The 69,325-nt window shown below is 34.2% G+C and overlaps 6 protein-coding genes across 6 annotated transcripts; 2 read left to right on the top strand and 4 right to left on the bottom strand.

Moving 5' to 3' along the window:
* Positions 1 to 5,312: 5,312 nt before the first annotated feature.
* Positions 5,313 to 12,618, top strand: LOC113395215 (apolipoprotein D-like). The gene is made up of 6 exons (XM_026632780.2): positions 5,313 to 5,535; positions 7,168 to 7,322; positions 9,030 to 9,097; positions 9,812 to 9,963; positions 11,697 to 11,874; positions 12,292 to 12,618. Exons 1-6 carry the CDS (start codon positions 5,419 to 5,421, stop codon positions 12,423 to 12,425), a joined length of 804 nt encoding a protein of 267 aa, XP_026488565.1. The 5' UTR covers positions 5,313 to 5,418; the 3' UTR covers positions 12,426 to 12,618.
* A 3,558-nt stretch (positions 12,619 to 16,176) lies between these two features.
* On the top strand, positions 16,177 to 25,134 carry LOC113395213 (glutamate receptor ionotropic, kainate 2-like). Its single transcript, XM_026632778.2, has 16 exons — positions 16,177 to 16,198; positions 17,070 to 17,165; positions 17,656 to 17,799; positions 18,024 to 18,133; positions 18,765 to 18,921; positions 19,106 to 19,314; positions 19,711 to 19,896; positions 20,320 to 20,472; positions 20,723 to 21,160; positions 21,558 to 21,781; positions 21,876 to 22,013; positions 22,183 to 22,381; positions 22,810 to 23,041; positions 23,323 to 23,435; positions 24,179 to 24,337; positions 24,886 to 25,134. Exons 1-16 carry the CDS (start codon positions 16,192 to 16,194, stop codon positions 25,066 to 25,068), a joined length of 2,748 nt encoding a protein of 915 aa, XP_026488563.2. The 5' UTR covers positions 16,177 to 16,191; the 3' UTR covers positions 25,069 to 25,134.
* Positions 25,135 to 25,915: 781 nt separating this feature from the next.
* Positions 25,916 to 35,159, bottom strand: LOC113395247 (lysosomal acid glucosylceramidase-like). Its single transcript, XM_064218334.1, has 13 exons — positions 35,072 to 35,159; positions 34,025 to 34,149; positions 33,434 to 33,497; positions 33,231 to 33,366; positions 32,503 to 32,659; positions 31,766 to 31,926; positions 31,100 to 31,220; positions 30,414 to 30,527; positions 29,754 to 29,898; positions 28,843 to 28,922; positions 28,328 to 28,560; positions 27,334 to 27,423; positions 25,916 to 26,283 (listed from the first exon to the last, which is right to left on the bottom strand). Exons 1-13 carry the CDS (start codon positions 35,130 to 35,132, stop codon positions 26,187 to 26,189), a joined length of 1,584 nt encoding a protein of 527 aa, XP_064074404.1. The 5' UTR covers positions 35,133 to 35,159; the 3' UTR covers positions 25,916 to 26,186.
* Positions 35,160 to 39,589: 4,430 nt separating this feature from the next.
* On the bottom strand, positions 39,590 to 44,794 carry LOC113395214 (asparagine--tRNA ligase, cytoplasmic). The gene is made up of 10 exons (XM_026632779.2): positions 44,647 to 44,794; positions 44,220 to 44,567; positions 43,384 to 43,604; positions 43,028 to 43,146; positions 42,145 to 42,318; positions 41,942 to 42,070; positions 41,597 to 41,741; positions 40,943 to 41,047; positions 40,369 to 40,579; positions 39,590 to 39,924 (listed from the first exon to the last, which is right to left on the bottom strand). Exons 1-10 carry the CDS (start codon positions 44,672 to 44,674, stop codon positions 39,740 to 39,742), a joined length of 1,665 nt encoding a protein of 554 aa, XP_026488564.2. The 5' UTR covers positions 44,675 to 44,794; the 3' UTR covers positions 39,590 to 39,739.
* A 3,808-nt stretch (positions 44,795 to 48,602) lies between these two features.
* On the bottom strand, positions 48,603 to 56,121 carry LOC113395219 (luciferin 4-monooxygenase-like). Its single transcript, XM_064218290.1, has 11 exons — positions 55,971 to 56,121; positions 54,663 to 54,870; positions 54,097 to 54,298; positions 52,803 to 52,925; positions 52,025 to 52,199; positions 51,394 to 51,534; positions 50,519 to 50,644; positions 50,137 to 50,220; positions 49,609 to 49,755; positions 48,903 to 49,068; positions 48,603 to 48,777 (listed from the first exon to the last, which is right to left on the bottom strand). The coding sequence occupies exons 1-11, from the start codon at positions 56,118 to 56,120 to the stop codon at positions 48,650 to 48,652; spliced, it is 1,650 nt and encodes a 549-aa protein (XP_064074360.1). The 5' UTR covers position 56,121; the 3' UTR covers positions 48,603 to 48,649.
* A 3,855-nt stretch (positions 56,122 to 59,976) lies between these two features.
* LOC113395217 (luciferin 4-monooxygenase-like) lies at positions 59,977 to 67,534 on the bottom strand. The gene is made up of 11 exons (XM_026632781.2): positions 67,344 to 67,534; positions 66,412 to 66,619; positions 64,548 to 64,746; positions 63,572 to 63,694; positions 63,092 to 63,266; positions 62,599 to 62,739; positions 62,220 to 62,345; positions 62,057 to 62,140; positions 61,568 to 61,714; positions 60,848 to 61,013; positions 59,977 to 60,173 (listed from the first exon to the last, which is right to left on the bottom strand). The coding sequence occupies exons 1-11, from the start codon at positions 67,497 to 67,499 to the stop codon at positions 60,046 to 60,048; spliced, it is 1,653 nt and encodes a 550-aa protein (XP_026488566.2). The 5' UTR covers positions 67,500 to 67,534; the 3' UTR covers positions 59,977 to 60,045.
* Between the last annotated feature and the right edge of the window lie 1,791 nt (positions 67,535 to 69,325).

The raw sequence follows: 69,325 nt of genomic DNA on the forward strand, positions 1-69,325 counted from the left end.
GGCTTCGTATACCACTCATGGAATGTTGTAAACCGAGTCACTGCTACCATTAATACAATTTATAGTGTCTCCTTAAGATTTTATTATTATAGTCAACTTCACGTACCACTTTCTAATATTTGAAGAGCGTGTTCTGTGGTGAGGTTCGAGTTTATTTATAGATAGCTCTGCTGTATATTATTCTGTATCTACTTGAATAAATATAGAAAATTTAAAAGATTCTTTATATCACACAAAGTATTCAGTCTAATATATTAGATGTAAAAAAATCATTATAAAATGTGTCATTTTATTCTGAAAATTAGTCTTAGTGTTTAGTAAAATGGTTGGTATTAATACAAACGCTTTAAATATTACACAAAAATATTTTCTGTAGATATCTTACATCTGATATCTTCTACATATTGTAAGCCTATAAATTAAGTTAAATAAAATATTTATAAATAATCATTTAAGGTTGTATAGTTTTTAGCTATTGAGTTATATTCAATCACAGAATTATATAAATGTGATGAATACTTTTTGGTTTGACATTTTTATAATAAAAGTAGAGGAAGAATATTTTTGAATATGACATGGGAATTGTTAATCTGGGTTGAAAAGCGGAAGATAATGGATGATTGTAACAAAAACTGGAAAAATAAATATTGTAAACTATATTAAATATTGTTAATTATTTGACGTTCCTATTTACTTGAAGCTGGGTCTTCAATATGTAGAAGTATAAATAAAACTTTTTTATTATTATTATTATTTTATACCCGATGCTGGAATGTTGCTATTAAAATAAACATTTATTTTTTCGATACGTCAATGTGTCTCTATCTATCGAATTAAATTTGACATAGTATGACGTTTATATACGAAAAAGATAACGTTTTTAAGATATGTTCAAAGGTCACAACTTGCTGTAAAGGTAAGGAAACACTGAGAGCAAATTCACTGAAGATGGAACTCAACGGCGCACAAATGCAATTAAACTGCAATGGAATTTTAAGTCTTTCTTCTGAGCTCTTGGAATCTATCTTTGGTTGGAAATTACATGGATGTCATTTTTGATATGACTCATATTAATTTGGCTTTCCTTAAAATGTTCCATACATTGTATTATGTCATACAGTGTATTTGTAAAAAAGGACAAGAAGCCGGGGAAGCGCGCGATACTTGACTTGACCAATGAGCGCGCGCTGCTAGAGGTGATCGTCAGATGGTGCTAAACTGATTCCGAGAGGAGTTTTACTCGTGAACGAAAAATCAGAATGTATCTACGTTCAACTAGGGCTGAAAGTGTGCCTGTCAGGCTTATTTTGCTTTCGGCTCGCTAACATTAAGATGACTCGCTCCGCCGCCGCCGCAGTGTGGTCTTGTCTTTACCGTGTGAGTCATAGACTGCTGTTATATTGTAGTCCGCGTTTTGTGTCACCGTGACTCACTTTCCTGGTACGTAACAAAATACTGTAAACTCGTCAAAACATGTAAAATGCGTCTTAGTCAACTTGGTTTTTAACGCTAATTGTAAACAAGTTAATATAATCAGTTTAAAGTATATTTTTTAACAAAAAATCATAATGTAACTGTCACAACAACATATTTGTTCGACTTTGTTTATTTAGGTTCTATACAGTTCTTCATAGGTCGAAATTTCAACGAATAGTTTCAGAGATATCGCCATGAGTCTGCGATAAGCATTATAATGTAACACATACATAAATAAAATTATTATTATATTAATACTTAATTACAGTGTAACATAATAATTACTTAGAAGGACACGAGATGAATAAATACAAATTAATCACATAATATTTAATAACTGAGCGCCGAGATGGCCCAGTGGTTAGAACGCGTGCATCTTCAAACCCATGCAAGCAACAATGAATTTCCATGTGTTTATTTTGTATTTTAATTCATTTCGCGATCGGCGGTGATGGAATTCATTTCTTAGAAACCAGTACGTTTGCCATTTTAATGAAATTATATCACGTGTGTATTCAACAACCCGCATTGGAGCAGCGTGGTGGAATGAACCACAATCTTTCTCGTCAAAGGGAGAGAAGGCCTTAGCCCAGCTATGGCACACTTTCGAAATGTTACTTTACTTTGTTCATTAAAAATCAATGTTGCATTTTAAAATAATTGCTCATATTTATCTATAGCCTTGAGATAAAACATACATTTCAATATATATATATATACTGATAGGGTTATATACATATGTGATCACAATATGAATCACGACTTAAGAAAGCATTCACTTACCTAAAGGTAGGAAATGTCAAGTTACCATAACTTGTATGAATCGTCAAACTGTCTCGTACAACTACATATAGTTTATATACCGACTTCACAAGAAAACGTTTTTCCGATCGAGTTTTTCTATTTTCGCGATTGTTTTTATAGTTTCCTTTACTTGAACGTTAATATTATTTTATTAGGGTGATTATTATAATTAAGTTACTCTTTGGTTTAGTGGCTAACTTAATGCTAAAGATCCAAAGTTCTGAGTTCAATCTGCCGCTTTGGGTCAATAGCCCAGAGTTTGGAATTTGGTAGTGGTTACATTCTAGTGCCTTGGATAATACACAAAGGCCATGGCCTCGGTACTTATTCCGTTGCATTATGAGAATGAGGGTTGAGAGTGATTTGTGTGTGTGCACACACAAGAGTTCCATGATATGCCCTGCACAGTTAGTCACCCTTTAGATTCCGCCTTGACTGGACTCATTATGGAAATTCATATTTAAAATTCAAAGTATTTTATTCAATAAAAAAGCATTACACTTATTTATTGATTGTGAAGTTAAAAACTACCACCGACTTAAAAAAAATACGTCAGAGCGTAAGACGAACCGGTGACTCAGCGAAACACAGCGTCATTTATTGTCGTTCTGCAATGGTTTACAAATATTCAATATAACAAAGAAATAGGTATCACTATCACCCATGGGATGGAAAACCATTATTAAGTCGACTGTCTATTTGCCACAGGGCTGTGTCTCTAGACTATTAATGGCTAGCCAGTTCATTTCAATGGATGTGCCACGTGTAACGGCACTATAATTTAAAAATAAACTCTTTGAATAGGTACCTCCCGTTCCTTTATTTAACACAGATAATAACATACAACAACTAATAAATAACAAAAGAGCCTAAAAGTCATGCTTATAGATGATAGATTTTTCCGAGCACACCCAAAAGGTAATTATTTATTCAAGAAAGTTATTCTAGTACAAACAAGAAAATTATGCCAGTGAAATAAAAGGTCGTGTCAACATTCTACCGTTAAACAGCGACGTTGTATGAAATGATTAACACTATTTATTGTGTGTTGACAGATATTTAAGTACACCGACCACCGGGTACGCTAATGTGCCTTACTAAATACAACAATGAAAAAAATCATAATGAACTGAACGCTTACTGTGGAACTTATGAGAATTCTATTATCAAATCTAAGTATATATTTTAATGTATTAAGTAGGCGAACAGGCAAATGGGCCTACAGATGGTAGGTGGTCGCATAGCCATGAACACCATTCCTTTCATGCCATCACACCAATGTTCAACCAGCTTTTGGAGCGTAAACGTCAATTATGTCCTTCGTGCGAAACGGGAACTCAACAATATTAATTATGGCTGTTTGGCGGTAGAATATATTATGATGAGAATGGTACCCACCCAAACGGGCTTGCACAAAGTCTTACTATCAAGAAGTAAGTCTACACAATTATACAATAAAATTTTATTACATATTCCTTAGGCAAAGTTTAAAGTGATTGCATAAACATATTCAAGGTCAAAGTTATGCTAATTAATAACAGATAATTAATTAATTATCATTTCATAACAACACTAAATTGTTCAACTACGAAATTCCGACTAGTTTCGAGCTATTAACGAGGTCATTTCGTTGTTTGGTCTTTCTAAAGAGCATTCATTATAGTAATGAACAATATCATTCTCAGAATCTTACTCATTTATGCCTCGTTTGTGTATAAAGCCTACCTTCCAGTGATGTTGTTATGCGGTAAACCCATTAATAGCTACGAGTGTAATGCTTCTGTGATTAATAAAACAAAAAGAACATGAGTCATCTTAAGAAATGTTGACTATGTGTACCTAACGGTGCTGTTATGGGACTGACTATCTTTTTTCGAGAAGTGGGGTTATGTGGGATTCGCCGGTGCCCGAAACGCCACGGAATATCCACTAAAAACCGGCGGTAACCTGTCCGTCTTCTCAGCGGGCGCCACAGGATTCGTGTGCTACCGTGACGCCCATATGTCTGACTACCTGTAGTTACTACTGTTAGAGTTACTTTTTTTACACATTGTATAACTATAATTTATTAGAATAATTTAATTAATAATATGCCCGATTGACTATTTTTAGAATATGTTGTAATGTAAAATTTTAATTTCGATTACTACTGGCCGAATGTCCGATACTGGCCGGTAAGAAAAATAATGTCAAGAAATCGAACGCGGCGGCAGTGTTTTGTTATAATGCTAATTATTTTTTAATAATTAGAATTATAGGGAGATTCGGAGAATACGGGACGTATTGTGAAACACGGATTGGTGGGTGAAATAAATGTGAAAATAGTGTTAATAAATGAATCTGGAAGAATATCGTTGTTTAAACTTGCGACCACCCTAAGACTAGGTACTCACTAGTAGAAATACTACCACCCAAAAGCAATACAAAGTATCACTGTCTTGTGAATGTGGAATGAGCCTGTTTAATTGCAAGCACAAAAGACATATCGCTGTAGCTCCCGAGGTTGGGAGGACGGTGTTTGGAATGTTAAATATTTTATGTGATGATTATATCCCCTTTGCCTCTTTTTATTATAAAATAAAAAAAACCGACGGGCAAATGGCCTACCTGATGGTAAGCCAAAGACATTTCTACATCGCCAAAGCGCCGCCAACCTTGGGAACTAAGATGTTATGTGCCCAGTGCCTGTAGGTACATAAGCACACCCTTGAAACCGGAAAACAACAATAAGTATGGATTGATTTGATTTGGCGGTGGTACATGATAATTGGATGGTACCCAGATGGGCTTATAAGGCTCTACCACAAAGTGGTATGTATGGTCCTCTATTTTAATTAAAACAAAATCTTCAAACCTATGTTAGATCGTATACAAACAATTATTACTTAAATTGAATTATTCATATAAATACATATAAATAAAGACATATTCTACAGGAAAGTCAATTTATATCTGAAATGTGTCTATTTATTACTATACTATAGTACGTTATTGGTAACTATAAACGGACAGTGGTATCTCCGATCAAACGAATAAAATTGTCCTCAAGTCGTCCAACAGGTCAGTTCAGTCTGTTAAAGCGTTCGTGTCGCACGTCTGAGACGAAGTCTACTTACTGAATAAGTTCATACAGTGAATATGTTTAAACTAACTGTTTTAGTGTTATTGGCGTTTAGTGACAATGTATTCTCCCATACGTATCACTTGGGAGCCTGTCCAGCGGTTGAACCGATGCCTGGATTTGACATGAACCAGGTGATCTTATTTTTTATCTCAGAATAGTACTGTACTCTAATATAATAAGGAATTATTTACTATTAAGATAGTGTGCTATTTGTTAATAGTTAAATTAATAATGTTTAATTTGTATATCATCTTATGAATGTTATTAAATGAGGTTTTAACTATTAAGGTACTTTGAACAATTAAAATACTGTAGAAATTATATTGAGTATCGGTAGTTCTTTAGGACCTTGTATAAATATTTCGATGTAAATATTTTTGTATTTGGAAATAATTAAAGTTCTTACTACCAAATCCAAAACGTTTTTAATATGTATAAAATAACACAACATATGTATTATTTAAATATATTAAATTGTAACAGTTTATCTAGATAATATTGAAACTATTGTTATTTTGATAACTAGGGAAAATAATTACACTTATTATCAAAGTACCTAATCGTAGTATGTTTATGAGTTATTATAGAACAATATTATTTCATCGTATAAAGAAGAAGAGATAAGAGAATTGTTTAACATACATAACAACATATACGTAACATATATATTTACAATAAAGGAACTTGACCCGCAGTGTCATGGCATTGATAAAAACAGTTTATTCGAATATGATCTTTATTACAATATTGTTTAAAAACAATCTTAGATATCAATGCTAACTTGGAATGTATATTTACTCCATTTCAACCATAACAGGAAAAAAGCCATATAAACAACATTTGACAACAAATTGACACGATATCATTGGTCGAGAGGTATATTTATCCATGATAGTCACTATGGATTTGCGTAAAAATGGCGTTTTGAACGACGACGAAATTGTTATCGGAATTTTGGAAGTAAAATTAAAGTGGAAATAAGTATTTAAGTGTAACAGTGTTGTATTATAATTAAAGATATATTAACCATTAACTCTTAGCTGTGCACAAAATAGCTGAGTTATTAGTAAATCGCATGAAATACGTAAATCTAAGGTTTGTTTAAGCCCGGTGGTTAGAACAGGTTAACCTTCTTTGATGATTTAAGGTTCAAATCTAGGCAAGCACAACTGAATTTTCATGAACGAAAACATCGTGAGGAAATCTTCAAGTGTTGAATGAAAAGAGGATTACAAGAAGAAGCTTTAACCCAACAGTGGGCATAAACAGACTGTTACATTATTTTTTTGATGATGATAGTATGTCTGACCAATGGCCGCTACGGCAGCTGTTCTCGAAGGAAAAAGAACAAATCTTAATCTCTTAAACAAAGTATTTCAATCCTGATTCAAAAATTAATTGGAATCCCGACCCACTAACTAAGAAACCATACCAAACGGTGTTTCATTATATGGAGCTATATATTTTTACATCATATCAAGGAATTGAAAATTAAAAGAATACAAAAAAGGATTCCCAAGACCGAGTAGCCAACTGCGCTGGGTACAATTGAGTTCGGAAACGAGTGAACTCACTTTTTGGAATTCGTTATTAAATGCATATTTTTCTGGATCCGATGAAGATCTTCGAAGGTAGACCATGGAAGCAGTTTAGTCAACTCGTTTTTTCGAAATGTTTATTAATAAATAATTAAAATAAATAAGGTAAAATATGTTAATTAGACAATAAAGATAAAATCTAGCTTCAATTTACTCGATTTACAGATGTTGGGTCTGTGGTATGTGATTCAAAAGACATCGACAGCGTCGCACTGCATCACCTACAACTTCACGAAGACCGACGAACCTGGCACTTATCAACTGGAACAATTATCTCAGCACTTCATTTTGGGATTGACGCCTCTTAAACATGATTACAGGTATTGTGAAAGTTTAACGAAAAAGTAGATAGTGAGTTTTACGTTTAATTCAATATTGTATTCTTCCAAGACCATTCAAAAGAGATTATATGATGTTGCTTGAATATTTTTAATCACTTGAAATTTATTCTCGAATAATTGTTTAATACGATAAGCTTTTTAATTAAGTTTCTTGCTAAATCACTCAAATCAAATCAAAATATACTTTATTGAAGTAGGCTTTTATAAGCACTTTTGAATCGTCATTTAACAAACTATTTAAAGTAAAGCTACCACCGTTTCGGAATGTAGACTCTACCGAGAAGAGCCGGCAAGAAACTCAGTAGTTACTCTTTTTCAACATATAAAAATACAGTCATGTTAGTTAAATACAAATATATATGTATGTTATGTCTCCTGCCTGGAAGTCAACAAGCATTAACTCCACGCTTTTTTATCATCAATATAATCTTGTATCGAATAATATGCCTTCTTTACCAATGTATTTTTTACAATTGACTTGAATCTCTGAAACGGCAAAGTTAAAAATGTCTGCGGAATTTTATTATAAAAGTGGATACCTTGCCCCAAGAATGATTTATTGACTTTGCGGAGTCGGAAACTTGGCGTTCTAAGCTTATCCTTACTTCTCGTGCACATACAATGATTATCACTGATTTTATCAAAGTGATCAATGCTACTGTGAATATACATAATATTGTTGTAAATATAATGTGACAAGATTATAAATAGACCGGATTGCTCTCTTTTGTAAAATAAAAACGGATTCAATATCTGCAGCGTTACCCCACAGTAATATGCCATATGACATAATACTGTGACAATAACCAAAATATACTAGACGAGCGGTATCGATATCAGTTAGTTGTCTAACTTTTCTAGCCGCGCATGCTGCGGAGCTGAGTCTTCCTGTCAGGGATGATAAACGAGGACTCCACTGAAGTTTGGAATCCAATGCTATTCCCAAAAAAACCGTAGTATCGGCTACGTTAAGACGGCCACCATTTAAAGATATATTATAATTTTGCTTTCTAACATTGGGTAGGGTTTTTTGAGTATTCAAAACTACATTATTTACTGTATATTACACTGTTCACATCGTCATAGTTATTTTTTTCCTGTCTACAAAGCTCATCAAGGTTTTAAAAGACTTTAGATTGAGGGTTTAAAATGTTAACGAAGTATGAAGAAGAAAGTTGCTCTGTCCGTCTGTTTATTACGCACAAACTGCTCAAACAATCAACAAAAAATTTGCAACACACATGAATCGTCCTGTCCATTTACCCTAGTAAACATTCACACAACAGGCAGTACTGTTGTTTCTAGGAATAGAATATGAATAAATAATATTAAAAAAAAAAACAATTAGTTAATTAGTTAAGGACAAAATCTATAATAGTATAATTCAATAAGGAAGTATAAGCGTCTGAGCGCTTTAGCGTGTGACGAATTTAGTTGCAGCGGCTGTACTTTGCATTATTTATTTTAAATTTAACGCAGATGGAAAACTAGTCATCAAGCCAATAATACTGCTGTATAACGCTTTTAAATATTACCATAAGGCTTTGCGTTACTGCCTTGGGAATTGTTTTAACCGAATCATCATTAATAATGTTTCCTTATTGCTAAAAAGTTTAAAAGGAATTCAGGCCTTTTTTGTTTTAGTTATTGACTCATGTGATTGTATTATTTAAATTTTGTCTGTAGGTATACCGGTATATTAACGGTTCCCGATAAAGCAGTGCCCGCACGAATGAAAGTACAATTTCCCCTGAGTGAGTATTTGTTGTTTCATTCATATTCTTCATTATCATCATCCAAATGTACCAAAAATACTTTGGTTAAGGTACAGAGCTGTGTATGTAGGAGCCACACAGATGCAAATGCAACCGTTAAGAGCCGAGATGGTCCTGCGGAGGAAACTTAGATCTCAGCTGATGTTCGGTTCAAATACAGTTCGGTTCCATTAAGATTTCCACATGTCCCAAAAAACCGAAACCATATTGGATACATCGTGACAGCAAATGCTCCAAGTTACTCTCCATATCAGGTCCAGCAGTGGGTTATACGGCCTACGGATATGATACTTAATGAGTAGTTTAACTTAATTCTGCAGTACGATTCTCTATGAATTCACTTGTGAAATATTAGCACCGGAATAGAGCAAGTATGGATAATTAACGGTGGACGAGCAGTAGAATTAAAAGTGTATTAGATAGTACAGATCTGTGACCACTACGAATCACGAGTAGTTGAATGTGTTATATTGGCACGATCCCGTAGCCTCTCCGGTCTGGGTCGAAGACTGCTATCTTAGTGGTTTTAACGGTTTGGAATCTCACATAACGTGACCCATCCGAGACCCGGGTAGCTTCTGAAGGTTTCTACCGTGGAAAAAGTAAAAGATCTACTACCACTAATGATGAGCTAATAACATATACAGCTTATAGATACAAATATTTATGTATTTATATGATCGTGCGTGTCAGGTGTTGCGGGCTCCGCGAGCTACACGGTAATGGCGGCCGACTACACAACATACGCCGCAATATTTACATGTCAGAAGCTGGCGTTCGCTAACCGTCATTCCGCGACGATTCTCTCACGAACTAAGGAACTGGATAAGATGTTTGTTGACAAGGTAAGTGATTTGTTCATATTTTGAGTCCCGGAGAAGGACATGAGCTATTTTTTTTATTCACTCCTCTAGGGGGTAAATAGGGGCGCGATGGTTTGTGAGCAATAGGGAAAGTTTTATAAATTTCTTCCGGATGAAGTCGTCGGATCAACTGGTCTTTTTTATATTATACTGGTTGGTTTGTCTGTAAATGCCTCTTGTTAGTGTTCCTGTAACTTTTAAATGGATTGACCTTATTGAGGTCTTTCATATGATATATTTGTTTCATAAATATATGAAACAAGTTATATCTATGTTAGGATCTGGTTTATTAATATTCCTATTTTATCTTCCAACAAATCAATGTTTTGATATTGGCGTTGTAAGAAATTTTTTACATAATTATTGCCTTTCATTTTGGGAAAATAAGTTATGTCCCTTGTGCCTGTTATAAATTTGGTTTTCAATACAACAATTATAATAAGAGCTGATTTCTGGTCGAATCAGTCAAAACGTGTTTGCACAAAAGCAACCAACTAATACAATCATAAAAAAAGTGTTTTAGACTTAAGAGCATAGCATCTATTCATACTAATGATCTTGGTCTATTTTATACTAATGGTCTTGGTCTCAAAAATTAGTTTGTTTAATAATACTTGTGTCTTTCTCACATCCGGTGCGATGTCTGTACGTACAGCTCCCACTTTTATTAGATAAGAGGGTATATCCTGTAGCAACCAGTTAATCTTTATAACTAGTTCTGTCAGGGTTATACCAATTAAGCCTGTAATTGCTTTTTTTCTTATCCAGTGTTTATCGACGTTATTTGACATAAACAATAATGTAACTATTAAGTTCCTTGCCGGTTCTTCTCGATAGAATCTTTATTCCTAACCGGTGGTAGCTTTGCTTAATATAGTTTCTAAAATGACGACTCAAAAGTGCTTGTATAAAGTATATTTTGATTATTTTATTGGATTTTCTTTGTCTATATCAGTCGGTTATCTTAATAGATCAAAGTGTTGATTGTAATGAAGCTTTGAGCTGTTCTTCGTACACTCGCGAAGATTCCTGGTCCAATCAACAAGATTTAATCTTTGCATTCATCATTTTATCTGGACTATTATTTAAAATTATTATTACCTGCAAAGATAACTTAAAAAATATCTTTAATTACGTTAAAATAAGAAGTTAGTTAGAAAACATTAGTGAAGTTGACAACATGACGGTTTATTTTTTATGAGCCTAGTTGGATGAAGAATATTTTGGTTAAAAAAATCATCAAAAAACATTTTTTTGGCTAAATGTTATTATAAAACTGACGATTTTATAGATGGCTAGTTACCGCCCGTGACCACGCTCGTGTTTCAGGGGTTCGTTCGTGTAAGGCATAAAAGTAGACAATACCCTTTCTTGAAGTACCAGCTCACTTCATACCAAATCTTATTCAATTCATTTCCGTTGTTTAGTCTTGCAAGCGTAACAGACATACATATAGTCATACATTTACAATATTAGTGGGAACTACAATACACTTTGGGAGTAAAACGAACATCTCTAAGTCCATTTAAATGATAAACTAAAATCTACTCTATTTTTGCGCTGGTATTCTCAGTTCGGTGTTTCTTTCCGAATAGATTCAAAACATACGATAACCAAGCGTAATCGAGGTTGGATTTAGTTCAGACTCACATAGTTAGTGTCGCGTTCACTGATAGTACTTGACATGGTAATAACGTTTGTTTAATTTTTCGCAGACGCGTTCAAAGCTGGCATCTTTCGGCGTGGACCCGTACGACTTGTCCATCATATCGCAGACGGATTGCCCGAAGCACCCCGACGGTAGCACGGAGGGAGTCAACATAAACATCGACCCGAATACGTTTTCTTCGCACAATATCGGCGAAGCGGTTAGAAAAACTGGTGGAGTCATTGGTAATTATATAATTTATTTGCATGAAGAATTACAAATTATAACTAAATAATAGCTTTGTATGAATATACAATTTGTCATGACTTCATGGAAAGGTAGAATGCAGCTGTATTTCTTTCCTACAACAATTATTATCTCTTTATTAATATGGAAATGAAATAGTGCCCATAGACATCCACTTTTTTTGTTAAAGTATCGCCATAGACATCTTTTCCGTGCCTATGGTGCATCTTATCTTAATAATTTGTAATAATATTATAGACTCATATAATCTTTACATGATTAACGCTTTGCCAATAATTTAGATAATAATCAACGTAATTCGTTTTGTACCAGAATTATAGCAAGTATTAATAAACAGAATATTTCACTGGTCGATTTATTGCTCGTAAGTTTACTTGAGTTTATTTTTATTTCAGCTGACGGTGTCGAATATGTAGTGGAAGCTGGTAAAAAGGTCTACAAAAAAGTAGCCAGTAGCAAAGAGGACCTAACTGAGCCGCCGAGTCAGCCCTTGCGCTCATTGGACGCAGACGCCGAATGGCTACCATAAAACTATCAATTTACAATTGTCATAAACATTTAAAACTTTTTTTACGTCTGTGTGTGTTACGCACTCGTCGATATCCTTGCATTTAAATGCTCTGTTGTGCCAAATGAAATTAATTAAGATAATTTTAACTAACGAAGATTACAATAATGTAATGTCATAACATATTAAAGTCATTAAATAATTATTTCTTTTATTTATTAGTTTAATATACACTATAAATAAATACAACTACAAATAAAACTTCATTTTAATAATTATTTATTTATTATTCTCATGAAATTTTATATGAATTTCTTGCATGTTTTTCCAGAAAACGTTTTTGGATGAGAATGTACATTTTACAATTAATTTAGTCAAGCTACTCTCGAGGTATGTTTATATTAACGGACAGCATTTTATTTATAAGGATGTTATTACCGCTATTTGCTATACAGGGGACATGAGTTTGGGCTCTTTTTTAAAGTGGTCCGCAGGAAAAACTAATCGGGAATGAGTGGATTGCTGACTGAAGTAACTGCCCGTACATGTCCGACTGAACAATGTGTTTTCAGACGAACATTTAGAGCTTATTCCACCACGTTCTTCTGATGCGGCTCAGTGTATACAGATATGGAATCAATTCAGCCGGCACATGCATGTTTCCTCGACTGCCGACCGCAAGATGAATTATATTACATTATATGTATAATCAAATAAATCAAATAGAAACGCATAAAGCTTACTCGGACTTAAATCCGTAATGTGGGGCTCTTGTTCGTCTGTCCGATACAAATTTTGAATACGATCTTAAATTAACTTCCGAATGAATTCAATTGTGACTAAGGAACTCTTGTTGAAAAATCAAGTGTAACAATCGTTAAAAAGACGTTTGTATAATTATACAGACGCTGATTGGACGAACTTCCATTATAATATGCCATTTGTTTCATAACGAAATTCTTAAATATTTTGACTTTTATAAACACGGTCCTTCCTAATTCTACGCCAAATAAATTTTATAGGAATTTTATTAGTAAAACATTGCCTTCCTTTTGCACCACAAAAATATATAAACGCTAATTCTTTATTCTATTTTTGATATGTTTGGCAAGATTTGCGGCGTATTGGCGATGTAAGGCCTGGTAAGTATTTCTTACGGCGCCTGAGGTGACCACTTACCATTAGGTGGCCTAATTGCCCGTCCGAATAACTATTTTATATAAAAAAATTAAGCTAGAAAACTCATTGGTGAAATCAATCCAAATTTCACAGTTTAGATTTAGAGCATCGACACAACGAACATTAGACTTGCCTTTATAGCTTATTCTTCGGAGAGTGTAAACACAAGTCACTAACTCGGTGGTAGGGCTTTGTGCAAACCCTGTCTGGGACTATCACCACCACCACCACCAACTCATCAGATATTCTGCCGCCAACCAGCAATACTTGGTATTGTTATGTCCGGTTTGAAGGGGGAGTGAGCCAGTGTAACTACAGACACAAGGGACATAACATCTTAGTTCCCGAGGTTGGTGGCGCATTACACTCACAAAATGTATCGCAATATTTATTCAATAGAAGCATTCATGTTATACAATCTAGGGAAAGTTACTTGTAGCGTGTATGCTTAACTACTAATAATAACTGCACTTCTTGCACTTCTGGAGCGCGGCCAACTAGTCCAATGACCATGGCTCACTCGGCTCACCTGCTCGCTCTACTAAACTTTAATGACATCTTGTTTGGGTCTACATTAAGGGAATATTTATGAAAGGAAAGGACTTCGATTTTCGAATAAGTGTTTTTTTTTTAATCGCTAATCATTGATATGACTTTTATATCTGGAACATAATATGAATACCTAAGTTAATATATGTCAGTAAAATTGCAGAGCATCGGACTTTTAAATTTTTTTTTAAACAATATCGATATAAAAAGCTTTATTAACTAACATAACTATTATAAAATTATCGGAAAAGGGCGACTACTGCAATTGTTTTGTCAGTTCTTCTAAAGTATATTTTGATTTTACCATCGGATAAGGTTCAACTTCTGCCTCAAGCCAATTGATTACCAAAATCACATGTTTTTTTACTCTTTTGGTTATTGCTATTTCCAGTACTCGCATAAGCTGAACGCTGAACTGGACCGCAAAATAGGAGTAATTCCTTGAAAATTGTTGACATTTATCTGGTCTTTAAGTGATGCTTTGTCGAAATGATTTTTAAATATACTTTCTATTACACACTATTATTATGGATTCGAGTAGTTTAGAATGGTTTTGTGTACATTCAATTGTATGTAATTGTATCACAAACTTTTATACGAAATTTCATATAATTATATGCCATGAAACCAGACCATAGTTGAATGTTAACTGATATACTTTGGCTTACGCTCGGACCAGTACTGCTGTTTTTATTTATATAATAGTTCATCTCGTGTTCGGTGGTGAAGGATATTATCGCCACAAAACCTGTCGGAACAGCATCTGCCACATATAGCCCGCATTGGAGAATCGAGATGGGAAAGTTTCTGAGTTCAGCAGTAAGACAATTACTGGCTATTACTGAGGACTATAGCTTAAAGTATGTTTTTAACGTTTAATTGTTAATTGATTTCGTTGATTGAATTCAAAAGAACTTCTCTAATTTTTATGAAAAACTTCAAAAGTAAAATCAATAAAAAATATAAGTACTTCAGGCACGGAAAAAAGATTTGTTTAATTGAAGAAAATAACAGAGCTGTAGGTATCACATACGATTAGTAAAATCCAGTAGAACTACCTGTTATGTACCAATTATCATTGGACGGTATAGAATTTGAACCGCCAGAGCGTCATTCAGTGGCGAGTTACAGCAAAATGGACCTATAAAAACTTTCTCCAAAAAATAATAATAAAAAAGCACCTGTGTAATATGAGCCCCCTTAATGATCAATGTAATAGTTTATATATATTAATCTCGGACATATATACACCACCACCTACCACTAATATGTACATATGTATGAAACCGTTAAATAATACTATTACTATGAACGGAGCTATTATTTGACGACCTCCGTGGTCGAGTAGTGTGTACACCGGTTTTCATAATACGCCACTCCGAGGTCCCGGGTTCGATTCCCGGCCGAGTCGATGTATGTAGAAGAAGTTCATAAGTTCTATGTTGTCTTGGGTCTGGGTGTTTGTGGTACCGTGGTTACTTCTGATTTTCCATAACACAAGTGCTTTAGCTACTTAGATTAGGATCAGAGATAATGTATGTGATGTTGTTCAATGTTTATATTTATTTATTTATTTACTTAATTTACAATAAAACACAAAACATTTCGACAGTTTTACTCGTAGGTTCGATTAGTGTGTTAATAATTTAACTGAAATCGGCCTGTTATATTAAAAACAGTATGCACCATCGTAATTTATTACAAACTGACGGCTGTTACAATTAGCCGGTAATATATTTGAGAGATATATATATATGTATATATTTATAGTTCAATATTAATAGGTGATAAACAGTTGGCTAAGCGATAATGTGTGTGTCAAACGTATGAGACAGTTTGGCTAGGATCGCTGGCTGGGTGTCAGTTCTCTAGCCCAGTCGTTGTAACGATCAAGATCCAGTTTAAAATAAATATTACCAATGGAAAACTTTATATGTTCAATTAGTATTACATATTAAGTTAACCCTGTGCTTATGTGACAGTGGTGATGTGATTAATTTATTTTTGATCTTTAATGTTGATAAAATCTTTGATGTTGGCGTAGTTCAGGTTGAACATAATGCGGGGTGAGTGATGAGTATTTATGTTAGTTTTGATTAAAATTCAACTATGTTTTGTGATATATCATCAGTTATATATAACTTAGATTCGAGTTTTATGTGTTAGATTATTTATATATATATTTGACCACGATCCACGACTCTGAAAAACTTCTCGCAAAATAATATGTGCAACCAGCTTGGTTTTCATTTCATAAATATAATGTATGAAATTAAATAAAATTGCCTATTTTTGATGATTTGATGTACCTAACTATGTTACAAAATTATCCATATTTTTATTAATAAAATATTAAAACGCATTCTACATTTTAAATAATGTGTTTTGGATTTATATTAAAACTAACTTAAATAATAAATAACTAAATTTAATAATATAAGAACCGTGATGGCCCAGTGGTTAGAACGCGTGCATGCAACCGATGATTTCGGGTTCAAACCCAGGCAAGCACCACGGAATTTTCATGTGCTTAATTTGTGTTCATAATTCATTCGCGCTCGGCGGTGAAGGAAAACATCGTGAGGAAACCTGCATGTGTCTAATTTCAATAAAATTCTGCCACGTGTATTCCACCAATACGCATTGGAGCAGCATAGTGGAATATGCTCCAAAACTTCCCCTCAAAGGGAGAGGATGCCTTAGCCCAGCAGTGGGAAATCTACAGGCTGCTAATGTAATAAAAAAATGTAATGTAACTTAAATAACTTTGAATTACATTAAAGTGTAAAGAGTTAATTATTATAGTAATAAGCTCCAACCCATAATTTTTTTTAAGGAGGAATCTCACTTATACAATACTGAGCAATGTTAATAAGTAAGCATATATAAATTGTATACGTTCAAACAATTTGAAGGACCATTGAATGTGTATTTCAGGTCTTCGTTTCATTTTCGTGTTATTTCTCTTGGTGTTTGGGAAGATTAAATGTGCGTTCCGGAAATTCGAAACCCTAAAAACCACCATTAACATCGGTAAGAATGGATACAGATGTAATTTTATTATTTTATATCTAACATATAATCACAATTTACTTCATTTTTAATCGACGTGAGGTTTAAATCGAGGAAAAAATATAAGTACTCTTTTTCTCAAATTAAATCATATAATTAAATGTAAATTTAATTCCAATGGCAGAAGGAGTAATTAACAATCCTAAGACTTACTTCTTTTTAAATATTATGTTCTTTTCATTTTTTATTTCAGGCGTTTAACTATTAGCCTTCCTATATCATGAACTAAAACATTCTTGCTTGTTATATATGCATGTTATATATCTTTATTTATAATACAACATAATTTCACTTAACTGCTTTACTTTAAATTTACTTCCAAATTTCCGTAAATACTTGCGATGACATTTGCTGCTGACCGCCGTTCGCCATTTTTTCAAGAATCCATAATGGAAACAATTGATTATTTAAATTTCATTTGTGTATTAATTTATTTTGTATTATTCCGTAGGTGTAATATTGCCACCAAATACCGTTACTGAAATTGCCTTTGCATCCGCACTCGCCCGAGCATCGATAGAAAGTGAACATTACAATTTCGTTATGAAAATTATTTACACTCCCTTCGGTGACAGCTTTGCGGCATCGAAAGCCTGTAAGTAATCAAACCTTTGATTCTAATATTATGAAAAGCGATTTAAATTCAGATTTAATTATTTCACTTTTTTCTGAATGATCATTGGTCGATAACAGCAAATGACGACCTAAGCGACCAATGAGCTTTCAGTATTGTTACTTTGGTAAGTGTTTCGGAAAATGGCTCGGTCTCTGGTAATTCTAAATTAAATGACGTTAATTTTGGTATCATTGTTTTGACAGCTTGTAAGCTGCTAGCGTCTGGTGTTGTTGCCATCTTCGGACCGACTGATCCCACATCCGCTGATGCTGTGGAAGCGCATTGCCGAGCAGCTAATGTACCTCATATTCAAGTGAGAATAATTTATCATGCCCGAAGAATATTTTTTAGATCTCTATATAAAAAAAGTCTGTTTCTTTGTTTGCCTCGTGTACAGATATCTATTCCAAAACTTTGTCAATACTTCTGTGAGTGTTTTTTTTTAAGCGTATCATCTTTCTTCTCGCTTTCGTGAAAGAAGCCGGAGAAGCGAGCTTTTTGATTTGATTAATGAGCGCGCCCAAGTTCTAGAGTTAACGTCTGGTCTAGAAAATGGCTTGGTATCATACCAACCCATTTCCCAAGAGGAAACAATGATTTGCGATTGCGATTACTGTAAAGGTTGCTCGTTTTGTAGGTATTATTAAAGTATAATTTATGTCGTGTGAGTCTTATTGAATTTGTGCAAAGATATAAAAACAGAACGGTTATCTCTATCGTCTCTCGTGCCAGAATTATATTATTAACATTCATACAACACATTTAGTTTATTAAGGGTTGATGAAATAGTGTAGACAGATTACAGTTTTTCTGATTGACGTAGATAGCTAATTTCCCTTTGAGGAAATCCGTGCTGGCCAAAACCGGCATCATAATGACTTGAGCTGTTGTATTTTTTAATAGTCACATCAAACACACTAAACAGACCGTTAAAAATATTCTAGGCAGTATGGCGGCCAACTCCGGTAAGGGGCTTGGAACGTCCTTCCCCACCAGGCATTAACTTGTATCCCGAGGCCGTCGCCCTGTCGAAAGCGGTCGCACTTTTTATAAAGGACAACGATTGGAAAAGTTATACTCTACTGTACGATGATGATCAAGGTACTTAATCTATTTTTCATATCAGCTATTTTGTAACGTACAAAAATCTTATATTATTTCCTACTGCCGTAGAAACCTGTATCACGAATTGAAGAAATATTTACATGGAATAAAGGCTTAAGTATTTCTAAATAATTAAAAACGCTCTTCTACAGATAATATCTTGATATGTTATATATTGCAGGACTCATGAGATTACAAGAAATTTTCAAACACGCTGAACCTGACCATAAGTGGTTGGTGCGTAGGTTAAAACCCGGTGAAGATAATCGCCAACTATTGAAGTCCCTGAAGGCATATGGAGTGACCAGGGTAGTTATTGATTGCCCATCCGACAGGATCTTAGAATATTTGAGACAAGCATTCGAAGTTAAGTTCTTTGAGGATTACATGGTGAGATTATATTTAACTACAATATAACACTTCTAACAATTGCGCCGCAGGTGCATTGTTAGAAGTGAAACTTCTTAAAATCTGTGGCTCTCTTTCTCTTGCTTCACTCCACTCCACTAATTAACGTATCGCCGCTTAAAAAGTTTCTCTTCAAAATTTAGAAAAGTTAAATATTATTGATTGATTATTTTAATAATTTTTTTAAAAATACTATTGCTATATTTTCTTTATGTACTTACACGCCGCTAAAGCCTACATAAATATTCAATTTACATTTAATAAATAATGCATTGATTAAATTATCCTTAAGCGCAAAATTTTCGTAAAAAGTAACTAATCTCTGATTTTTCGTTTGTTTAAAAGTACTAATTATTAAAAAAAAATGTAATAATCCAGAGTTACATACTTATGTCACTGGATGCACACACGTTAGATCTGCAAGAATTAAGACACGGACTGTCAAACGTCACTTGTTTGAGGATATTTGACCATTCAGATTCGAGGACAAGATCATATCTCGCTGATTGGAAGGCGAGGACATCTTCTGATGTTAAAATTCCGAGACAGACACATGAAATTACTGTAAGTTTCGTTTAAAACTGATTAATTATCCAAGTATATTACATTCTCGTTTCTTAGAATAAAACGTAAATAGTTATTATATTATATACAGTCGACATTGACCAAAGTTATAATGACAAATACGAGTAGAGTACCTATAACAGATTCTACCGCTAAATAGCAATATTAAATATTGTGGTGTTCCGATCAGAAATGCAAGTGAGGCAATGTAACACAGGCACGAGTGTTCATGTTCCCTAGCTCGATAATGCACTGCCACACTATAAAGAATGGTTAATATGTTTTACAGTACCACTATCCATGGGAAATAGTGACTTACACACTACTACACTAACCCCCAGGTGACAAATTTGTCAGTCTATCTACCTTCAAGAAAAATCTTTTTACAAAATCACAAGTTTCTGAAAAGTTACAAACTTTTAGGTCGAAGCAGCTTTGGCTAGTGATGCAGCGAGGCTTCTAACTGATGCTATAGAAAGTGCACCGGATGGATTCAAAATAGAAGCCCAAGGAATTGAGTGCAACTCGGATACGAAGTGGGAAGTGGGAGAGGAATTCCATAACCACTTGCTTACGGTAATATAATCTATACGATATAAACTTGTAACATACAGACGATGATTGGATATCTTAAATAATAAGACATAGCCTTAAAATTATGAGAAAAACTACATTTATAAATACAATAGAGACAGACCGTGCAAAATTTGTCAGTTTAAACTAAAATTTAAATTATATAATTAAGCTATATTGTTCTCATAGTTAGTTCTAATTTTGTATTAATGGTCTTTATGGAATTTCAAATTTAATTTATTTTTTATTTTAGAATCCAATAACAGGCATCACTGGTTTCATAACTATTGACAACACGACGGGCGAAAGAACCAATTTCAATGTTGAAATAATGGAACTATCCAATAGTGGTTTTAATAGTATTGCAAAATGGACGGCCGAGTCTGGGTTCATTCCCTTTCGAACTGCAAACGAAGTGTCAGATCTTTTAGCCGAAAAATGGCAGAATAAAACATTCCGAGTTGTATCACGTATTGGAGCTCCATATTTAGTTGAAAAGGTACCAGAGGAGGGCGAAGTTTTAACTGGAAATGATCGTTACGAAGGATACTCAAAAGATCTCATACACGAAATATTAAAAGAAACCTTGCATTTAAATTACGAATTTGAAATTGTACCGGGAAACTTGTACGGCTCGTATAATAAAGATACCAGAAAATGGGACGGTCTGATTGGTCATCTTTTGGAAAGGGTTTGTAATATTAGTTTAAAAACACGGTAAACGCACACACCACCACGTATCGTGATGAACATCTATTTTTCATAATCATCTATTTGAATATCCCACGCCGATATTTGTTTTTGATTGACCAATCCATGACGTCAAACATTAATTCATAATCATCATCATGTTAATTGTCTCGCTCTTCAATTATTTGTTATAATTATTTACGGTTGGCGCAGTATGTGCTTCTTTATTTTTCCCATATTTTTTGTGTTTCCTTCATACTTACCTAACCGCCATTTTTTTTTCGTAATTACCCATTTCATATTTAATCTCATCTCATATTAATAAAAGTGGCCCAACACTGAATTTACGTACAAAAAACGTCATATATTTCAATACCTACATAAATTATTATTTCTAGAAAGCAGATTTAGCTATTTGTGATCTGACTATAACATATGAACGAAGAGCCGCAGTGGACTTTACAACACCGTTCATGACTCTGGGAATCAGTATCTTGTATTCGAAGCCCACGCCTCCAGAGCCGGAATTGTTTTCTTTTCTTAAGCCATTTTCTGTCGATGTCTGGATTTACATGGCTGCAGCATACCTGATGGTGTCACTTTTATTACATATTTTAGCCAGGTATCAAGGTTATTTCATCAATTTTACTAATATTAATTTTTTTTTCAATATTATCTTTGATATATTAATGATAAGTTTACCATTTAAATAACAGGCTTGCTCCAAATGATTGGGAGAATCCTCATCCATGCGACAAATCACCCGAGGAGTTGGAAAATATTTGGCATATTAAAAATTCCTGCTGGCTGACTGTTGGATCTATTATGACACAAGGTTCTGACATTTTGCCGAAGTAAGGGTAATCAGTTAATAAACTTGTTTATATTGTTCAGTATATAATATTGTATAGTAACTCTTAATGGAATATCATGAAAAAGTTTCGAAATTTAAAATAATTAATAATAATTTAATTGCACCTTAATATTGTATTTTTATATGCATACATTTTTGATTGATCTTAGAGGTTATTCGACACGTTGGGTCTGTGGAATGTGGTGGTTTTTCGCTCTCATCATGTGTTCGTCTTATACGGCCAACCTTGCTGCTTTCCTTACGAATGCAGCTATGGATGACTCCATCAAGAGCGCGGAGGACTTAGCGATGCAAACTAAGATCAAGTACGGGACCTTGAAAGGAGGTTCCACCTCTTCATTTTTTAAGGTATGTATTTTCATCTCCATCTTAAGATAATAAGACATTGGTACCGTGTTAATATCAGACTCGTTTAATAAGCTTGAAGATGTATCATGCTTTGAAATATAATTATAATACATAAGCTGTCTCGTGGCTTATACAGCACGTGTATTATCACGGCCCGGTTCGATAATCTATTGAGCTTACTATCTGGGACATCTCAGTAACGCTCTTGTTATGAATTTGACATTGTTACATTCATAGACTACTATTAGATTTAGGTTATGCAGACTACATCTCTGTGTTTGCGCACATTTACGAAACTATAATAGCCGTCGAATAATATAGTTTGCTGTCTTCAAAAAATACAGTTGTGGCCGATATTCTGTGAAGAAAATTATTGTTATTTTTTTACTTTTTAAGATAGTATTGTTTATTTTTCATTATATTCGTAGCGTTCAAATGTCTCTATATACCAAAGAATGTGGGCGGCTATGGAGTCCGCACGACCATCGGTCTTCGTTAAAAATAATGATGAAGGAGTAGATAGGGTGTTGAAGAGTAAGCGATCGTACGCATACTTGATGGAGTCCACGGCCATTGAATACCAGCTGGAAAGACATTGCGACCTGATGCAAGTCGGCGGTCTGCTCGACTCGAAAGGATATGGCATCGCCATGCCGTTCTGTAAGTTATTTTTAAACACATTTCCAATTTTAAAGAATCTTCATTCGTAACCTCCTTAATTCAAAACAAGCGTCTGAATCTTTCATATTAGTCCAAAAGAAATTTAAAAATTAAATATAATTTTTTTGGAATATTGAAGTAATCAATAAACAGGTATGTATTTTCTATTGTTTTTTTGAGTGCAATTCCGATCCTTAAGGCAAAAAATGAACCAGCCCTTAAATCTTAATTAAATATGAATTGTATAGTAATTGAATAACATACTTTGTGTTATATTTTAGTTGCGTCATATCGTACAGCAGTGGACAATGCAGTGTTGAAACTGGCAGAGAGTGGGAAGTTAGTAGAACTGAAAAACCGTTGGTGGAAACTTACAGACGAAGAAGCTTGTGCTGTAAATATTAACAATACAATATTTTTTATTGTATACGAATCTATTACAAAAAAAACAGTTATAACTAAAATTAGGAAAGATTTACAAGGTCTAAAAAGCGATCTCTTCCAAACATTCTTTAGGCATAGGATTCGACCAAGTAACAGTGGTTTGGAAGTTTACGTCTATATAATCGAACCCGGGACCTCCGTGGTCGAGTAGTGTGTACACCGGTGTTCTTGGGTACGCCACTCCGAGATCCCCGGTTCGATTCCCGGACGACTAGATTTAGGAAAGTTCATTAGTTTTCTATTTAGTCTTGGGTGTGGGTGTTTGTGGTACCGTCGTTACATCTGATTTTCCATAACACAAGTGCTTTAGCTTACACTGGGATCAGAGTAATGTATGTGATGTTGTCTAATATTTATTTATTATATAATATATCTATGTAGATCGATGGGATAATGGACGTACATAAATACTATATAAATATATCACAGACCACGATTTGATATCGACTTATAAATCCGTCGCATATCACGTTTCATACTACAGTGTAGTTGTAAATATAGAATAGAATTTTCTTATTGTGTAGCTACAAATAATAATGAAATTAAAGGCATCTTCATAAAAATAGAGTAAATCTTATCTTTGCGATAAGAGATCGATCTCGGACAGACAAATTTATAAAGACATGATATTGTTATTATGTGTGTATATTAAGCAACGAAGAAGGTAAATATAAAGGAGTCTTTATTTTTTAGTCTGAAGAAGCCAGTGAAGAGGGCACGAGCGCGGGCGAATTGGGAGTCGATAACGTAGGCGGAGTTTTCGTTGTCTTGGGAATAGGTTGCGGGATGGCAGCTGCAATGGGAGGTTTCGAATTCCTCTGGCATATCAGGGACGTCGCCGTGGAGCAGAAGGTTATGAAACCACCGTTATATTATTTTATGTTGTGAAACAGAAAATATTTCTTATGTTTTTGGACAGAAAAGATTCAATAACACTGTACTAAAGGATTTAATTTTATATTGTTTAATTAACTTCTTACTTTTGTCCTGTACGAAAGTATAAAAATCAAGTTAAATAACAAGCGAAGTGCGGCTCCCCTGATTTATAATAAACTGCCAAAACACAGACGAACTACATCGGAACTTAATACTTTCAAACGAAAACTTTAAGCCTTATTGATTGATAAATGATACTCATCCGTCAAGGAATTCCTGGACACCCAGCATGAAAGTAATTGAAGTTTTTCTAGCCGATGGGTACTCTGATAGTGGTCTGATTTATTCATTCAATAATATTACTATTAAACCATTAGTGCTATTGATATTTTCTATACATTTAGATTTTATATTGAATATTGTACGCATTTGTAAGGTAGGCCATTAGCGATCTGTAAATTATACTGTCACCGTTTTGTAAGTTATCTCCACAAAAAATCTTTGACCCTGCCTTGTCATTACAGATGACACCATCAGAAGCGTTCTGGGCGGAGTTAGCCTTCGCCTTAAGTTTTTGGGAGACGGAAAAGCCTGTCCAGCACTCTAGGTCATCGTCTACTGCCTCTGGCTCGAACATCGCTTCACGAGCGTCATCAGTACTCCGTTCGGCAGTCGATTTGTTCCACCTCGAAGTGTTTAATAAATAGGATGCTAAATGTTTAAGCCAAGAAGTAACTCCTAATTTAACATAACGTATATTATACACCTGTGTATTTGAATTAGTTTTATTTTAACAACAGGGACTTTATAACCAGATTGTAGTGTTTTGTGCAGTCTCGTCTGTTTGGATACGCGTTAGGGATATTCTTGTCGGTTCGTGTGCTGCGATCGCTGTCACCACAATCTGATTACTTGTACCGTGTATCTGTTACGTTATTACTCTGTGTAATTTATTTTCTTTATTAAATTCTACGTTTTTATTTATTTTATTCCATATATTACTTTTTTTTTCAGTTATTCTTTCAATTTACAAAGAGGTGTCACATTTTTATAACAAAGTTATTGTTATCGTACTTGATATTTTAGTATTTATACTTTAACGCTCGTAACGTTTAAACCAACGACTTTATCAGTTATTATTATAGAACTTCTTTGACGATAAAATGTACCTTTAAGTTGTTATTAAATTTAGACGTATATCTGGGTTATTAATCCAACCAATTCCAAAATTCAAATTTAATTGTTATTTAATTAATATAATTTTAAAAGGTATTTAATAATACATTACACTATAATAGGCAGAATTACTTATTATGTATGTGGGGGTAATTTTTACTACGGAAAGTATAGGCTGGACTCCAAGATCGAACGGGATACCTTAATCGAGGTCGTCTTAATTTTTTAAACATACGTTTGTCATTCATGAAAGCCAAGTCGAAGTTATGATTGGAGTTCCGCTTTTGGGCAAAGGCGAACACGCTGCTTCCATGCGGATTGGATGCACATATATCGAGCAGATGACGTCATACTTCACCTTCGGTTAAGAGTGTTCAGTGTTCTACCCATTTTACAATTTCGGTTGAAAATTGATATATTATTGTAAAAGATAAAGTGCTTCCTTGAACAAGTTATTCTAATAAGCGGTGTCAGTTGTAATTTAGTAGAATTGTTCTCAATTCAAAATGGCGTTCTTGAATGTTGCCAGTAATCTAAAATATTAACAAGCTTAAGAGTTGTTTTAAATAACCTTGAACTCATATCTCCCCAACATAATATACATTAAAATATACATACAATTGATAACAATTTACAAAGATCAATCTAATTATGCAACTTCGATTGTTGTGACGGACTCTGCATCCAACTTGACGAAGAATTCTTGCTGCCCAACGCGAATATTAGCTGATTTCGTGTTTGCTGCCCTGTGTAGAAAATAAATCTATGTTTAACAAAAATTACCAATTGTGTTATTTAATAAAACGTTGCAATGGTATTTGCTGTTATTTTTTATGTCCTATAGTAGGCGAACTGGCAAGTGGGTCACCACGGCCTAGCAAACATTGGTGATGTAAGAAATCTTAATAATTGTTCCAATAACCAATGTGCCACCGACCTTGGGAATGCTATGTCCCGTAGTTACACTGGTTCACTTAACTTTCAAATTGGAAGACAATAATACTAAGTATTACTGCTTGGCGGTAGAATTTTTAAAGAGTAGATGATACCTACCCCTATGGATTGTGTGAAAGACGATATGGTTAGAAAGAATGTCACTTGTGAGATGACGTCTGACAGCGAAGTATGGAAGAAGAAGACATGCTGCGCCGACCCCAAGTAAAATTGGGATAAGGGCAGGAGGATGAGAATGATGATGATACCTACCCCGACGGGCTTGCACAAAGCCCAACCACGAACTTTCTTTTTAAGTCTGAAAATTGTACCATAGTGAGGTAATTGTGGAATGAACCCTTACTTTTGACAAAAACAACGACTCTGTCAGTTACGCCTTTGAAGTAAGAAAAGCTTTCTAATTAAAATCATATACTATACCTATAATTAAATAATTAATTTATACATGGATTGTTACGGTTGTTTTATTGTATTTTTCTTTTAATCGGTTTTCTTTGATGTGTACAGGGCTTAGGGCTCGGTGCAAGATAAGGGCTTACTGAGACTTCTTATAACATCCGTACAATAATACTTATAATCCATGACATCGATGTTCGAGGGTTAGACGAGTAAGCGTCTTCGTTCCATCGTCAGATGACAGCTTAACAATCGTTTACACATTGATTGACAGTCACGCCTTTTTATAGACGTATTAAACAATTTTGAAAATGATATAGCGTGGATTACATTACCCGATATTTTTAATTAGCCCCACTCGACTGAACCCTGAACCTCGGGATCTGCAGGCCTATAAACTAACCGCTAGATTAAATAGTCGCGCCTTATGTATGTATATAACTTACTCGTTGTGGATGACAACAACGATTGTGTCGGTTGGTGTCAGGAAGGCAACAGAATCGTAGTAGCTTTGGTCCAACGCTTGGAGTTCTTGCCTGTAAAATAATTCAGCATTGTGATTTGCGACATTGACTATAATGGCGTACCACCCAAAGCCTTATCCAACCATCAGAGGAATAAAGCCAATTAAACAACATTTGACAGCAAATGGACACGACATCATTGGTCGAGAGCTTGATTAATCCGTGATATTCACTATGCATTTGCGAAAAAATGGCGATTTGAACGTCGACGAAATTGTTATCGGAATTTTGTTAGTAAAATTCAAGTGGATATACCTAGGTAGTTAAGTGTAATTATATATTCATAATAAACTCTCAGTAGTGCACAACATAGCTGAGTTATTAGCAAATCGCATGAAATACGTTAATCTAAAGTTTGTTTATCTTTTTTCCTACTTCCATTGGAATAGGCTGTTAAGATTATTTCCATGACAAAGTTAAGAACGCATTGAAAAAGTAGTCAACAGTTGGCCAATAAGTACACGCACGCTAGTGAAATAGTAGTCGCTTGAAGAGTTTCAAGCTCAGCTGTTACGCACACCAAGATAATAAAGTTACGGTTGTTTTAAATGTTTTGTAGTTCGATACTATCTAGATATAATATTAATAACTAATCAAAGAGGTAAGCAGATGGGAAAAGTGCCACCTATCACCACCCCTAATAAGATCTTATGTCCCTTGTACCTGTAGTTACACTGACTCACTCAGACTTTAACTGGAACACGAGCTATTTGCTAGTTGGCCGTACTATATTTGATTAGTGTTACGTGATACATAACTGATAGTAAACTATAATTTGACTTTTTATCACGGTTATGTTTAATGTAATCATTTTCCGTATGTATTATTAAGTATTTTAGTTCGTTTTGTTAATTATGTGTTACATAGTTTTATTGGGAATACGATCCGAATAACTGGTTCCTTACTGGTTACTTACACGTCCAATTCCTCTGTCGGGATTATTTTCGAAACTTCTATTCGTCTAGAACCTCTCGGTATAAATTTGGAGAAATGACCCATCGCATAGAAGGTCGGCTGTTTAAGGAACTCCTCGTTCTGGGCGTCCACTATGATGGGGGAGTCGACGTAATTCTTGAGCCACGTCGGGCCACCCTCCTTGTTGAGGCACATATTCCAATCTATCCACCCTATTATGTTGTAGTTCAGGTTCTGAAAAATAATTCCGAAGATATACATACATGTACTGACTTATCCATGACTTTCAAGTCAGAGCTGATGCAAACAAACTTTTGTTCCTCGAATATTACAACATATAACCTTTCTAAAATATAAAAGATTCCGTTTTCGGTCTCGACTGATTTGAGGATTAAATGCCTCATTGATCCAGCGACCTTACAAAGGTTTAAAGATCTCACAAATGAGACAGTAGCCATAGCTTCTAGTCTGAAAGTAGTTCACTGTAAGAGCAAGTAATAATAAATGCATAATTACCTCAAGGATGTCCTTGATGTATACTTTGGCTCTTTTCCACGACCCCAAGTCTACTTTAGGAATATCAGTCAGTTTGAATCCTAGAAGTATTAGAGTTCCGTGTTTTAACAATATTGGATTCTTGTTTTGTTACTAATGACACTGTATACTGATTGAACCTGCAGAGTCCTCCAGCAGAGACCCTGCTCTAACAAAGTCTTGGGACCTAATCTAAGAACATCATATTTGGACCTAGACAATTTTATTACTTTTTACTTAATGCATTCAGTCTACTTTAATACATAATGTTATTTTCCTAACAAACTTTAAACATGTTTGGTGGTAGAACTTTGTGAAAGCCCGTCTGGGTAGAACCACCCACTCATCAGATATTTTATCGCCAAACAACGGTACTCAGTATTGTTGTTTTTCGGTTTGAAGGGTGAGTGAGCCAGTGTAACTACAGGCACAAGTGACATAACATCTTAACTCCCAAAATTAGTCGCGCACTGGTGATGTAAGGAATATTTAATATTTCTTATAGCGCCATTGCCTAGGGCGACGGTGACCACTTACCATCAAGTTGAAGAATTTGCCTGTCTACCTACCTATATAAAAAAACTAAATATATACAAAACCCGTCGAGAAGTTTAGTCTCATTGGTGTAGCGTAATCCTAACTAATATTTACGTTTACATCATCGATCATGAGGAAATTTTGTATATACGATTTCAGGGGTAGAAAATGACATTCGCCACAAAACACCTGCCCTCCCCCTCATAGGTAAGAGATGGCGCGAGTGGAAAGTAGTAAGTGATAAATAACATCCAATGTTTAATTTATCTTTTAGATATTTTTTTTATAATAACGAGAAACGATGTTTGGATATTAAATTCGAGAAATGAAATGTCAAAAATATAAGATATCAATACCTACGCACGCTTCGGTGGATAGGATAAATTTGTCCGGATAGTTCTTACTGATTCTTGCTAGTATAGCAGGAGGCGTACTTTCATCGAAATAGTAATGGACCGCTATCCCATCTATGTACTTCAGAATTTCGTCATCTTCTACTATCTGAAACATTTGTACAACAACGCACCAGGAATATAACACCTTAATTGCAATGTGTGTGCAGTGTGCATTATCATTGGCCAGTTTGACTCTCTTAATACTATCTATTTGATTATTTAAACTAGCTGTGATATTCGTCACCCTGTGAGTCACAGCGTGATTTTATAAAGACTGTAACTTTATTCAATTAATAAACTATTTAAAGGCGGTTCCTCGTCGGGTCTATTCCATTGCGCAGTTCAGATTCGAGCATTACAAAAGTGTGTGACAAGAACTTATCGTTACCGTCCGTAACCTGTAATGATACAAATTGTCCGAAATTTTCGCAACAAATGACTCGACTGCAGGCGAATGCTCAAAATCGAACCTTAGGCTGTTACATTGCAGGCGAATGTTTCCGGTAAGGGATCGCGCTAATGCAAAAAAAAAATTCATATTGATCCGGTACACTCTGGAATTAATTCGTTCAAATAAACAAACTCTTCGGCTCCATATTATATAGATAATAATGTACTTACAGATTCAAAAAAAGGTACTAGAGTGTATCTTTGATCATCTGCAGCCATTATCCGGATGTCTTGAACTGAACAGTTTCGAATTGTAGGCCCTAAATTGTTTTTTAAAAATTTCGCCTGAAAAATCAACAGTTACAATTTAATCGTTTGATTCGTAGCAAAATTATATGAGCCAAGATACCCCAATAACAAACATAAATCTTTATATTATACTACAGATTCAAACCCGCACTACTGAATTTTATATGTTTTCATATTTAATTTCATGCTCGGATGAGAGAAAAATATTACTTTGTAATAAAGGAAGGTACCGACCGACTCGTGGCATATTCTTCTATAGAGCAGCATTGTTGTGTTCCAGTTTAAGGGTGAGTGAGTCGGTGTTACTACGAGCACAAGGGACATGACATCTTAGTTATCAATGGCTTATTGGTGTTTTGAAGAATTTCTTTCGGCACAAATATATATGGAAGATGGTGACGACTTACCACCAGATGGCAGATTTTATTTCATTCACAGAAGATATACTGCCACATGACAACGAATTCGCATTGGATTAACGAGGCGGAATAAAGTCCAAATCTTTTCCTTAAGAGCGCAAGCAGTAATATAATAATTACTTGATGCTACTTAAGTTTGTTTATTTAAGTCTATCTATAACTTTTATTGAAATTGACAGACGTTGGTACCATTTTATTTTTAGTCCATATCTGGGTTCCTTTGACTTCCAATAAAAAGGGAAGCAGCGGTTCATTTGCAGCTGACAGTCCCCATATTTTTATACCTTGTTGGTTGTAAAGCTCGGCGAATCTAAAATAAATAATGAAAATTCAAATTGAAATATCTTCATTAATTATAATTATATACAATTTCTTCTTTATTGTCAATCGAAAAATACTGTCAGGAAATAAAATAATCTGACTTAAAAGGAACCGGCTATAGAAACGATGGCGTTTATTTGTGTTATCAGCCCATTAACTATTAACTTACTGACTGTACAATACACATTGATGCAACACTGATCTACAAAAATTGTCTACCTATCAATTATTTCCTTGGTAATGGTAATTGTGCCCGAATTTGATTGGAAATAAACGCGTTTTGTGACCTGTGCCGAGAGCACGCCTTTATTTTCGTTAAAATACACATCACTGTCTTGATATAATATTTAATAACTTAAGTTTTTTAATAAGTCCCTATGATACTATGGTATCAATACGTTTAACTTCGCGAAATAAATAAATAATCAATATATTTTATTGAATTATATTTAATACAGTATATAAAAAGAAGTTATACCAATGCTTCATCAACATTATTACAAAAAAATCTTGTAAGTAAGTAGTAGTACTTACTTGCACTGATAGTCAGCGTATGCCTGATAATAATCTTCATTAACATATTGGAACCCTGAATTCTGTTCCTTTATAACCATCCAAGTAGGAGGTGCCCAACTCGCTGTAACGACTTCCACATCGACTTTTGCTGCTTTCATACAAGCATGGATCATGGGGACCTTGAGGGAAATTTTCTGATGAATTTATCGTTACCAACAGTACAGCAGACTTAATATCTGATGTATCATATCTAAAGTCGCACTTATAATTGTTAAAAACGGCAGATTATTCCATGAAAGGTAGATAGAGAGATTTATACATAGATGATGGAAAAGGGGAAATCAGGGCGTTACTTTAACGTTCTTCTAAATAAAACACAATAAAAGTACATACCTACGTATGATAATAAAATACACTTTAATTTATTTAAAACCAATCCACTTTAACATCCGTTATTATAATATGAAATATAACTGATTTTCATCTATGGCTTCGCTTGCCTGTTATGGTTGGGCCTTATATTTTCGGTATATATATATATATATATATATATATATATATATATATATATATATATATATATACCTATAATAGTTGATATCCTTTCTTGGGGTTCAGGTCAAATTCGGTTCAGTAGTTTGCCCGTGAAACCGTAGCAGACAGAGCTACTTTCGCACTTAAAATATTGGGATAGATATGGATTTTCAAGATAACATTTATATTTATTAATTGGAATCTTAAAATAATGTAATTACCTTGTATAAGACGTCTTCCGGGGCTAAAGTAAAGTTGGTTAATTTTGTGTCGTTAATTGGGTATTCATTGTAAGCGTATGGGCGCGTGGAGAAATCCGACGAAGTGTTAGGGACGCGAATCATTGAATATTCCAATCCGTCTTCACTGCAATACGAGCTTAGGGCAAAAAAAAAAAAACATTTTGGCAATTATTTAAATAATTATATAAACATCATGTCTTTCTTGTCTCTCTCTTCTCGATAACTGTTATTGGTATACAAAGTCCATGACTGTGCAGAATGCACATTTCTATTCCGATGGATAATCTCACAGTTAGATGCGGTGGCTTAACTCAGGGGTGCCAGAAACCTGGTCACCGCACCTTATGGAGCGCCTTGCCGATGATGGTCAGTTCTTAGAAAACCGGTGAAAGTCCCAGTAGGCCTCTTAAAATTTTTTTTTTTGGAAGTAGTGTATATCGCCACAATTGCCATATACACTAACCAAGCTAACTACAGCAATTATTATTGGATATTTAAATGGTTAATTATGATATGATAACTGTACTTTTTACACACTAGTCCATTTTAATCGATCAACTGCAAAACGAAACGGGATTTAATTGCCTGAACAGATTCATCAATCAAAACATAACTGTAAAATTTGATTGAACTTTTCTTAATTCACGATTTTTTTTTAATGTTAGAGCAACAAATTGGTCGACCAAAATCGACCATGTCCCATTTACTCGATTAGATGCTGTTGTGCCGCAGGCGGTAAGCTCTTCCAATTTATTCCTGCAGAATCCGTCACCGCCCCGCCGAAACCTTCAATTGTCTGATACATTTTTTCTGGTTGGACGTCCAGGACCAAATCGAAGGATTCTATAAAATTAAGTTCACGATTACTGTAAGATCAATTAGAAATAAAATATTTCATAGTTATATTTACCATTGTCACTCGTATAAGATTGTTCTTGCGTGAAACCATAGCTTTTACTAAACCTTTTACCCGACTGAAACAAAAGAGTAAAACTATTATTAGTTAAAATAAACCTAACCTTGTTCAGCCTAATAATGTTCAGGATTACAGGAGTACTGGATTCATTTATTTATGTTGAAAACGTCGACAACATCGTGCACTTAGGTCATCGATATCAAGTATTATCACTAATAATAAAACATAACAGTAAAATTTATAATAAAACAGGCTGACGGCACGATATTCAATGAAATAGTATTTATACAGAAAATTAATTTTATCGATGCTCTTGTACTTGAACATCTTTTAAAACGTAATTCTCAAAATTTCAAACACCAAGACCAAATTTGTTGTGTATCGGAAATAAAAAAAAATCAAATTATAAAGTTCTTCCATATGTGAAAATATGTTTAAAAAAATATATATCCTAAAAGTGATAGATATTTAAAAAAAAATATATTTTGTCTCATAATCTTTCATATTGTTTTGATAAGTTATGACTTACTGATATAAGGTAAGGCAATAAGTCACCATCGCTAATATATAAATAAAAATGCTTACCTTAGATGACGTGTACACTATATAGTTTCCATCGTCCGGAATTTCTCTAGTGACTGTATCACAGTAGGTAGTGTTGCAGACGCATACTACTGTCTCCTCGTATTGTCTGGGTGCGCAAGGAAGATCTATTCATATTATAATTAAAAAAATACAATATAATTGTTAAACAAAAAATATTTAGTTTTCTATGACTTGATATTCAAGGACTTCGGGGTCTTAAGTCTTTGCAGGCACTTTGAAGCACATGTGTGGTCATTACCGTCTTTACCATAGGGCACACTGGGCATGTGCCCAGGGACCCCATCGGAGAGGGCCCCGAAGAACCAACAATTTGTTTCACACGTTTATGCTCACGTCGACTGCTATACATTATATTTTCGTAATTGTCATATTTGTAAGAAATAACTAACATGTTTATCAAAAGGCTAGTGACGATAGTCGATATTAAAAGTTGAAAGCTATAGACGTACTCTTCATGATAGAAAGAGATATACTATAGTCATAAGATTGTACAACCAATCAGATTCCTACGAATTTACGAAAAGTACCTCACCGTTTATTTGAAACTATACTTAAGGCCTGGCTATAAGCAAATTATTTGTACATGATAGTAAATATCTACCAAAAGGGCCCCAAATTCATGGGTGCCTAAGGGCCCCAGCATAGCTTGACACGGCTCTGTCTATGGTCATATTAAATATCTGCGGAATCTTCTTAGTCCGAAACTTTCGTATAATAAGTTTACATTTATTCATTTTTATACACGGACATCGCCGATTCTATTATAATTATCTATATAATCCATTTTATATACAGAGACTTTTCTCTATTTATATCTATAAAAAGATAGATGTTTTGTTTATGTGAGCGCAAAATCCACTAAGAAATTTTGACATGAAATTCAAACCAAGAAGGTTTTTCACAAAAGATTATCATACAACAGTAATCTAGCTATAAATATATTATTTCCTTATTAAAAAAAACTATAAACGTCTTAATAATTCAGAACGTTAACAATTTAATAACTTAAGATAAAGTAATACTTACCAGCATGCACTGATAACACAAATAATGATAAAAGGATTTTTAACTTCCGGAAATGTTTCATCGTGGTGAACAATGATGAGCTACAACTCAACCGTGCCAATGTTAACTCAGAAGTAAATTATAGAAATTGTGTATATTATAGATATACAAATGAATAAATACCTATAATTTTATGTACAGGCTGTATAAATGTATTATTTTTATTAAATTCGACTTCTAATATATTTACTTTTATTAAAAGTGCTAGCTGTCCCGACTTCACGTGGGTAAAATTCATTTTGCTGATATACATTAGCATCGAACCAAGTGATCTCTCCACCCGTAAAGGTAATGGCCATGAGACGTCCCAACATTGGGCAAACAGTACCATTTATTATTGAGAAGTTTCCATTTATGAAATGTGGCAGATTTCCCTTCAGAACCTACAATAAAATATCTCCTTTCAGAACGTTAGTAAGGTTTTCTTACCAGCCGAACTTATAACGATCAGGTCATATTCTTGGGACGAAGCCATTAAATACAGAGATAGATCGGGTTTGGCATGGAACTTCCAAAATCCTTCGGCATAACAAATATTGATATAAAAAAATGTATAAATATAAATTATTTTTTTATCTTTTTGATCAAAACCCTAAGGTATACTAAGTATAGTGTAATTTTATATTTATTTAATATCCAATGCTCTATTTTTTATCAAATCAACTTCAAACGGAATTAATGTTGCTGTTGGGGAATTATTTACAGGCACAAGGAATATAACATCTCAGTTCTTCAAGCATATGGCGTCTGGGGCGATGAAAGAATCGGTTAATATTTCCTACAACGCCGATGTCTATGGTTGGTGTTCACTTATGAGGTAAGCCATTAGCCTAAATAATATTAAAAAAAAAAAAAAAAACTCTTTAAGGTGTGATTTATATAATACGCAAAAAATATGAAATAAATAAATTGTTTAATTCTATTGAGTTACACCTGTATTCACCACGTGGAAACTTCAAGGTCATGCAATATTTACAATTAGCATAATTATTTATGTTCAGGTAAAAATGAACATGAAAAATATTTAAATTATAAGGGAAGTACGGACAAAATGACATAGTCACCTTATTTAGAATTAGATTTGGCGGGTTTTAGTTACGTCTCCACTACTGTATCACATGTCGGCAGGCATATATAAAATCCTGTCATACCATATATAAAACATAATAAACATAATCAGCCTGTAAATTTCCCACTGCTGGGCTAAGGCCTCCTCTCCCGTTGAGGAGAACGTATGGAGCATATTCCACCACGCTGCTCCAATGCGGGTTGGTGGAATACACATGTGGCAGAATTTCGTTGAAATTAGACACATGCAGGTTTCCTCACGATGTTTTCCTTCACCGCCGAGCACGAGATGAATTATAAACAAATTAAGCACATGTAAATTCAGTGGTGCCTGCCTGGGTTTGAACCCGAAATCATCGGTTAAGATAATATAATACCATTAAATAAATAAATATGATTAAAAAACAAAACACCCTGTCATTTTGTCCATACTTCCCCTAATAAAAATATTTTATTAAATAATATTTACGATTAAAAAAAACAGTCACAACCAATCATTGAACAACTGTTATTATTTGATTAAATAATTATGACGTTTTAAAAATGCTTCCACAAGAAATACTGTCGCGGATATATGCGTATCTATATAAATATGTGTTTGTATGTTTGTTCTCTATGTTTTCTAAGACATTCATCCGATTGTGATAAAACTGTGACGAGTTGTTCTGTTCAAACTTTTGTTGGCGCTATGATTTTTGAAGCGGGCAAAATTAAAAAAAAAAGAAAACATTGGCCGGAAAGTTAAGCTCCGAGATGGTAAAAGAAGCTGCGGTAGACAAATTATGAGATGGGAGGACGATACTAAAAAAGCAGCGAGTCCAATATGGTCTCGCAAAGCAAAAGATAGGTACGAATGGAAATCTTTAGAGGAGGCCATTGTCGGAAGACAAGCTGTAGGAGACCAACGACCGTGAACCGATATTTTACATCAAAGTTTAAGTCAAAAGTAAAAACTGTGTTTTATAATTTATTTGTATTTTTACAGCTGTATATACAAGAGTAAAACGTCATTCGAGGGCAAATGTGTCTGCAGGGGGGCCGGATGTTGTCGCTACGATTTTTGAAGCGGGCTACATTAAAAAAAAAAAAAAACATTGGCGGAAAAGTTAAGCTCTCTTCTGGATACGCTGGAACCGGGAACATTGTTATAACATTATCTTACATTACTGTATTGTTTTACATTAATTGCTTAACTTAAACAATTAAAAGAAACATTATTAATTAATTTCGAGAGTGATACATATAACTCATATAAATACACCGTACAAATAACTAGCAGCAATTAATTAACAAATAACTTCCTTTTACGCTTCACATAAGAGCCTTATTCTACCCGTGCTGTACGGTGAAGGGTAGCTTAGCTAAATATAAGCCTATTGTACTCACGAATAATAACTTATTAATTGTTTACAGATCCGAGCAGCTGTCTAAATAGACAAAGAAACTTAATATTCATACTAGTGGGACCCCCGAAAAATGTCGCGTTTATTCAAAAGAATTGGAGGTTTTCTCGATAACAATTTTCTGTAATTTTGTTTACGTTTTTCATTTTTTTATATACAGCCGAAGTAATGATTCCTAACTGGCCAGTAATTTTATCCGCTCTCTAATATTAGGTAAATCATCGTTAAATAACAACAATTTAGTGAATTGTAATCAAGAGTCCTCTTTATTTTTCTGCACATCTATGGCTGGAGCTTTTAAAAATGAGACCATAACCATTTTTTTATATGCAGCTATCGTCGCATAATCATTGAGACAAAAATCGGCTTACCCAATTAATATATAAGATTAATTATTATTATATAGGTTTTTTAAGAACACTTTTAAGTAATGTCTTTTTTATTTTGGTTTTCAATATAGATACTTTGTCAAATTATATTGTTGATATCATTCTAAATACACGGACAATCCTCTAAGCGCAGAGATATTCCTCTAGACGCACGGACATTCCTTGAAGCGTGTGGACATTTCTCTAAATGCGGGTACATTCCTTTAGACGCACGGACATTCCTCTACACGTACGGACATTCCTTTAAACGTGCGGACATTCCTCTAAACGCGCGAATATTTCTCTAAGCGCGCGGATATTTATCTAAACGTGCGGATATTTCTCTAAACAAGTGGACCTTTCTCTAAACGCGCAGACATCCCTCTAAACGCACGGCCATTCCTCCTAAGTCACTCAAAACACAGGAGATTCGAACTTCAAAACGTGTAATTTATCAATTTTCCGAATTACAAAAATACAGTAATTTTAAAAATCAAAGACTTGTTCATTTATTTCATTGTTTCATTCATTTATTCAATTGAGTTGAAACATCTTTGTTGACTCGGACAATATTGACATAACTCTCTGGTGTAATTTTACCAAAGTACAATTATAGTAAACTCATGGGTCGTAGTCGGACACTTTATTACAAAATATGTAGGTTAAGCGTCGAGTTGAGAACCTCCTTTGTCATTGTCGGTTAAAACATTAGCCAGTCTTCTTTTCCCTGCCCGTGACGTGATCTCATCGGGGTCGGCGGCATGTGTTTTCCTTCCATTCCCCTCAATTCACATCAGCCTCCTCACACACTTTCCCCACCCTCCCTCTACGCTCATGCTTTACCAACTCAAACAATAACCTTTCACTTTTTCTGATATTGGCGCTACTTCCTCTTACGTACTCCATTTTTTATTATACATCACCTCGTCACTCCGAACATCCTCATCTCTGCTACATAAAAATTATTTTCATCTTTCACGGCCAAGCAGAACTATCCATACATCTACGGGTCTAATTACGGACTACTATTTAAGCAAAAACATAAGCCAGTATAAAATAAAAAAAACAACATTTTTCTCGAAGCTTTATTTTCACTTATTAACAAAACTTGCATTAACGATCGACCGCAAAACGATTACATCCTTATACAACTTGACATGTACGCTGTGTTTTATTTAAAAGCAGAATGGAAATGTTTGTAGAATTGAATTACTTTCAAAATACATGCTTTTCTTTTAAAATATATATATATTAATAAAATATATATATGTACAAACCCTAAGTAAATGCAATCGTAAGACTAAAACATGAAATAATTCGATAACATTATTCACTGGAATAATAAAAAAATGCATTACAAATCAGTATAGAAAAAAAAAAACTTCAAACTAAAATTTAACTCAATAAAACTTTGACTGTAAGATTCAACTCTCTCTACTCAATAGAAATATATTACTTGTACCATGTAAGTGGAATTACGTTCCAATTTAATAAATATTATAAACGCTGTTTCCCAAGACTCATATATGCCCAGAACATTTTAGCGGCAATTTTTATTATTGCAATTTCAGTTCTGAAAGAATTTTTTTCAATGGAACGACGGTACCCACGAGCGAGGGATATATTATATCCTTAATCACTTCAATGGTTTAGTATTTATAATGTAACAGACAGGCAGGCAGATTTAAATTTTAACTAAGAGTTTGATTGTAAGATACATGGAATCAAGTTAATATTTAACAGAATTAAATGATAATTACTTATGATGATTAACGAAAAAATGATGGCGTTTAAGGCGTGCATCTTTCCAAGAAACGTGGATAGAGGCACGTTTCTCGGATGTGGTATCTGTTCAGCAGCCAGCACAGGAAACGTTCCAGGCCGAGCCCGTAGCCGCCGTGGGGGACGGAGCCGAATTTGCGCTGGTCGGTGTACCAGTAGTAGGGGGCCGGGTCGATACCTTCGCGCTTGTAACCTGAAACGAAATTTATATCAGAACATCATATTTACATTTTTAATGTGACAAAAATATGGCTGATACTATCAGCCATATTGCCATAACCTTATATATATATATATATATATATATATATAAATCAAAATACAAATTATTTAAGTTGGCTCTTACAAGTATTTTGATTAATTTTAATATCAAGCGACCACCGGTTTAGAATGTTGATTCTACCGACAAGAACCATCATCATATATATAATATTGGTATGATACAAATAAATATATATTTATATGAACAGTGGTAGACATAATGGTTACTGTAACTGCTGTACAAAGAATCTAGGAGGTCAGTCCTGCTTCAGATTTGTACAAGCATGTGGTCTGTGATTTCAGGCATTTCTGTTATGAGCCCCAATGGGTTCCCCACTAAATATTTCTTTGATAGTAATTATTCCACAATACATACCTTCCATCAGTTCCTCGTGATCCCACATCCTCATGGACCCCCCGACTATTTCCCCAACACCCGGCATCAGAAGATCAACAGATTCAGTTAGACGGTTGTCATCTTTACAACGAAGCATGTAGAAAGATTTGATCTCTGCTGGAAATTTGCAGAGAAGTATGGGCTCACCGATGGCATCAGTCATCTTCCGTTCAGGACCTTCTGGAATGTCCTGTGGAAATTAAAATATACTTAAGTTTATCAATGACTCTACATTATCAATTGTTAAGACTGTTTATTTTGATTTATTAGGTTGAGTTTATTTATTTATGTCAGCTGAAATGTTGTAATAGGTTTAGGGTCTAGCTTATAAAGCTGCAGAATTTATTTTTAATTATTTGTTATGTATCTTCAGAGCTGTCTGTGCCTTTGCTAATAGCCTAATTATTTAAAACACTAAAGCATTTAACACTAAGACCAAAAAATCTTTTGTTGTATTAATATGGCATATATTTAAAAAAAAATATTTAAATTTTGAAGATCACACATTAGGTATAACCGCAGTTATGTATTACAACTGTATTGGCAAACTTACTTCTCCAAATTCATAGAAAGTTTGGTCATCTTTAGTAATGTTGTTGGCACGTAGATATTCGATAGCTTCCACATACGTCATACGCTTAAACGGCTTTTCGGGTTTCTGAAAATAAAGAATGACCATTGTGACAGGGGGGACAAACCTTAGATTTACATATTCGATAGGATTTTCTAATAAAGTTATAAGGAAAAACGACTTATAGATTGGATATCATAATAAATATGCTATACTATGGTACATTAAAAACAGTTCTGGATTACTATATCTTTAAACTCTATTCTAACCACTTTAATTCTTTGACGAATCCATAATTAATGCCATATATTATTTTAAACCTCGAACAATGACGTCATTTATATCAAGGTCAAAGTCGTCAGGCTATAGTGGCCTGAAGAGGAGCCTCATTTAAATTTACAGTCAGTAATTAAAGCCATTGGAAAAAAAATATTTTATAACTAAATGACATGTTTTTTTTTTTAAAGTTAGGCAGTGTAGCAAACAGCCTGCTTAATGGTGGGCACAATTGGACATGGACATTAAAACTGTATGAAATATTAAAATCATCTTTTATCATTGTTGCAACTGTTGTTACACTTGTGATAAGGAGATTATTTCAAATAAAACTATTATTATTTGAATATCAGAAATTACCTTGAAATTGGGGTTAAGTTCGTACACCAAATGTCCTTCAGGCGATGCCAGAACTCTATCGACAACATCGACGACGAGATCCTCGATCCTATCCAGCAAATCGTTAAAGTCGATGAAGGGACATTCCGCTTCTACATGACTGTATCTGTGATAAAAAGTACAATATAGTCAGTCGGTCGATCGATATTGACGATGCTCCAGCTGGTCTGCACGCATCCTCGGCTTGGCCTCTGGGCCGACCTAGTCGTCACTTTTCAAGATTAAATGTTAAGTTACCACCGGTTTTTGGAGTAGATTCTACCGAGAACCGGATCTACCGTGGGGTGCACGTGTGGAGCGACTCACTCGGCCAGATGGCGCCGCGTGCGCGACAGCTCGGCGCGGTAGGACTGCGCCACGCAGTACACGTCGCCCAGCGCCGCCAGGCACGTCTCCAGGTACAGCTGCGAGCTCTGCGTCAGGTACGCCTGCTCGCTGCGGACCACACCGACACCGTTACGGAGCGTCCGGGTCGCCGGTCGCCGGTCGCCCGCCGCCGGTCGCCGTACCCGAAATAGTCGAACTTGAAGAGCGTGGAGCCGCCCTCGCACTGCGTCTGCACGAGCGTGGGCGGCGCCACCTCGGTGTAGAGGCGGCCGGCGAAGTGCTCGCGGAAGGCGCGCGTCACCTGCGCGCGCGCACGCAGCACCTTCGTCGTGTTCTCGCCGCGGATCATTATGTGCCTGCGGGTGCGATTTACTATTAGTCATCTGCGCCATTTCCTCCTCGAAAGAAAATTAAGTGTTTATAGCTTGCTAATATCGTGTGCCGGAATAAAACTCTCAACAGACTATATAATTATTATATATTCTTCAAGTTTAACTATTGTAATTGGAAAAGTCTCGAATAAGAAATAAGAACAGTGAGCTGGTACACGAGAAAAAATAGAAGAGAAGATATTGAAAGCGTAGGAAAGTTTAAAGAAATACTGGAAGGCGAAATAAAAGCGTATTAAGCGGGCTCGATAAAAGCGGACACGGGCTCGACGCGGGGCAGCAATAGCGGTGTACTGCGGCGGCCGTGGGCCGACTGGCGCTCCGCGGTCCGTTGGCTCCGCCCACTTTCCCGCGGCACAAACTGGATATAACAGTGGGATCGGGACGGCCAGTTGCATCGCTCGCAGCCCGTCGATAGTGGTCACCACATGTTTATACAGTGTGATACTTTATGACGTATTTACATTAAAAAAACGAATAATCCATTTAGTATAGAACTTACACATTGATAAAATATGTTCTAGTTTTTATTTAAGCTCACCATTCACACTAATATAATATAATTAGTTATTTAAAAAAATATAAATTTACATATAAAAATATTACAAAATATAAAACATGACAATAACATTTAAAATTCAATTATAACAATTAAAACATTCACACAAATATTTACCTGTTATCGAGCTGAACGTCAGGCAGAGCATCTTCATTCAATATAGCATCAGCACCACCGGGTGGAGCCAGACCGATGAGCTCCCAGTAATCGACTGTCAGCTCATGACCTCCCGGTGCCTTGTGAAAGAATATTAAATACATTACTCAGATATCCATACTATACTCTAATGGTAGGAGAAAGCATGAGTCGTATTATATTATGAAGACAGGTTTAGCAAGATTTGAAGATGGAAAAATAAAGTGAAGTGTTTTAGCCCATATAGGGGATGAAAAATGAGTTAATGACCTACACCTGAATATAATAGTATTGTTTAAACTTAATAATTTAACAATTATGATTTTTCTTTAACTCACAGACTTTCCTTCAGGTACAACTTCTAGTTTCCCATATAGAATGACCGATGACTCAGTGGACAGAACTAAAGCATTATACGTCTGACAGAGATTGCCATGTAAGACACATTGCATGTACCCAGTGCCGTCACGCAATGTAAGAAAGGCTAACGATTTCCCTTGACGACGTAGACGATGGACCCAACCACGTACACATATTCTTTCACCACGATGTTCAGCCGCTGAAAAGAGATAAAATATTTCAATGTTAGGTAATTAAGATTTATAAGACTATTGCATAAATGTGTTGCTTGACAGGTTTGTGAAAACACATTTAATAGAATTTCATGTTTGTTTGTCACAATACAAGTTTTTTAACAATGTTGTCCTTTACTGGGGAGCAAGAAATCTTAGTGGTACTTTCCAGAAGCCTACTATCTTTATTTAAAATGTTATCTTTAGTTACTTAAGTCGACATTGTATTTGTAAAGCTTGTTTTAAATATTCCTTGGGGTTCAAGTTTGCTTTATAGAAAATTTCATAAAATTCAGATCAGTGTTTAGCCTGTAAAAGCTAAACAGACAGACAGATAGACAGAGTTACTTCTGCATTTATAATATTAGTACAGACATCATGCTTTTGTATGAATTAATTTAATTAAAAATGTCATTTATAACATATTTCTTTACAAAAATGTCAAGTAATAATATTACTGATACCTAAAAAATAAACATAGCGCATCCAGCAGATGATGCAACATGGCAAGAATATTATATATAAGTACTATTTTTATTCAATAATGTTTATGCAGTATTTCATGACTTTATAAATCACAGATCATACAAAAAGCATATTACCATGAAGTATTTTCACAGTCGTGGCTTTTGGCAACGAAGGATCCTCTTTCAAGATGATTTTCTTAGCTTCTTCCAAATTTTGCTGTCTCTTTTCAACATTATCATCGTCCGCCTTTGCTTTTTCAACAGCCTTGTAGCATTCCCGACTCCATATCTTAGTGATTTTCTTTAACTGCGATTTTGCAGCTACGTCATACTGTTTTCCTTCGTCTTTGGAGTCCACGTATATAGTCGGAAACGGTTCCTTGCCAGCGTGACGCATGGCTTGTAAGACTGTTTTAAATGGATTTTCTGCTGAACCATCTCCAGTACTATCGCTGCCAGTCTTCTCGGAAGTATAGATTTCTCCTATAAAACGTATTTTAATAGTATGTCACTAGCATATGTTATTGTTCTTAGGTTATTTCAATGAAAATCATGTACTCACCGATCGTTAATTTTTCTATGTCTGCCATGATTTTAAACTTAAAATTACTAATTAATTTAAGCAAGAAGGAACTACTTGGTAGTAAATTTCAAAGAATATAAAATATGATAGCCATTAACCACTACGTTTTGAGTTTTGACTTTGACAGTTTGACTTGACATAAAACCCGTTGCAGTGTAGTCGACACGAATGATAGTGTTGATCGATAATTCGATTAAACGATACTTAGTACACACTAAGTGCGAATCACGAAATCTTCACGATGCATCAGTTATTTTCGATGTTACTCATCTGTCTTTTACTTTTTAAACACAAATAAAAGCCACAAAAACTTACATTATTCCTGAGTGCTGTAGGGTATAAATTATATTTATATCATACAATTTTCTTTATTAATAAACTGTAACCGTGACACCGAATGCCAAAAGCCAGAAAAGATCTTTGGATAATTCAACTATTACAAGTGTAATATTATTTTATAGGTATACTATAAGGAGTATATGAGAGGAATAACTTTGTATGTATCTTTTGCATTACCTATACAGAGTCGGAATGGCAGTTAGTTTAGTGTATAATTGCATTATAGCAAGTTTTTAAGATATCTATGATATGCTTTATCTATAGAACAAATAGGATAATAACGCAGTGTGATTGCTTTACGAATTATTGTGAAAAAAAAATCTTGAAAACGTCACGTTTATAACGTGTACAGAACAACATTGAAATTAATTCCTTTAATAATAATTCGCAGGTTCAACACAAAAGTATAAATAGGGACCTAATAAACGGAAATATATAGCACTTAAAAAAACATTTAAAATAAATACTGAATCGAGTATGAGGACAAGTTCTGTTTTTAAGAATTTGTTTTGACATAGAAAATGAAGAGCCCAAAAGAAGAATATTCGTTGATGGTATAATGGCGTCGATTTTACGAGTGTGGCGGCTATATGGTATCGTGCCACTTCGTTTTTGACGTAGGTACCTTCAGCTCAGTTTACTACTTGAACATTAAAATCACAAATAAAATGCTTTTAATAATAATATAATAATAAAATGAAATTAATTAATAATAAAATGAACTGTAGATTATGGGTCTTTTAAGTGATCTTTTTTGGCGTAAATCTTCTGGATATAGTATTTCAGAGTCGAATTTAAGTAACGAAAATTACTGACACATGATGATTTTTTACAAGCATCGTTAACATGCATGAGATGCATTCGTAAAAAATGGCTTATGATAAATTTAAATATGTGACTTGCAAAGTTGTCTGAAATTTAGAAGTAAAATTAAAGTGTCATTATTTAATTAACATTAGGTGCTGCATTATAAATAAACAAATAGGTGTCAATCTACAGCAATTTGTAGTTAATAATAATATAGGAGAGCTATTAGAAAGTCGCCGATAGGTAAATTCAAGCTTTGCTTATCTAACTCCTCCTCCCATTGAAATATACTATAGCTATTCCATTTGAAAAAAGGACAACTACAAAGTTTCCGGTGGTAGTTTTAAAGTCAATTAAATCTAGTAGAATGGCGAGCACTTTTTATTGTATACGAGCACACTTGAATGAAGTACATTTTGATTTAGATTGATTACTGGATACTTGAAGTTTTTTATCTTGCCTTGACTGAATGACCTTAGCATGCATCACGAGGACATTCAATTCATTCAACAATAATTACTCTTTTTATCCCTACTAATATTATAAACGCGAAAGTAGCTCTGTCTGTTACCTCTTCACGATTAAACCCCTGCACTGATTTAGATGAAATTTCGTATGCAGATAGTTTGAGTCTCAGAAAAGGAAAGAGGCTACTTTTTTATTTGTATCACTCGAAGGGGTAAAATGGGGCTGAAGGTCTGAATTTCGCGTCGGTAAGTTAGTATTTAATAAATTATTTTTATTAATTTAGCTGAATATGCTTGCGTTATGCGTTACCATTGAAATTTTGTTTAATTTCATTTGATTATTTATAGACATTATAACTACTGTAATTGTAAGATTAATAAGCTTCGCTACCATTGATCATTAAAAGGAAATATTTGTTACATTTAGTGGGAGGTACCACGACTATTATGTTAATTTATGTTAACGAATAGCATAACAACACTTCCTGTAATAAGAGGCGGATTTTATACGTTGGTTGCTCTTGGTCTATTGAAGATTTGCAGCCTCCATCCCCTGAAACTTTTATTAAAAGGAATCCCCATATGGGACTTTTTTGGATAAGTTTATGACTAACTTGGCCAGTAGCAATAAAAATCTGCTTCTGTCTGTAGAACATTTTACATTTGTATTGTTATATTAAGGGACAAACATGCTAACATATCATTTTATCTATGTAATATTTCAGGTGCGCTTAGTAAAATTTGAATAAAAAATATTTGTTATATAGAATATCCTAATAATGCCACAGCCTTTCTGCATAATCACAAAATAATTCTAAGGTCTATTAGAGCGAAATGACTCTGCAAGCTACCACTTGCTTATTAAGAACTTTAGATTCGATAACAATTAAAAAAATAGTTTTTGACAGATGCAGCTATGATCAAAGGTCGATTTTAAGTTAAGTAAAGGTAATTTCTAAGACCTTATCTGATCTGTAATAATTTCTAAGTCTAAAATAGACAACAGTTCCGCACATATTTTACTTTAAACTGCTCCTAGAATTTAGTCAATAATATAAAGTTATATTATGACATGAGATCTTGTTTCGTAAGGAGAAATAAATAGATTTATTTAATGTCTGTCTGTCTGTCTGTCTCGCTTTCACGCCATAACTACTGGACCGATTTAAATGAAATTTGGTACACAAATAGTCTAGAGCCTGAGAAAGGACATAGGCTATTTTGATTTTTATTTGGAAAAAAGTGCTGTAAAGGGTTGAAAAGGGGGATGAAAGGTTGTAAGTTGTTGAAAATATTGTCGTTTTTAGAAATAGAAGCACAAAACTTATATTTTAGGCTACACTTTTAAACTAACATATCATGACACCCACGAAATTCTACCCCTAAAGGGCTGAAATAGGGGTTGAACGTTTGTATGGAAGTCCGTAATTTTTTAAGTTAGAAATATGAAACTTTATTTTTGGGATACTGATTAAAAAGAAGTAGATACTTATTTAAGTGTTTCTGCATATTCTACCCATACGAGGGTGAAATGAGGGTTGAAAGTTTGGATCGAAGATAGAAATATGAAACTTTATTTTTGGGATACTGATCTAAAATGAGTAGATATGTATTTAAGCGTTTCTAGATAATCTACCACTAAGGGGGTGAAATAAGGGTTAAAAGTTTTTATGGGAGTCAGTCATTTTTTAAGTTGCAAACACGAAACTTCATTTTTGGGTACTGATTAAAAATGAGTAAATACGTATTTAAGTGTTTTTTTAATATTCTACTACTAAGGGGGTGAAATAAGGGTTGAAAGTTTTATGGAAGTCGTCATTTTATAAGCTAAAAATATGAAACTTTATTTTTGGTGTACTGATTAAAAATGATTAAATACGTATTTAAATGTTTCTAGATATTCTACCTCTAAGGGATTTAATAGGGGTTGACATTTTTTATATAGATTAGTCTGGAAGTCCGTCATATTTTGGGTTAGTAGCATGAAACTTTAATTATGGGCTACTGATTAAAAATGAGTAGATACGTATTTAAGCTTTTCTTGATATTCTACATCTGAGAAGGTGAAATAAGGGATGAAAGTTTTTATGGAAGTCCGTCATTATTTAAATTAAAAACATGAAACTTTTTTTGGGATACTGATTAAAAATAAGTAGATACGTATTTAAGCGTTTCTGGATATTCTACCCTAAGGGAAATTCACACCAATGTGGTATACAAAGAAGTATTACATTAACGTAATATTTTAAGTTAATTTGTAAATATATTCATATTCTACGCGGGCAAAGCCGCGGGTAACAGCTAGTTTACTATAAAAATGAATGTAAAACTATTAGAATTAAACTAATTTAGAATGATTAAAAGTCCATTTATTCTCTGTTTAAGCTGAGCGCCATTTTTTTCAATTTAGTTCGGTCAATTTTTGATGTTGACGTTGTTGGCATTTCGGGTAGAAAGATGACCCCTCCCCTTAGTTGCTTTGGATCTGATAGCGAAGCTGGAAGTTTAATCAAAATGTAGACAAATAATTAAAACTTATATTAATTTTTATTTTACATTAAAGGACTCCTACTTAGGATACTTGGGTCCATTTAAATTTTTGTAAATAGTATTTTTACAAACCTTTGACCAAATCTTTGATTTCCTGTGCTGTAACAGTGCACCCTTTAATAGGTACAACAAATGCGACTACCAGATCGCCGAGTTCATCATCAGGTATACCAGTGACAGCTACGTCCAGTACACCTGGATGTTCGATGATGACGCTTTCTATTTCGGTCGGGGACACCTAAAAATTACCAAGAAAATCTAATTATTATTATTAATGTATTTAGGGCACTTTCAATTTCCTTTGATTTTGAAGCTTATTCCAAACGACGAGGAGCTTCAGGATCAAAGGAATATAGATAACTTCTACGTTGAATTGGTGCAACATAATTTGGTTGAAATGTTAAGTAATCAATTTATGATTTAGTGAAGATTGGTTTTGTGAATTCTGGCGTGGTTATTATACTTTGAAAATTGCGTCATATTGCGTCCAGTGAATTCCCGTGACCATCACAAGATCGTCAATCCACTTCGGGTCGGCAATTCTTCAGGCTATGTCGGTTATTTAAGTTAGCCAGCGGATTTCGATTTCGCGGGGAAACTCCACAGATAGCCCCCTCCATTTCCCTTTGAGTGACTTTGAGTCTTTTTATGAGGCGTTTGGTAAGCGACCACGTCACTATTCTTCACTTGAGGACAGTGGCACTTGGTGACCACTTATTCCCTTTGCCAGTCTTTACCTACCAACGTTATAAAAACACCTTTGCTAATTTTTACGTACCTGGTAACTTTTGTATTTTAATAGTAATTTATGGCGATCAACGAAATAATAATTGAAATTTTCATCTCTGTAGTGAATGTCTCCAGTCTTTAACCATCCGTCTTCGTCGAAGGCTGCAGCGGTCATTTGCGCGTCATTATAATAACCCTGTTTATTTGAAAAACTAGAAATCGTGTTGAATGTTATATATTTTTTTTACTGGTCAAGTAATTTTCCTCGGTGGTAGGGCTTTGTGAGCGCCCGTCTGGGTATTTAATACTCAGGACATAATGTAGCAATAGGGCGAGCGAAAATATTTTAGGTTGCCGTGTGCCGATATACGAGTGTAATTTCAGAACAAAACAGACATAATTAATCCTATAGTTTGTGGTGACGATTTTAGAAGTTGTTTTTAACTGATATCGTGCCTGGCCATTGTCTACGGCTGAATGTGATCGACCTCATAATGTATTTTTTTATAATTAAGCGAAATTTGGAAGACTGTTCTTCTAACTTAACCCTACTTAGCTTTGGTAGCTGTGAAATTACCATGAAAACTGCGGGTCCCTTTATTCTTAATTCTCCAGACACATTTGGCTCATTGATTACTTCATCAGTGTTCACGTCTACTAGCTGTAAAAAGTTAGTTAAATAAATCGCATATTTTTAGAAAAAAAAAAAATTCTGGCAGGAGTTTTCAATTTTTCATTGTATAGATTTTCTTTAAAAGGATTCTAGCAATAGCCCAAATTAATTAAGGATGTCATATAGGATGTAATATATGTAGGATATAAAAATACATATATATATATATAAACAGTAATTTATTTAATAAAACCCAGATTTGATCTTTTCATATATAAGGTATATAAATCATTTTTAAATAATTTTTATTTATTTTTAAATAATTTTTGAAAAAAAAAATACTTACTTTAAACTGCACACTGTTAAGCGGTGTACCTAGTGAACCAAATGGCGAGTACGACGGATTACACACCAAGCCCGAAGACTCTGTCAATCCGTAGCCAATTTGTAAATGACAATTTGGTATCACTTCCTGAAATTACCTACTAATTTAATTTAAAATGAACCATTAACAGAAAATGTTAACTGATCATAATAAATACATTGATATTCCCTGCTTCCTTTCTTTACGGCTACCCAAATGAAAACCAAAAACTAGTAATTTTTTCTGTTTGTTAATCTTAGTGTTTTTAATTGATTATATCTATTTGTATCAATAATATTCAAAACTACGCCAGAAGGATATGTTTGAGGACAAAAGATTGATCTATAAAAATATTATAATCATTAATCTACGATAAGACTCATCAAAATCTAAATACAGTATAAGAATGGTAAAATATCTCGATGTCAGGTATAACTCGAGGAATTTTGTTACGTTTTTCACGAATCAATCAAATAGAGTTTGATTACCGAGACGCGTTCTACATTTATATATATATTTTTTATTTTATTCTCTCATATAAAATATATGCATATTTCTATTGTATTGTACTGTATAAGGTTCTGTACTGTAAAGTTCATTTCAAAGTTTGATGATTTTTACAGTAAAAGCTACTGTAGGTTCGTGTCCGGCTGCAGAGTGGTAGAAGTTTGTTATCCTCACTAGAGCTGCAACTTAGTTCCTTAGATCATCGGTATCATTAACATTTCTGGTCAGTGCCAATGTCTATGAGCATAGTTGATCACTTACCATCAGGCAGACTTCCTGATCTTACTACTCAAAATTAGTTTAATGGAAACCAAATTATTCCTTAAAATCTTAAAGTAAAATATGCTTACCTTGACTTCTTCGAGCAGTTGTTTAGAAACGGCGCTACCACCGACAATTATGAACTTAAGGGAACTAAAATCGCACTTATCCCTGTCACCGCTTTTAAATACAGTAGTCATAAACGTTGGGCTCATAATGGTAAACTCAGGCTGTAATATTAACAAATCACATTAATGTGCATAGACACACACACAGAGCCATTGTAGCTAATTGTTCAATTTTCTTGGCATTCCTCCTATCCCGTTAAAATTCTGTAGCGCTGTTAATTACAAGTAAATCGTAAAACATTGAATATACGCATAAATGAAAATATTTATCAGTGGTAATTTTTAGTTTATCCTGTTTATTGAATAAGATTTGAGCAAAGGTTATTTTGAAGTCGACTTTTCTATGAAAGTAAGTATAAATACACCGATTTTGATAAAATATTACGTGATTTCTTATAATTATACGCCCAAATTTCTTATACTATAAAGCTAAAATATCTATCTATTGAAATCGATTGTTGTCACGTTACAGAAAACAAACAAAATCCATACAAAGTATAGAAATCCTTTTTTCCGATCTATCGTAAAACGCTAACTTCGTCAAACATCAATTAAAAGTCTGTAATGAAAATCCTGATTCGCTGAATCGAACCTTGTATTTGTTTATAAGTGAGTAGACGTGGTGAGCCGTGAGCGGCGAAGAGGTTTGCATTCGAGTGTATCGCACAATGGGTGACATAATAAATTGTAACGTCGCTGAAATCCACTGAATTGGTGACAGGACCATAACTTTGTCAAACGGCGATGGAAATTCAGTATTGAAAACCCTGTAAGAAAATTAGATAATTTGTGTGGCAATTTTCAATTGAAGAGCCAAGACGGTCCAGTGTTTAGAACACGTGAATCTTAACCGATGATTGCGGGTTCAAACCCAGGCAAACATCACTGAATTTTCATGTGCTTAATTTGTTTTTATAATTCGTCTCGTGCTCGGCAGTGAAGGAAAACATCGTTAGGAAACCTACATGTGTCTAATTTCAACGAAATTCTGCCACATGTGTATTCCACCCACCCGCATTGGAGCAGCGTGGTGGAATATGCTGCAAACCTTCTCCTCAGAACCTTCTCCTCCTTAGCCCAGCAGTGGGAACTTTACAGGCTGCTTATGTGTGTGGCCAACAACCTTATATGAGCCAAAATGCATGATATTTCAGGTAACAAAAGAACGAACACATACTTCACCGTAAACATAAACTAGTGCCTTTCATTATGTTTGCTCTGAACCGGAATATTTAGTGTGAAAAGAAATCATAAATGGATGGTATCAACCAAGACAGGTTTGCAAAAAGTATTTCCATCATTGATTATGTTGGATTTTGGATGAAGTTAGGTTACAAATTTAAATATATATGAATTAAAAAAATAGTTACAGTATACAGGGAAATCCATAGAAAACATTCTTATGTGTTAGTGCAGCGGTTTTTGGTATTCCCGTTGATCCACTTGTTGGGACTAATATAGCAATCGTCAGCGTTGGGTCGAAGTCAGCGGGCCTGGGATAAAAAAGAAACAGTTAAAGATAGTGTCTAAAACTCTCAGTGAAATTATAAACTGTACCAAGTACGCTTTTCCAAAAATATATTTGACTCATATTATCACAAACAAATATTGACAAGACAAGAAAATCCTGAAAAAATTGGTAGCACGAACTCACGAGAATTGAAATTTACTTTAAAAAAATACTTTAATCAAAAGTAAATTATTCAATGGATTACACACATTAAAATAAAAGTAGGACAACCGCTATTTTCAAGATATGAAATTAGATAGACAGGAAGGATGCTTATGAAGCATTTACCCCTACGTATTAGTATGCTAACAGCAGGAACAGTGACAAATATATTGTTTAAAAAAAAATGCATGAACATACTTATAACGTCTTTGGATCATTGGCTGTTGAAACAATTGGACAAAAAAATAGATAACAGAAAGACTGTTATGTTTTTCGACTAGATCGGAAATACGGTTCATCCAAAAACTGCTGATAGCTTTCTCGCCAACACTTCATTCGTTTATGATTTGTATGTCATGTCACATAGATGGTGGACTTCCAGACGTTCAGCTGATGGAAAGTGGTTACTAATCCTCATAGAAATTAGTCCTGTGAGAAATATTAATCATACCTTACATCACCAATGCCCCAACAGCCTTGGGAACTGAGATGATATGTCCCTTTTGCCTGTACTTATACTGGCTCATTCATTTTTCGAACCAAAATACAAAAAGCTAAATATTGCTGTTTGGTGGTAGAATATTTGGTCAGTACATGGTATTTACCCAAACGGGTAAACCTACCAATAAATGATTTATACCAGTAGTTTTATATTGATCTTTAGATATTTAATAAGTCCATATTTGATAGATATAATTAATAATATTATATGCATGACAAGCGCTTGTTTGTTCAGTGTTATCAATCTGTATATTATCATTACAAGTAACATAATCATACACGTAGTTTACTAATAATATCAAAGCAAAATTTAATTTATTCAATCACGCTCTTTTGAATGAGCACTTTTGAATAAGTTATGAAAACAAATCAAATTTAAAATTACCACGAGTTTGGAATGTAGATTCTATAGAGAATAAGCGTCAATAAAATCAGCAGTTACGCTTTTAATCCATTAAGTTACATTGTTAAATATAATTAGTAATACATACTTGAATTGTTCAACTGTAGTGTCGCCAGCATATTTGTCCAGTAATTCTTTAAAGGACATCTTGTCGTCCTGTTTTTTACCAAATGTCACAATTCGAGTCGTTATGTTTAACGCTTTCAACGCTTCTTTAATGGTTGGGACGTTTGAGTTTTCGCAAAATATTATTTTTGGTTCAGTACATTTTAGTGTATCTCGAAGCTCGTCTGTAATCGAGAAACCGTTTGTAAGTACATCATAATAATAAGTTATAACTTCTTATGTCCCGAGACGCTCACGAATTTTTTTCCGTCTAAATTTTCATGAAAGCTTTAAAATAGAAAGTTTTTATATGGAATTTGAAGATTTTTTTAAATGTACGAGAAAGACATCATAATAACATTACCTACCTGAAAACAAAAGTGCACTCCTTATTTCTTTACGATCGCGGACAATTATGGTGCTTGTGTTGTGTCAATACTTATTCAATAAAAATTAAAATATTCACTGAATAAAAAAATATATTTGAGAATTTAGTTTCGCACGCGATTTTAATACTATTTGAAAACCGGAAGGTAACGGCTTACTCACTTACTCCTAAGCCCACATCAACCCCTGCAACAATGATGCCAATATAGAGGCCAGCGTACATCGGTATAACCAAGTCAAGATGGTTCGGCGCCATGATGACTATGACGTCCTGATATTGGAGACCCATATTCTTGAATGCAGAAGCACATCTCACTGAGCGCTCTAAGACAGATTTACTCGTCTCTCTCCCATCCGTGGATCCATCTATCTGTTGTAACGATCATCAAATGTTAGCAAATATATCTTTAAATAGATACTAGTCGGTCACCCACGAAACTTCGCGTTTATTCAAAACAAGAAAATATTTTATAGGACTTTTGTACCTTTTTTCCTCTGCATAAAATTAATTATTTGTTAAATTGTAATAATTGAGTTAATTGCAATCGAGAATCCTCTTTAATATTCTGCACATCTGCGGCTCTTCAAAATGAGACCATAACCGATTTTTTATGTGCAACTATCGTCCCATAATCACTGGGACAAAAATCGCTATTAAAATATAAGACTTCTATGTTAACAAGCAGTTTTAGGGGTCTACAGATTAGGTATTAAAAAGTTGCCATGACCTTAGTTGGGGTTCAAGCATGTTTCATAACAACTTTTATCAATGTTTTCGCCGTGAATTCGCCAGTCAGAGCTACTTTCAAAATTATAATATTCAAAGTTATTGGAATGTCATTTTAAATGGGCTGTTAGCCCATAATCTAACAGTAAAGCTTTGGAGCTGCTTTTATTATGACATTGGCGATCCATAGTCAATGGTGCTTGCCGGGATTTGAACCCTCTATCGTTTACCAAGACATATGTGTTATCAACCGCGCTATCTCTATCACGACGACCGTTATTTCTATCACCATCCTTAAAAAAAATTCATTACCCGACGTGCACAAATGTAACTTACTTGTTTGTATTTATTCGTGCAATATGCACAATAGTTGCATACCTTGACATGCATTTATGAGGTTAGGTCATGTACTTAACTAAAGATCTTTTCAAGCTTATAAATGTTTTATAAATTTTCGTAACCACAAACATGGTTCAAATATATTTTTAGAATCATTCAGAAAACTAAATAAATTGGTGGTTGGTGGTAGAATATTTGATAAATTGATAGTAGCTAGAAGGACAAAGCCCTACCACCAAGTAAATTAAAATGCTTTTTAACACACGCAACGCCACCATATTTTGAACATGGGACTATTCTGTTTGACGGTAGAATATGTGATGAGTGGGTGGTACCAGACCTACCAAACCAGACGCTTTACCCCCACTTCAATAATCTAAATTGATTGAATATTTGTTTTATACCTGCAATATATATTCTGGAGAATTCTTTAAGCTGTGCAGTATAATTTTACCAACATGAAATCTGTCAATAGCTATGCCAGACTCGGCGACCACGCGCGATCCTAGTTCGTGAAGGTACCACCAAATCGCATCGGATGTTTGGTTATACATATCTGTAAAAACGAAAACTAAATTACTAAAAATATAATCTTCAATACTATTTAAGATTCGTACAATGGTTTTTTTCTTTTTTTTTATGGTAAAAGTTGGCATGGTACGAGCATATGGGCCCCCTGATGATAAGTGGTTACCACCGCACATAGACAATGGCGCTGTAAGAAATATTAATCATTCCTCACATCGCCAATGCGCCTCCAACCTTGATAACTAAGATGTTATGTCCTTATGCCTGTAGTGACACTGGTTCACTCACCCTTCAAACCGGAACACATTAATACTAAGTATTATTGTTTAGCGGTAATACTATGTAAGATTCGTACAATCTTTTCCTATAATACCGATCACGAGATAAATTATTAACCATATTATAAACACAGTTAATCTCGGTAGAATATGAAAATTCAAGTACTGTCTTATATGCAAATACTTGCCTTTATTTAAAACTATATATTATCAGCTTGGAAATCTATTTTGTAAATACAAATCACAAATACACTATTTTTATGAGAGCGTACTGTCTAACCAAAATAATAGAAATATTTCAGTTATTTACTGAACCTTTGAGTGCGTCTTAAACAAACCAATGTCGTATAAGTACTGACTTCTATGCAGATAAAATGACGAACTTGATATGTTTACAACAGCCAACCATTATATTTTACAAATCATCACATATAGCAATGTGATGATTTGTCAAACAAATATAATGGCGGCGTTAATAAAAAAAAAGATAAGTTTTTGTATACTTTTTAACCTCTTTCTCATTTCGGCTTGAATTTTTTTTTATTATTGAAATGTTAATGCTATTAATAATTCAATTACTAATACCTATAATATTTAAATAAAGATTTTTAAGGCGAAGGTAGGTGTATCAAATATCGCTTTTATAGATTTTTTGAAGAATGAAGTCTTTTTTTTTTATTTCAGGTGAACTGCCACACAATAATCGACCTTATCTTGAAACAATGAGATGTCACCATTTTTTTTTAAAAAAGAATTCTAGCAATGCCCCAAATTAATTAAGAAATTACTAATATTCCAATATTCCTATTTACCCCTCCTTTTAAGTTTATCACTTGTGGTAGGAGTGGGTACGACAATAGCCCAAGGGGTGAGGATCGATCCTCGACTTTTACATCGCTAGGCGGCTCGTAAATCATTGCGTTATTGACGTTTAAAAATGAAATAAAAACCGATGAAAATTTTAATGTAACCTTCTTAAATCAAATGTATTTTATTCAAGTAAACTTTACAATAAATCGTTTTTGAATCTTCTATATTTCAACTCTATTGCCGTTTACGAAAATAGCCTCCAAGAAGAAACGGCAACGGACTCATAAAGCTTATCTTTTCAAATAACTAGATTTACGATTATGTTTGTATTCCCAATTATTGTTCAATCAGTCCTGTGAAGTATTCCATTAATTAATAATTAGATTATTTTGATTAATATAGTATCTTAATCTTGGTATCTTTTATATAATATATAACATATGCATATACAATTGCCAAAAACGTTCTCAACATTTGCAAGCAAAAAGCTGTGTTTCCTGTATTAATAGTATCTATCTCAGCTTTTGTGGAATATTTGTATATGTTTTACCGAATAAATATTATATTTTCATAAATATATTATGAAGCAGCCGATAATACACATGTCCTAAAACTAATATTATAAATAGTTCGTTTTTATAGCAACAATTGTTAAAATTGCAGAATTGCTTGGTAGCTCCAAGTACATGATTACATGTTAACATGTTTTCATCACGTTCGTTTGCTGAAAAATCAATCTTTTTCGTTATTTATTTTGTTTTATTTCAGATAGGAACCCCTTCAAATGTGTTGCACTTGTTTGTGCTGGTTTTATACAGATAAGTTTTCAATGTCATTATGTGCACTTTAAAGTTGTATTTGAAGTTATTGTATCTAATTTTTTAATTCTATGAACTCGTCCAAATGTATTGTAGAGCTGTCGGGCAGGTTTTGTGCTGATATATAATTATCAAAAAAGCCATTTTTACTACTTACTGTAAGAAGATCTATAAGAAAAATATGTATATGGAGACTGATGAGGTTTTACTTTTGTTCAGAATCTTATATTGTTACCTCCATAGTAATGCAATAAACACAGAGAAAGTCAGAGCCGCAACTGATATTAAGAATAGAACGGAAAATAAATAATAAACAAAATGGGTAGGTAGTGCCACTGCGCTTCGCTCGGCTTATCTTTGTGAGGGCTAGTGCTCCCAGATCACTTGTAGCGTCAAATAAATCATTTAATAATTAATGTATAAGATGTTATTTAGTTAAAGTAATAAGTTCCCGAACGCCTTGTTTGACATCTACACTAGAAATCTATGATGGTACGTTTTTACGTTTACTACCTAGAAGAACCGGAAAGAAACTCAGTAGTTACTCTTTTTCAACGTTTAAAATACAGTTATGTTAGCCAAATACAATTATATATGTATACAGGTGACTGGTGAATTACTATCAATATTTAAGGAGAATACTCCGTACATGATTCTCATTCGAATTGTGTAAAAAATAGGAGCTTAATTTTTGATCAAATTTCCAAAAAAATCCGTTTAAATAAATGAAGTGTGAACGTTGCCAGCGGCGCGTGCGGCGTGGTGTTGTACTGTGAAACCAACCCCCCCCCCCGTGGCCTGTAACTAATTATGCCTATATACCTAATCTGCCGTGTGTGAGTGTGACCCGTTATTATTAATTAGGTATATCCTATCAATACACAAATGCAGAGTACCTACTTGAAAATGGTTTGTATTTATTCGCGTGTGAATGATAGCTTGCCGGGTGCTACCAATTTGTACCGAGAGATGCTCCCAAATCGCTGACTACCTACTTCCGGCGTAATCTTAAACGCTAATCAAAGACTACGAGAATTCGGACAGTTCCGTATTCCAACACATGTCCAAGGAAACGTATGCAAGCAGACAGGAGTTGACATTAAAAATCACCAGTACTTTCGAAACTGTTAAAAGTGACCCATTCGTGTTAAATCGTGTGAAAGACGATATGCGTAAACGTGCCGAACTGGAGCTCACTTTGAACATTTGTTGAGGTTAGTGTAGTTATGTAGGTAAATAGGTAGTTTAAAATTTGTCAATCGTTGTAAATAAGTATGATTCCATTTTTAAATACGCCGGCAATTCCATGATAGGTAAACAGTTCATATTATTTTTTGTCCCAAATTGACATCATTTACCTAGTCAATAAATTTATTGTTTAAACGAGTGAAATATTTTGGTATTTTTGCCTGTCCTAAGCGAGGATTAAAGTATGAAGGAGGATCATGCTTGCTTATCAAAGGAAGCCTGCTACCCTGTTAACCCGTGGCAGCGTTTGGACGTTGGGGTACTACCGCGCTATAACTGAATGTACCTACCTACATACCTGTATTCGACAGCGCAACTAGGGTGTCCACACGACGCGATAATTACATAGCTTTTGGTTAACTTTACTTAGAAGTTTATTAATATTTATGTTATATGTATTTTTTTTGTCATATATGATCGTCAAATATCACGTCCTTAAATATCGATAGTAATCAAACAGTCATAATGGAGCTTACTCCACACATTTCTATCATCTATATAGTCCTCTACTGAATAATATGCCTTTTTTATTAATGTATTTTAATGGATTTTTTACAACGGTCTTATACTTAAAACGACATTGAACATTACAATATATGTATACTGTGTACCTCTTTAAATTAAACCGATCTCTCTACTCAACATCGGATGAAGACTTTTATTTATCGAGGCACACTAATAAACTGAACGAATTTTATTACACAAAAAATTGAAACAACAAACTATTATCAATAAACATCACGTATAATTTGCACAGTCATATCTTAAATTATATCTAAGAAAACACAAAAAGAAAATTATTCTCTTTCCATAGACCGAGCTAAAACGGCAAGTTTTGGTCGATCAATTTTCGAAGTTGAAGTCAGTGGTAACTCTTTCAAGAACAAAACTCCTCCTCTCAATTGCTTCGGGTCACTGAGTGAGTCTGAAATGAAAATTGAAAAGATAATAAGACTTTTCGATGTATTTATTTAACACGTCAGTTATCGTTTATCTAAAGTAAGAATCGTTTATCTATTTTTCTTCTTAAATGTCTATTGGCGCCTCTTGGAAGTAAGACCTCTTCTGTCGCCATGATCTCTCCCCAATCTCTTACGTGTGACCTGTACATAAATACTATATACTTCGTTACTAATACTAAGTTATGTATAAATTTAATGTAAGTGACAAAACTCATTTTTTATTATTTTACTCCATATCCATATTGCAATTCTTTGAATATTCTTTACGGTGCTTAACATCTGCCGGTCGACTTCTGATGGACCACATTGTCTCTTAAATATATGAGCATTAATTTTTTAGAGATGATCACAGAATATTTGAAGCTTGGGATTAATTTGGTGGTAGGGCTTTGTACAAGCCCGACTGGGTAGGTACCATCCACTCATCAGATATTCTACCGCAAAACAGCACTACCTAGTATTGTTGTATTCCGGTTTCAAGTTTTAGTGAGCCAGTGTAACTACAGACACAATGGTCAAAACATATTAGCTCCCAAATTTAGTAGAGAACAATGTCCTATCTATACAGTAGACCATAGTTAAACAATATGTCCCAGAGTCGTATTTGATTCCAAGAGAACTAAATCGTTACTGTTACCTTTTACTATGTCTTTGATTTCTTGAGCAGTTATTTTGTATCCTTTATGAGGTACGATACAGGCGACTGGCAGATCTCCGTATTCTTTGTGAGGAATACCAGTAACGGCTACTTCAAATACTCCTGGATGTTCGGCAATCACTGTTTCTATTTCTAGGGGAGAAATCTGTTCGAAACAAACATAAAATAATGTTGGTTGTGTGTGCGTGAAATATTATAGTAAACAAGTGCACTCTCTGTTCCCTCACTTGTAATGGGATGGCAATACAAAATGACCGGAACTTTTTAATGAAAAAATCTTGATAGAAATACTGGACTCGGTATTAGAACCAAGGACCTACAAATTCTGTAGTACTACAGTATTCAAAGCTATAGTCGTTATATGTTATCATGGTTCATCATATTTCGTGGACTAAAATATCAACTAGAATATGTGTAAACGTCTACCTAGTGTATAGTCAAGACAAGTTGAAGCTAAAAGTTTACCAGGTTTTTTTTGAAGTATTTCTGACTGCACGTTTTTGCGATAATTGCGAATATAATGCATACACAGCTGTTAGTACGAAGTATTTATCCATTGTTTTACTTATTATCGCATATACATGACAGGAAAATTAAGCCTTTACTGATAAAATTTGTAGCCCGTGTAAATTCGGCCGATCTCATCCTAACGAGATACCTTTATTGATACTAAGTATGAGGTTTATACGAAATTTTTACCTGGTGAGATCGATACTTTAATAAAAGCTTTATTCGCTCTACGAAGTAGAAGTTCGACTTGTCGTCTCTGTACATAATGTCTCCAGTTCTCAACCAGCCTCCTCTCATTATCACTTGCGATGTTATTTCTGGGTTGTTGTAGTATCCCTAGAAAATATAATAAGTACATTTTTGGCGTCGAGGTCTTTACAAAACGGCCCTGAAGTTTTTTACACGAAAATTATACTTAAATAAATATATATCTGTTTTTATTGATAAGAATAAGTCTTATGGATCAACTAACTTTTACTAAATATTTATGAAGGTTATATTTAGGAAGTTCAGGTGTTAATTACGTTTTTCAAGGAAAAAAAGTAACCTTTGTTATTTACCATTACTATATCTATTTTTGTGCTAAACTTCTGGCGTGATTGAGTAACAAACATACACCATAACTTTAATATTTATAATATTAGTAGTTGTAACCTACAACCGCAAATATGCTCTTACCTTGAATACCCCTGGGCCTTTCACCCACAGTTCTCCGGGGGCATTGGGTTCCGTTATGTCTTTTTCTGTTACAGGGTTTACTAACTGAAATAGTAACAAAAATATTAATTATGATGATTTGAATGTTAACGTTTGATTTTTTTTTAAACCACGTGATACTTACTCTATGTTCGAAGTTCTGCATGGGCTTTCCGAGTGAATTTGGTATTGTTTCATCGAAGTTGAATGCTATTCCTGACATTTCGCTCATGCCGTATATAACAGTCACGTTTGTGTTCGGAGAAACTCTCTGAAGCATTGAAAAAATTACTCAAACCATTTTAATATTTCTCATTGGAATTTCAACTTTTATTGGAATTAATTCAGGCAAATATTGGAAATCGATTTCACTGTTTTTGGATAAAAATATATTTCCGTATTGACTGACTGTATCAGAGTTTTATATTAATTAAAATTATTTTTTAAATATAGAAATTCCAAGATTCCGTATTTGAAAGAGAGTTGAAGAGGATTGATTACAGTAAAAGGTTCTTTGTCCTAACCTTTATATCCTCAATGATACTGGTATGAACTGAGCTCCCTCCGACTTGAATAGTTTCAAAGCACGTGAAATCACATTTGTTACGATCGCCGATTTTCAAAAATAACGCCAACATATTTGGGCTCGTCATTGTAAAATTTGGCTGTAAAAAAAGTCAATGTTCGATGTTATTACAAACAAAATATTTTTAGTTTTGATGGATTTTTTATTTTAAACAGGGAGGTGGACTGGTAAATAAATGAGCACCATGTTAATAAGTGATGACCACGGCACATACACATTGGCACTGTAAGAAATCAATCTGATGATGTCATGTCTGTTGTGCCTGCTATTACAATGGCTCATTCACTCACTAAATCAGAACACAAGAGTACTAACGATTGCTACTTAATAACAGAATATGTAATGATGTCTGTGACACAGGACACATGAAATCTTACTCAAGGACCAAGCAAACCAATCAGTTGTGCATCAAGTAAATGAAATATACGTACTCTGTATTTATTAATGAGATAGTAAGCGTGTTCTTGTGTCATCTGTGCCGATGATTGTAACCTTGTATGCCTTATGATTGGTGAGAAGATGAATTGGAATAAAGCTGAATACCACTGTATTGGGGAAAACACCACTGTCAGACGCGTAGGCGCGGGGAACTTGGAATATGTTAACCTGCAAAAATATATCTAGAAGTTTATTATTTTTCAAGTTTATGATTGTAACGGTTTAAAATGAATCGTTACTCAATTCGTTTTTATAATTCATCTGATGCTCCGTAGTGTAGGAGGAATTTTAAGAAGAACATTAAGAGGATGCATATACGTGTCGGATGAAAGACTACTACATTGTACCCCAAACCACATTCAGCGTATTGGAACTTTAAATCTTCTCAAGGATAGAGAAGCATAATAATTTGATAGAAATACTAGTAATATCGTAGTGTAATAAAATGTCTAAGTGTCTTTTGAACTAGTTACCACATATACGGGACGCTAACTGCCATATTTTTGTGGGTAATAGCGGCCGCTTTCGGTAGACCAGTTGTTCCGCTGGTTGCTATTAACAATGATATTGTGTTGGCTGTATCAAAATCTGCGACCCTGAAATTTATAATAATGATAAACATTGCATTTGCGGATTATAATCCAAAAATATATGCCATTGTTATTTTTACCAAATATTACAAATTAAAGTGAATACTTAGCAAGAATAACCTATAAAAACGGTTCATAATTTAAATAATTAATATTATATAATGTCTCTGTACTTGACTGCTTCTTTGATCGAGTGGCTAGATATGAGGTAACAAATAGGGTTAATTAAAACCATAAGTAGAGCCGCTACCAATTTGCAATGAGAATTTTTGTCGAAAATTTTTCAAGTACAGTCTGGAGTCTGGAAATTAGAAGTGTGTACACTCCTGTGCCTGGAAAGCAAGTACTCGTCTCGGTCGTATCGTGTCGGATTGGAAGTCCCATCGGATAATGTGAGTAAGGGAATAGAGAGTGCACCTGTGGTTGCTCACACACTCACTTAAGATTGGTCACCGTGAACGAAATCCGTAAGACAACGTCATCATATATCTTAATAGTGTATTAACAGCGTAAGAGGATTTATGTCCCAGTGATGGTGTTGGTGAGTGACGGTTACAGTCTCCTTTTGTACTGTAGATGAGCAGAAAATTAAAGAGGATTCTTGATTGCAATTTATTATTACGATGTAACAAATGATTAATTTTAGAGAGCGGAAAAAAGTTACTGGCCCGTTAGAGAGCGGCACTACGGCTGTATATCAAAAAAAAAACTGAAACGTAAACATTCCAACTGAACGAATGTATACTATTTAATGATTACAGTTTACAATTAAATGAAATCAAAACAAAACCGGTCATAGGTTTCGAAAATCCTAAAAATCTCTTGAATAAACTGAGATAATATATTGAGAACAACTTACTTAAAATCCTCAACAGATACATCACTTGCATGCTTCTCCAGAAGTTCAGAGAAGTTCATACATTGTTCAGCTTTATCAAAAGCAATAATATGTGAATCGAATTTTAATTCTTTTATCACAGAGCGGACGTCATTCACTCTCTCGCTCTGACAAATTATCATCTTTGGTTCGTTACATTTAAACGTATCTCGGAGTTCATCTAAAATAAAGAGATAATGTAATATTTACACGCGCATAATTTTTACACGTATTTACTTGGGGGTAGGGTTTAGTGGAAGCCCATCCGAGTAGGTAACACCCAGTCATTATTTATTTGACCACCAAGCAGCATATTTAGTATCGTTGTGTTCTAGAGCCGAGGTGGCCCAGTGGTTAGAACGTGTGCATCTTAACCGATGATTGCGGGTTCAAACCCAAGCAGGCACCACTTAATTTTCGTGTGTTTAATTTGTGTTTATAATTCACATCGGGCTCGGCGATGAAGTAAAACGTGAGCAAACCTGCATGTGTCTAAATTAATCCATAATTATACAACACATTCATATCACACTAATTAATTAACAAGTTTTATTTTATAATAAAAAAACGTAATTGAAATAAACTCTTATAGAGCTGTAAAGATTATTGCCTTGGTCTATCTTTCTTGTTGTTCATTTTATCATGATGCAAATAACATATTATTATCTACTTTGGACTAACTAATATAGCTAAGTCAACATTCATTCGGTTTTCCCCGGATTTAATATTTATTTATTTATATTTTTCCTGCCGTACCTTCCCACCATCATATAGAAATAATTACTAAAATTAACATCATATCCCCGAGTTCGTCCACTGATTGACAAAGGGATTGCCGTTTAGCCCCATATTCATTTTAATTTTGTCCAGTCCAGCATTCCCACGTCCAAGATTTTAGGTAAAAAATTGGGTATTCTGATGTCCCGAATTATTTACTGATTTTACAATTGTAAAACTATTTTATTAATAATATTTTAAATGTTTTATTTAGTGCCCGACTCATAAAGGAATAAATCTCTATGAAATCTCTATAATATACTCGTATCTATTAATCTCAAGAATAAATCAAAAGGAAAAATATATGATGGAAAATTTCAAATCCTACGATTTTAGATATTACATTAACTATGTTTTAAACGTATCTTGTACGATACGATCCATTGTAGGAAATTGTGGGAAATATTAATAATAAAAATGTAAGAACATATTTATTTTAAGATAAAACCGACATATCTAAGACTCATGGAATATTTTGAATTTAAAAGATAATGAAAATGCCGGATACGATATAAATAAAGATCTGCATAAACAAATGATAAAAAAGTGACTTTGGCGAAATAATCTGTGCATTTTCGGCACAAATAAAAGCCAAAAAAAATAAAGTACTTTAAGATTTATTTATAATATTAAGATTTATAATATTTTATTCACTAAGAGCAACAATGAATCAATTAGTTAGTTGCTTGTTATCTTAGTTAGTAACGTAAAAAAAATATCATTAGATAACATATGATGCAATTTCTCAACACATACATATATATATACACATACCGATTATATTTGAGCGTAATCAGGGCTTTGAACAGGTGTTAGTGGGATGTTACTGGGATCCTCTCAATTAAAGTTTAAACTACCTCCAAATAGCAATAATTTGTACGATATTTCGGTTTATAGGATGAAAGCCAATGTAATTCCAACAACAGAAAAATAATATCACGACAGTGTATCGATTGGTTTATATTTCTTACACTATCAGTGTTTTTATTGTGACCTCTATATTGTCGGTCCAATTTTTATTTAAACATTTGTTCTATACGTTCTCTATAATTTAATAATAAATACTCACTGACTCTTAACTCCATATTAATTCCAGCGACACTTATCCCGAGATAAAATGCAGCATACATGGGTATACTGACATGGATGTGATTCGGTGCCATCAACACGACGACGTCTCCTTGTTTAAGACCTAAAGTCCTGAACATTGTCGCACATTGAACTGATCGCTTTAAGACAGACCCAAATGTTTCTGTTTCACCTGTAGCACCGTCTATCTGAAATGAAAATAGCGGTGTAAACATTAATATCAGTTCGTGTGTCAACGTCTTTAACTTTGGCAGACATATTTATTGGCAGAAATATTTAACTTCGCCGTTTCATAGATTCAAGTCAATTGTAAAAAAATACATTGGTAAAGAGGGCATATCGTTCGATACAAGATTATATTGATGATATGAAAGTGTGGAGTTAATGCTTGTTGACTTCCAGGCAGGAGACATAAAATACATATATAATTGTATTTAACTAACATGACTGTATTTTTAGATGTTGAAAAAGAGTAACTACTGAGTTTCTCGCCGGCTCTTCTCGGTAGAATCTACATTCCGAAGCGGTGGTAGCTTTACTTTAAATAGTTTGTAAAATGACGATTCAAAAGTGCTTGTAAAAGCCTACTTGAATAAAGTATATTTTGATTTGATTTGATTTGAACGAGTATATTTATGGATGTTAATATGATGATGATGGCCTCCAAACCAGTTGTCACCATCGCGTCTATTCAATTTTTATTATATTGGCCAACTTTGCTCTACATACGCATTTTCCAACTTCCTATCTTTAGATAGTTTCTAAAAAAACTCCTATTAGAAAACACACAACAACTCGGCCCTCAAAATCTGCAGTCTTACAAACTATTTACTAGTTCAACGAGGTAAATGACATCAATTATTTCATAAAAAGACATACTTAAATTGCTTGATGTATATTATGTCAAGATACCTGTAAAACATAGTCCGGAGCATCCTTGAGACCCTGGAGAGTCAGTTTTCCTAAATGGTGGCGATCACTTGGTATACCACTCTCCGCCACCACACGCGAGCTCAGCTCCTGCATGTACCAGTGTATTGCATCGCTTCTGTGTTGCCACTGCGCCATTTTGATATTCCTCGTCAGTGGTATCTGAAATAAGGCGTTATATCAACTTAATTTTTATTAGAATAAGAAATTTTTCATAGAATTTTAGTGATATCAACATCAAGTACTTTGTACTAGTATTTCTTTGTAAAATTATGAAGCATTAGGTACTCTACTGAGTACCTACTAAGACCTATAATATAATATTATTTATATTTCTAGTAACAGCCGAAACGGCCCGTTCTAAGCGTGAACCTTAAGTGAAAACTTAGGGTTCAAGCCCGGTCAGAATGAACGAAAGATACATATGTCGGTAGAATTTAATTTAAGCCCCTGTTTGTACGGCGCCTTGTCGTAGAATGGCTTAGCTGGTAATTAAAAGGGTGATGGAACTAGTTGGCTGCGACATTCATGTCGTATTTGAAGGTGAAGGAAAATGTCGTAAGAACACCTACATATGTACCAAATCTTCTCTCAAATCGATAAGAAGTTTTTACCCAGCAGCAGGACTATATGCAAACCCGTCTGGATATGTACCATGTACTCATACTTTTCCACCAAATAGCAATACTTAGTTTTGTCCTGTTCCAGTTTTCCAGTATTGTTATTTACACATTTCCGCCCGGGGCTGTCACGTGAGTCGAAGGGATCAGTTGTTAGTTACTGTATTTCCTTTTATATCGCCCTGACAACGCATTTGCTAAATTTCATATTGTTTGAACCCAACCACTGAATTTTCATGTGCTTTATTTGTGTTTATAATTCATCTCGTGCTCAGCGGTGAAGGAAAACATCGTGAGGAAATCTGCATGTGTCTAATTTCAACGAAATTCTGCCACATATGTATCCACCAACCCGCATTGGAGCAGCGTGGTGGAATATGCACCAAACCTTCTCCTCAAAGGGAGAGGAGGCCTTAGCCCAGCAGTTGGAAATTTACAGGCTGTTATTGTAGTTGTTGTTGTACGATTAATACTGATAAACTTCAGTTCATTAATTCAATTGATTAAGACATTAACCTATGACCACTGATACTTTACTAAAATGACATAAATATTTATTTTTACGTCATAAAGTGCTACGTACGTCATTTGCGAGATCAAGCCTCGTCGTTGCGCAAGTCTCGTCGACATTATTATATAATGCAGATAGACTAAAGAAATTCTAATCACAACTTATATTACAGTTTAGGTGATTACTTTCACTTAGGAATAAACAGATGATTATATGATACTAGATACAAGTTCCGACTTCACACGGGTAGAATAAGGATCTAAATAAACTCTATTGACCGGCATATTCATTTCAGATAACTTCATCATTATCGTAATATTTCAACTATACGTTCTTATTGAATAACTTTGTCCAATAGTGAAAACCGCATGAAAATCGATTTGGTAGTTTTTGAGTTTATCGCGAAACGGCGGGATGACTTTGTTTTATATGTATTGATAAGATGTTTATAAACACGATACACTCGCAAATTAATGCTCTACGACTTTATTAAAAATGCAAATTTCACAGAAAATGCATAGGATGTCAATTATTAACAACCGTTTTTTTAACATTTGATCTTGAATATGTTAAGACGCGTACGAGAGATCTTATGAGAATTTGAAAAAGGTTTTTTACAAATTAGGCCAGTGGACCACCTGATGGTAAATAGTAAATGCCCTTAGACATTGCTACTTTAAGAAATATTACACTCCTCGTATTATCACCAACGCGCCTCCAACCTTAGAAACTAAGATGTTATATCCCTTGTGCCTGTTACATTGGCTCACTCACCCTTCAAACTGGAACACAATAAGTATCGCTGTCTAGCGGTAGAATATTTGACGAATACC

The sequence above is a fragment of the Vanessa tameamea genome, chromosome 21 (assembly GCF_037043105.1).
Source record: "Vanessa tameamea isolate UH-Manoa-2023 chromosome 21, ilVanTame1 primary haplotype, whole genome shotgun sequence".
In the NCBI taxonomy this organism is placed as follows: Eukaryota; Metazoa; Arthropoda; class Insecta; order Lepidoptera; family Nymphalidae; genus Vanessa; species Vanessa tameamea.

Coding starts and splice junctions, on each gene's coding strand:
- LOC113395217 (XM_026632781.2), bottom strand. CDS start 67,499: ATGGCGCAGTGGCAACACAGAAGCGATGCAATACACTGGTACATGCAG. Junction 66,620..67,343: donor CTCCGGACTATGTTTTACAG/GTATCTTGACAT, acceptor TTTTCATTTCAG/ATAGACGGTGCTACAGGTGA. Junction 63,267..63,571: donor GTTAGCGTCCCGTATATGTG/GTAACTAGTTCA, acceptor ATATTTTTGCAG/GTTAACATATTCCAAGTTCC.
- LOC113395214 (XM_026632779.2), bottom strand. CDS start 44,674: ATGGCAGACATAGAAAAATTAACGATCG. Junction 41,742..41,941: donor ACGCGGCGCCATCTGGCCGA/GTGAGTCGCTCC, acceptor TTTTTATCACAG/ATACAGTCATGTAGAAGCGG. Junction 41,048..41,596: donor AACTTAACCCCAATTTCAAG/GTAATTTCTGAT, acceptor CTTTATTTTCAG/AAACCCGAAAAGCCGTTTAA.
- LOC113395215 (XM_026632780.2), top strand. CDS start 5,419: ATGTTTAAACTAACTGTTTTAGTGTTATTGGCGTTTAGTGACAATGTA. Junction 9,964..11,696: donor ATAAGATGTTTGTTGACAAG/GTAAGTGATTTG, acceptor AATTTTTCGCAG/ACGCGTTCAAAGCTGGCATC. Junction 11,875..12,291: donor AAAAACTGGTGGAGTCATTG/GTAATTATATAA, acceptor TTTTTATTTCAG/CTGACGGTGTCGAATATGTA.
- LOC113395219 (XM_064218290.1), bottom strand. CDS start 56,120: ATGTATAACCAAACATCCGATGCGATTTGGTGGTACCTTCACGAACTA. Junction 54,871..55,970: donor CTCCAGAATATATATTGCAG/GTATAAAACAAA, acceptor TCGTTACAACAG/ATAGATGGATCCACGGATGG. Junction 51,535..52,024: donor CACTTATAAACAAATACAAG/GTTCGATTCAGC, acceptor TTAATATTACAG/CCTGAGTTTACCATTATGAG.
- LOC113395213 (XM_026632778.2), top strand. Junction 18,134..18,764: donor CTAATGTACCTCATATTCAA/GTGAGAATAATT, acceptor AAAATATTCTAG/GCAGTATGGCGGCCAACTCC. Junction 24,338..24,885: donor ACGTCGCCGTGGAGCAGAAG/GTTATGAAACCA, acceptor TTGTCATTACAG/ATGACACCATCAGAAGCGTT.
- LOC113395247 (XM_064218334.1), bottom strand. CDS start 35,132: ATGAAACATTTCCGGAAGTTAAAAATCCTTTTATCATTATTTGTGTTA. Junction 31,221..31,765: donor TACGCTGACTATCAGTGCAA/GTAAGTACTACT, acceptor TATTTATTTTAG/ATTCGCCGAGCTTTACAACC. Junction 28,561..28,842: donor ACATCAAGGACATCCTTGAG/GTAATTATGCAT, acceptor ATTATTTTTCAG/AACCTGAACTACAACATAAT.